This window comes from Kogia breviceps, chromosome 5, assembly GCF_026419965.1.
Source record: "Kogia breviceps isolate mKogBre1 chromosome 5, mKogBre1 haplotype 1, whole genome shotgun sequence".
In the NCBI taxonomy this organism is placed as follows: Eukaryota; Metazoa; Chordata; class Mammalia; order Artiodactyla; family Physeteridae; genus Kogia; species Kogia breviceps.
The window spans coordinates 85767169-85839257 of NC_081314.1; positions in this window are offsets into that span (position 1 = coordinate 85767169).

The following is a 72089-nucleotide window of genomic DNA, read 5'->3' on the forward strand; positions in this document are numbered from 1 at the left end:
ATGCCTGAACCAATCACTGGCTAAGGGAATGAGTATGCTGATTGGCTTAACTTGGGTCACATGCTCCAGTATATGTGGTTGGAGTTGCTTTACTGAAAATACACAGACTAGGTCCGGGAGTCTGGGTCCCCAAATGTAGGGGATTATCACTTGGTATCACCTGAGGGTGGTAGATGCTGACAGGAATGTGTCCTACAGTCAAACCATTGATTCACTTCTTTATTCTGTATTATTTATATCTTATCTCCAAATGGACAGTTCTTTGTATGGGTAGGTTTACTCCAACTGTAGAGAATTTTCATTCTCTCATGACCACTCGGAATTTAGACCTTAATTGCAAAACTTCATAAACTACGTCTCTGTGTCCTTAATTTGCTACTGTGCATGTGGCACAATGGCAGAGACCTTGTCTATCTGCTTCTCTGTTTTCTGCTCAGTAAATATTTACTGAAAAAAAATAAAGGTTTCTTCTTCTTTGGTGCACTGAGGTGTGCCTCTTGTTACCCTGGAATGCTGCTGCTGCCTGGGTCCTCTGTTTCTGGGCCGCACTGGGAGGTGATGATAGGACAAGTTTTATAAACAGCCTTGATATTTGGTAGGAAGAACACAATTCCAGGAAGGGATAGTTGAAAAGCGTTCTCTTTAAGAGGAAATCACTGAGTCTTTTACTTCCTGAATCTCAGATATAGCAGATGTTCCTCTTTGTTGTAGTTCCTCTGGGGTCACTATTTAACTGCTCATCGCACTGACTGTGAGTTACTATCACCTGTGCTCTCAGATCCATTCGTAGAAGGAATAGCTTTGTGGTGGCACTGATGGTTTTCTGCACTTGAGGGCAGGAAGAAAATGGGACCTTGCACTTCGGAACCTATTGTCAGTAAATACCACTATATACAGGATTATATACAGGGTTTTCCTTGTCCGTCTTACTGTTTGATATGATTTTCTTCCATGTAGCAATCAGAGGGCAACAAAGGAGTACTGGACAAGGCTTGTGGTTTTCATCCATAGGCTGGGAATTCATGGAGGTTTCTTTGATTTCCGATTGTGTAGCCCCACGATTGTCAACCCCAGGATGAGCCGCCAGGCGGCAAACTCTAAGGTCTCTTTTCTTGATGAGCAGCATCCCTTACCTTCACATGGCACATCGTGGTCCACAAGACACTCACACACTACTGTGCTAACTCCTTTGATCTTTATAACAGCCTTGTGAGGTAGCCAGGGGCAGGGATTGTTATGCTCATGTTACCAATAAGTGAATTAAAATTCAGGCAGGGGCTTCCCTGATGGCGCAGTGGTTGAGAGTCCGCCTGCCGATGTAGGGGACGCGGGTTCGTGCCCCGGTCCGGGAGGATCCCACATGCCGCGGAGCGGCTGGGCCTGTGCGTCCGGAGCCTGTGCTCCACAACGGGAGAGGCCACAACAGTGAGAGGCCCGCATACTGCAAAACAAACAAACAAACAAAGAAGATTCAGGCAGAAGTTACATGATTTGCTGGAACTCCTCAAAGGTGTGCAGAACTAGATCCAACTCAGATTTCTAGACTCCTAGCCTAGTAGCTTTTCCATGGCATCGAACTTGGGTGTCTTATTTCTAGAGTTGATCTAAACTCCTGAAAGAAGGGCCCTATTGACATTCTCTTCGTAGCCCTAATGGCATCACACCTAGCTGTCTACACATCTATTACTGGGGTCTCAGCTGCCAAACTGGAATTGAAGCAGCAGGAAGGTTCACCAGGAGGCTCTTTTGCTTGGTCCCAGAGAAAACGCCCTTACGGCTTCTGCACCGTGTCCACCTGCAATTCATAGCCTGGCCACTGGTCATCTTCCATGCCTGTCATAAGTGCTCTGTGCTCTTCCTTCCTCTCTTTGTGTGACTTTTAGGCCAGTTTGAATGAGAGAGATGTGTGGCAATGCATTCTTCTCCCCTCCACCTAATGGGATGCCCAGCTTATTGACATCCAGGGAGACAAGTTGATTCATTTATTTTCAAATTTTTTACCTTACATGCAAGTGTTTAAAAAATACATTACTGAAAAATTTAAAAGTTGTCTTTCTTTTTCCTTATACATATTTGTTAGAGTTGTAATAAACATGCATGCATGTTTGTATGAGACATTTTCCATTTAATTTTATAAGCATTTTTATACATTTCTACAGAGTCAGCATTGAGTACCTCCTATACGCTAGGTGCTAATCTAGGCTGTTTTCTATGGTCTGTTCAGTCAATGGACTATGATTTACTCAATCATTTATGTATAGATGTATGTCCCCTCCCCATTTTTCCACTATTATAAATAGACATGCAATGAATATATTTGGGTATACATCTTTTTTTTTTTACATTTTTCTTAAGATTAATTTCAATAAGTGAAATTACTGGGTCAAAGAGTGTGAATATTTTTATGGTCATTAGTACTTATTGCTAAATTGCTTTTCAGAAGGGCTGTTTAAATTTACAATGCTATCAGTATTGTAGGAAAATATCAATTTTGCTGGACCCTCATCAGCACCTGATTTTATCATTTAAAAAATGCTAAGAGGCTGAAAAATGGTACTGTGATTTTTTTTTTTAAACTTGTATTTTGTTGCTTAAATTGGGAAAGGTGAACATTTTTGCAAATTGTGTTTTCTAGTTTTATTTGAGAATTGTCTGTTTTATTTTAGGACAGTGGATTTATGAATTGTGTCACTGCAGGTCAAATAACCACAGCAGCCAAGTTCGTGAAGGGGACAAGCCCTCCTGTGTTACAATATTGGTTCCTTCCCTGTCCTTCCCCTGTCGTAGGCTAGGACACTGACATTTGTTGCATCTATTTCCAGAAAGATGTCAGTGGTCTCCTTTCCCTCTGCTTTGACAAAACAGCTGTGAAGGAGCCAGAAAGCCAGTGTGTAGGAACTGCTACAGAAAAAAACCCCGAGTGGCAGGAAGTTACCCTAATAGGGTGAAAATTAAGAAACGACTCTTGGCACAGCTTGTTTCCAGGCTACGGGTGGTACTTTCACGCCTTAGCAATTATTCTCTTAGAATGAATTTGGTGGCTCTTTAAAAAAAATTAGATTTGAACCTGAAGGGGGTTAAAGCGAAAAGGATAAGATCTTGGAAAATATTTAATTTTGTTTAATGAAGACATTATTCTCATCTTCCCCATTGAGTTGAAAAGGCAGTTCTTTGAAACTTTTTCTTGGTCTTTACTATTTTGTGCAAAATCATCTCATTTTAGGTTATACATTTTGGGGCTCAGGTAGGCAGTAGACACTTGCACAAGGAAAGGACTAAAGCTTTTTTATTCTTTATTTGCAGAAAAAAATATCGGGGACATCAAGCCACTGTTTGTCGGTGGTGTTTGGTGGTGATCCTGGGGTTGGGAGGTGGAATGGAGGATGCTGAATGGCTACTGCTTCAAAAGCTGAGGGGCAGGTGTGTTTGTATCCACTTGCTTCTGTGTCAGGAGTGCAGAGCCTGAATCTCTTAATACCTTCTCTCCTCATCCCCCAATCACTTTCTTATATGTCTACCATTGTGAGTTACAGAGAAAGGGCTCCTCAGTTGTGTCTATTTCATTTCCCTCTTTTTGCTTTGGGTAGGTCTTGGATTGATTGACAGGAATCTGGCAGACACTGAAAAATTATTATTCTTGGGCTTCCCTGGTGGCGCAGTGGTTGAGAGTCCGCCTGCCGTTGCAGGGGATACGAGTTCGTGCCCCGGTCTGGGAAGATCCCACATGCCGCGGAGCGGCTGGGCCCGTGAGCCATGGCCACTGACCCTGTGCTCTGCATGCAACGGGAGAGGCCATAACAGTGAGAGGCCCGGGTACCGCAAAAAAAAAAAAAAAAAAAAAAAAAAAAAAAAAAAATTATTCTCTTGAATGGAAAATAGTCAATATTTATTTGTTTATTATATCATTTACTCTCTGCACCTTTTTGGCACATAATAACTCTGAGAAGTTAACAATGGAATCATCTTTCCTTTAGTTTCAAAGGATGTGACCTGTGTTTGTTTGCTAACGGTGTAGATATCTCATGGAAGATAGTTATCGTGGAAACTGGACTGGTGAACTCTTTGAGGCAGGTTGTGCCTTGTTTATCTCTGTGAGTCTTCATTCATGGCACAGAAGGGGTGCTCAGTACCTGGTTATTGAGCTGAAGTCAGCACCTCAAAGGGCATCTTCTCTTTCATTCCCTGAAGCTTCACTCTGAGGATAAGTAGACAGTTATTAATGTACTCAGTAGGCCTAATTTGATTTTAATAAATTCATAGAAATGCTGTCCATTCATAACATCATCAATTTCAGCCTTTGAAGAGATCTTGGAGTTCAGTTCCTCTAAACTTGCCTTCAGAACTGAGCTAAAAAGAGTCTCAAAATCTGGAAACAATGGGTAAAACTAATAAGGTGGGATTTAATAGGGATTCAGTCAACATTCTATTAAATTTTTTTGAATCTATCCTGTGTGAAAAGCTAGTTGAGAATGAGTTTGCAACAATGCATAAGACCCAGTCCTTGGTGTTGGTTTCTTAAGAAATAATAGGGGTAGATATAGACTGGCTTCAATATTACAAAAGAAAAAATTAATTATACTTATTTATTCATGTATTCATTTACTCATTATATGATTCACTCACTGACAAAGTCAGTTGAGCATATAATGTGACAGGCACAGTAGATAATGGAGAAGACCAGTAGAAAAGAACTGGGGACTTTAATCAACCAATGTGGCTTGAATGCTTCCAGTGATGGGCTGCTCTTTACCTCCCAGAGTGAGCCATACATTTAAAAACTGCTCCCTAAAAATTCTTATTAAATATTAACTTTTATACACTGGTCCTAATTCTACCATATGAAAAACTATGGAAAAATTATAATTCCTGTTTACATTATAATCTTGCAAATAATTGTCTGGAGCCCCTGTTTATCTTTAAAAACTTAATTTGAACATCATCTCCTCTGTGAAGTCTCTGTGAAGCTCCCCAGGAATTGTTCCTTCTCTGTTATTACTACAGGCAAGTAGTTCTAAAACTTACTGTGTATTAGAAAATCCCAGGGAATAATTAAAAATATAGATTCTAGAGCTACACTCCAGTATATTGATGAAGCTCCCCAGAAAATCCTGAGGCAGGTGGTTCACAAGCTAACCTAAAGGTTAACTGTTGTATAGAGGAGATGAACTTGAATTATGGAGCACCTACTGCGCGCTTCAGGGTGCCCTTGTTTGGTTATCATATCTATGCATTTTTATTGTTTGTAAACATCTCCATTATCACTTATTGAATTGTAATTTAACTATTTCATTATATATCTACATTCCCCACATACTGAAAAGTTTTCATTCAGTTTTGATATTCCCTAGGATTTACCACAGTGCGTTGTCCATGATGGGGTCTCCATTAGTGACTGTCCAATGAATGAATGAGCGGAGGTCAGAAAAAAGCTTAACATGAACATTTGTACCACACTCTAAGGTAGGAAAACTAAACCAAGATTTTCAGAAAGGCTCCAGGTTATGCCTTCAGTACTGCATCCAGGTCGGAGTGCTAGAGGGGCTAGTTGAGGAGCTTAGCTAATAGTCACAGCTTGGCCACCAAATCACTGCTGGGGCCCAAGGTTTCTCCTTTGTAAAGATAAGGTACTTCCTTATATAATCTGTTGGCTTCCTTCTGGCATTGCAATGTACTTAACAGTTTCTGATATGATATCAGCCTCTGGACCAGGATAAAGGGGAGGATGATTGAGAGAAGCTCTTTGCAGGGTATTGGTAAGATACTGGCCACTGTGTTTAGTGGTCTTATATTGCAGCTGGAGGAGTGAAGTGTATTCAAAAACTCTTCTCTCTCCCCTTATTCAAGAAGAGGGAGTGAGAGGGGGAAGGTGGACTGGTCAACTAAATCAGGTCCTTTTGAGATCTTTAGGTCTTCTTTTTCATCTGCTGGTCATCAGATCAATAAAGATTCACTAAAGATTTCATTGAAGGGATGGCGAGGCCCTTCATTTCAGAGACTTGCTTTGAGTGGTTTGAAATAGTTACCACCTAATGGTTCTACTATATTCCTGGAGCCCTGAGTGGCTGTTTAACATTCACACTGTGTGGAGCCAGTGAGAGCTCCCAACAGAGAAGGGAATTAACTGTTTGGTGTATTTTAATAAGTGAGTGAGCAAAGATCATGTGAATCGATTATCAATTTGGCTAACTTTCTTGCAGGGCTTGTGTAGAAGAATTAAATGCAAACAGATGGCATGTTTACCAAAGAGGAATACACCTTGAAGTGGGTATTAGGTTTCTTGAATGTGATTTTTGTAATGCACTGGAGCTTTTTATCCCCTTTCCTTATTTCTCTCAAGAACATGTGTTGGAATTGAAGGTGGAAATCACTTTAAAAATCTGATTAGATACAGGACTAGCATACAGAGGACCTTTTCCTCTAATGGGTACATTTGAGACCATCCCAGTACCTTCTTGTTAGTCCAGAGGTTACTGCCAGAGCCCCCAACTTTAGGGACGCTTGAGGATGACACTAAGTTTGTACTGACACTGGGTGGGGTGCCTGCCCTTAAGACTGGTCCTATTTATTCCATCGCACTTGCTTGAGGAAGATTGGCAAAGACATGGCACCAAAGAGCTGAACTGAACTAATTTTACCTCTGGGATGTTCACTGTTTGATAACTGGAAAAGAAAACTTAGAAGGAGCTTTGACTCTAGTTCTTCCCTCTTCTTTTATCTTCTCTGTCCTCATTCTTTGCTTGCTAACAGGGAAGTACAGCTGTTTATATATTCATGGCTGGTGAACATTGTTCCTCTGAGAAGGCAGCTTGGAGAGAGAGAGAGACACTGGACCTGTGAGAAAGGAAGGGACCAAGCCCTTGGCCAACCAGTTTCCTGAACCGACATCTTCCTCTGTTCCCCCTTTCTCCTTGGGGACGTGTCTGTTGGCACCCAGCACAGGTGTGTGTTATCCTGTCTACTACTTACTGCTGTTCTCTGAGCACAGTGCCAGGTACATGGTAGCTCCTGAGTCATTGCTATTGAATGACTGAATGAGTAACCTCTTATGACTATGAAGTGATAAACATCCTTTTTCAAAATTTTTGACTGTTGGACCTTTCCAGGTATTCCTAAATTTCTGAGCTCTGTCGTCAAGTGTTAGCTTTCAAGTGACTGTGCAGTTGAATTTTTTTTTTTTTTTTTTTTTTTTTTCGGTACACGGGCCTCTCACTGTTGTGGCTTCTCTGGTTGAGGAGCACAGGCTCCGGACGTGCAGGCTCAGCGGCCATGGCTCACGGGCCCAGCCGCTCTGCGGCACGTGGGATCTTCCCGGACCGGGGCACGAACCCGTGCCGCGGACTCTCAACCACTGCGCCACCAGGGAAGCCCTGTGCAGTTGAATTTTAACAGTCCAAAGATCTCATGTTTTATTTCATTATTACTGGGTCAGGTAAACTGGAAGACCAGAAGCTCACTGGGCTCAAGCAAGAGATGCTGATCTTAATGAAACACGAGAATTGAAGTGACAGTGACATGTTACATTCTTGATATTTTCAAGATGTAAATACAGATCACCCAAAGCAGCCAATTCATAGTAAAGTGATGAAAGATGGAGTTTGGAAAAAGAATGGAGAGCTGTTGTATTTTTACTGATTGGTGAAGTACTAGAGGTCCCATGCAGGGCTGGCTCTGGCTGGTGGAAGGGGCCAGGGTTCGGCATCCTTGGTGGTTGTGAGGGCATCCTCTGCTGCTGCTGGGGCCCCTCCCCTCAGGTCTCCCATGTTGTCACACTAAGACCTGGAAGCTTGGCTCCCATTTCCTGGCTCTTTCCCACCCCGCATGTCATACTCACCACACTTGTGCCTGCCTGACCAGGGCTTGCTTGGTTGACCAAATTGCTTATATTTGATGAATTAAACTGTAGTAAGACCTGAAGTTTTGGTATTTTACTTTCTAGGGTTATTTGCACTTTAACTGGGCATGCAAGGACTCTTGGTTTAGCTCAAGGAAATAAATTATTGATGCTTGAATTTCCAAGCAGGCAAGTAGGTGAGGTAGACATCTTTCTCACGTTTATGTTCTGGTGTCAGCCCTCAAATCATGTGACTGGACATAGCACATTTCTTCGCCTTCCTCTTTTCTCTTCTGCTGCTTCTTCTGTATCCTTTCCTTCTTCCTCCTTCTATTCCCTTTTTTCTTCAAATTTTTCTTTTTAAAGATCTGGGTAGACCCTGGAGTCACAAGGCAATACTCAGTATTGCCTTGTGGTTAAAGGAAAAGCTTTCAGAGTGGCCTTGGTCTTAGAACTAGACTGGAAAATGGTGGTAGTTGTGAGCAAGTTGGCAGAAAGGAACTCGGAGACTGAATGCTTTGGGATTTGGATGTGGCTCTTCTACATTGCCGCCACCTTTATACCTTGGTAAGCTGAAAATGCCCTTGGAGTTTTCTGCTTCCTAACATGGAGGGTTATTATGTGGGAGATTTGGGTCACTGTGTCTCTCCTCTGTGGAAGACAGAATCAGAAGAATAAGGTTAAGTGCAGCAGTAGACATAGATTAGCATAGAAGGAAAACCTCATGATGGGTAAGATTTGAATAAATGATTGTGAGCGGTAGTAATAGCATAACCATTTCAGTAGCTGTTTACAAAGAGAATCACCTTCATTATCTATGGTTACATAAAACTATGACTGGAAGGCAGGGGATTTGGTTGGCATTGGAAAACTTTAGAGGCCCAAGTCACTTCCCTGATGTTATTATTTCTACTAATCAGTGAATGGCATAGTCTAGATGTATACCTTTCAATACAGTAACCACTAGCCGCAGTGGTTGCTGAGCATGTGAAATGTGGCTAGCCCAAACTGAAATGCATTATAGGTATAAAATATACACTGGGTTTTGAAGGCTTTGTTAAAAAAAAAAAGGAACATCAAATATATTGTTTTGTTTAATATGGATTATAATATATAATGTTTATAATATTTTTGACATATTGGGTTAAATAAAAGAGATTGTTAAAATTATTTTCAATTGTTTCTTTTCCTTTTCTTCAATGTAGTTACTAGAAAATTTAAAATTACATATGTGGCTCACATTTGTGGCAGGTGTTGTATTTCTGTTGGACAGGACTGATGTGAATCCTACACTTTGTGCACAGATTTTCTTTAAACATTGAAAAGACATTAAGTCATATTTTATATTCATCCATTTTGCTGGATGAGTTTCATCATTACCCCCAAAGTTTCCTTTGTTATCTGTACAAGAGCTCTGGTGACAAGCCTCTTGGATGTCATTTCTTGGAAATGTCTGGAGACACAGCACCTATTGGGTGTGCATTTTAGGTATTTGCTCAGGAGGATTTGATGGGGATCTCCTTCCTCTAGGGAGTGGCATAGAAACTTTGAAAGACAAGTTTTTGTCTGTGGATAAAATCTTATTTTTTTTGGAAGAGAGCATCATAGTTTGCATTCTACAAGAAAAATTACATGTTTAATGAAAACGTTAAGAATTCCTTAGATTACCAGTGAAAGATGAGAGAGTCTCACCTTGGGACAGCTGAGATCCTCATTTCTATTCAAGATTTCTTCTCTGCTAGGGGGTCATTCGAATTATTACCCGTCTAGATAGCCAATTGGGCTATCAGAGCTATGCTGTAATCTCTGCATATTACTTAAGATTGGATTTGGCTGAAAGAAACAATAAAACCCAACAAATAGAGGCTTTAAAAAGATAGAAGCTTATGTCGTCTCTCCTGTATAAAATGTGGTGGTATGAGTCCCGAGGTGCTGTAGTGGCTTTGTTCCACTCTGTCCCCAGGGACGTAGGCTCCTTTTAGCTCCTTCTCTGCCATCCCTTGTGTGGCTCTCTTTCTCCTTCTGCCAGATGACATCCTCCACATTCCAGAAGGTGGAGAAGGGAAAGGAACAGAAGAGAAGAGGGGCAGAGTTTGTGCAATAGTTGTTCCTTAAAGTTTCAAAAACTGCCACACAACAAATATACTTATATCTTATTGGCCAGACTTTGGCCTGAGTGGCTGTATGCTGGGCTAAAATTCCTGTGGCTATGAAAGAAAGACAGAATGGATATTGTGGGACAAATACTAGTCTTGCACCTTGTGTTGTTATCCGTGATAAGCATTCCTTTATTACAAATTATGTAGTTTATTACTTCAGAGCTCTGCTGCATAGTTACCTCATATAGCTCCGTGTAGGAAAGCAGGAAAGCCTGTTTCATGTTTGGCCCTAATCCTTAAGAAAAACCAGGTTATTTCTGGAGAATATCTGTCATATGTGATAAGATAATAACAACAACACTTTGCATTTGGGGACGGATGGGGATACTAACCTGTGAACCTGATTTTGTGCACTTAGGATACCAGGATCTTGAGAGTAATAGTCCAGTGGGGTTGACCTGGTTCCTATGAATATTTAGAGGGGGTTCTTTACCATGGGAATTAATGAATATAGCAAAAGAATTTTCTGAGCATGCCTGAACTCACCCTTCAGAACGAGAAATAAATGTCTTTGGTGTGGTTACTTGCTTAAGCCTAGGCCAGGTAAGCCTGGGGACAGCTTCCAGAATGATGGGACCAGTGTGCCATATGCCTTCTATTTTCATGAAGGTTTGAGGGTCTGAGGAAAGGAATATGTGCGTGTCCATCCCTGCTGTCAGTGCTTTGTTCCTGGTTCACCAACCGAGGGTGTCGTGTTGCTACTAGGAAGGAGACCCATAGCAGAGGTCACCAAGGTTTTAGCGGAACTTTATTTTTTGTTTATATTTGACTTCCTGGAGCAATTGCTTTTCTGTATATACTGGTTGCTGTGCACAAAGTTTCCCATAATTCTATAGCATTTCCAAAATTCGGACTTTTTTTCAATGGGGGTAAACCCAGGAGTTTCCTTTCTCCAGCTTCATCCAAAAGAATCTAGACTTTTTTTACTGAGCATTCTGTTAAAGGATCAGCTTTTTCTTTCCCATTTGGTAAGATAATTTTCTTTTCACAAATCATTGCATTGAAGCTTTGAAGAAAAAGCCATTCCTTTAATGTTAGATAAAGCATATTTATAGCTCCTTTAAAAGGTCCCCAATTTAACAAATTTGTGTGATTTCACAAGTTTTGTGCATACTCTCCCAGATATTTATTGTACTACCTAACGAGAAAGCATGTGGAATTTTGAGTCATACCAATTTTGGTTTGAATACTCTATTTTTACTAGCTTTGCCATTTTTACTAGCTGTGTGGCCTTGGTCAAGTCACTGAACTACAAAATTATTTTCCTGACATCCACCTTGCAGGGTTATTATGAAGATGGAAGTGATCTATGTAAAGCACTTAACATAATGCCTGGTATTAAAAAGAAGCTCAGAAAGCTCTGTTGTTACTCATTTAGGCACCAGATCCTACACCACACAGTGCTGCAGATTTTTTCCAGTTTACACACTTGACATATTCCAAAGGGATATTATTTATTGTGAGTTAAAAGCCCCACATCTCTTTCTTGCTCCTTCTTTCCACCCTTTATTTCTTCCTCCTTTCTTTCTTTTTCCCCCTTCCCTCTCTTCCTTTTTTATCTTCCACCTTCTCCTGTCTCATTCCAGATGTAAAATCCTTCTGTTAATTTTGCCCCAGTGGTTTAGTATTTTTCTTATCACAACATCCCTTTGGTTATTACAGACTAGGACTCCATAACAGGATTTCAGGTACAAAAATATCAAATCATCCTTTGATTTCATTCAGCTGTAATTGTCAGTTTACCTTTGATAACTTCATAATGTAGGGGTTAAGCTGAGTGAAGCCAGGGTTGGGTTTTCTCCTGGTATTGATAATAGGCTGTTGACAAGAAGATCAGATCCTGAGCCTCTAGCACTCTCCTGCTTCTTGTTTCTTTGCCTTGGGGGGTTGGGAAAGCAACTGGCAAGTCAAGGCAATGGATGGAGCAGGGTAGCTGTGAAGAGCGAGAGCCCAAGCTCTACAGAGTCCTGTTGCTAGGCAACAGCATGCAAGGAGCAGACACATGTATATGCCTGCTAGCATCCTGTTGTCTTAGCAACAGGACAGTTGGGTGGAGGACTTGGGGAAGAGGAAAGCTGGGTTCAAATTATTCAAAGTTCCCCAGATCCTAGGGTACTCCCAGGCTTGAACTCCATGTGTTCATTGTCTTAATCTTCCCTTACTCACTGAAGCTGAGGTTTCCATGTTATTTTCTTAATTTCATTACTCAACATTTGTAAGAGGTCTTTTCTCAGAACTCCATATTACCCAAGTCACATGGCAGGCCACTGTCCTCCTCCAGGTTCTCTGGTGCTCTGCATGGCAGGGCATATTCTATGGAATTTTAAAATGATCCCTTGCTCTAAGTGCAGCCCTGTGGGACAGAAGTTAAATGTTCACTTGTATGGAAATTTAAATTCTAGTTGTTTGGTATGTGTAATGTTGGTAAGTCATTACCATTAGATCCAAGGCTGTCACTGTGAACTTTTCATTCAGTTACAAAGAGTAAGAAAAGGGACAAAGGACACGATGCCTTCCTTCTCCTTTTGAACTCTGTAATGCTCAGGAGGGACTGCCTTTTCATCCATCAGTACTTTACACTTGACGATAGTCCCCTAAGTCTTGGGGTCGTGTCTTCTTCATCTCTAAGTTCTTTATTTCTAGGTGCTCCATCCCTGCCACGGGTCCTGGCACATGTTAGGTGAATTTATTAAACAGATGACCTGGGAACCCATACAATGTGATACTGAAAGTAAAAATACTTCGAAACTATTCAGTGCCGTGTATTAATATTAGTTAGTGTTCTTGCCTGGCTCTAATCCTGTGTCCTTTGGTTCCTGAGACTACTTCCTGCCTCTGGACCCCTGTGTTGGTGGCTAGGTTCCTGTCTTGTTCTCTCAAATCTTATGCCTTGTCTTGAAGCCGTGTCATGCCCAATTTCTTACGGTTAAGACCTTTGCTTTTCCTGTCTTCCCCAGAGGCCTTGTAAACCAGCCCTATGGCTGAGGTTTTGCCTCCTGCTTTCAGATTTTCCTGATACTGCCTGTTGGCTTTTCTGCATTTTGCCTCATCCTAGGACTGCCACCATTCTGTTTCACTGTCCCACTGCCCCACTTATATATTTGAAATTGCAGGACTCTGAGGCCATTTGCTTGTCTTGGCTCCCACCTGTTGTCTGTTATTGCATCTTCTGTGGATACTTGATACTCCTTGGGGAAGTACTTAATTTTAGATCTTTCTCCACGGTAGCTAATCCTGATATTTTGGGTGTGTCTGGTGGGACCATTCCTAGTCATTTTCTTTTATCTTATGGTAGCAACTTTCACCTCAATGCCTGCCCACCAACCCCTACTTTACTTCCACTGTCCTTCGTAGGAGATCATACAATCGCTATGAAAACAAAGCAGAATTTTTCTACAGTGTGAACTGGCTGAGTACTTTATTTACTGCTTTATGCTGTTATTTATTTTTTTTCATAGCAAACATATTATGCCACTAGTTGTAGGATAAAACCCAATGTTTTAAAAAACCCTGTTCAATGTCTAGCACAGGATTAAGCACATAGTATTCAAATAAGATATGCTTTCTGAATTAAATTGAATGTAGATTTTAATATTTACTGGTGAGCTTGAGATAGAACTTCTTTTTGCTAAACCTTTGAATTTCTTCCAGTGTGGAAGTTGCCAGCATATGGCCCAGTATCTCAATGAAACGATTAGCATCCTAAATAGTAGAAAAGAGACTAGTTCTCTTTAAGTGGTATGTTTTCTTTATACCAGCTTTACACTTGGGTTCTATATGCCCTGAATTAGTGCACATCTTCCCATCTTTGTAATGGAAACTACTGATATTCTAGTCCAAACATGCCTGAGTGATTCTCTCAAATAGCCATAATGGGACCCCTGCCACAGACATCTGCATGTGAGCATAAAACAGTGTGTCTGGAATTAGTAATCCTGGCGGCTGGAAAGCCAAATGGCCCATTCAAGGGAAACTTTCATTTAGAACAATTTGAAAGTTGTATAAATCATATCAAATCAATCTAAACAATAAATACCTTCTGAGTTAACTTTATATATATGTACATATTTATATATATACAATAAGTAAATTTTCATACCACTATATATATATATGAAATATATGTTATGTATGAAAATTTATTTTTGCCACTAGAATCAATCAAGACAAAAGACACTTATCTGCAAGTAAAACAGTGATCCACTGAAAACCGAAGACCTTAAAAGAGAGAAATGAAGCGTGTCACAGGTTTGGCCAGATATTTCTATCTTCACCTCTTGGCCTCCTTCTCTCGCCTACAGATTTTCTTATTTTACTAGCTTAGATTCTCACTGTAGATTTTCTTAATCCTTCTTCAGGTGACACAGTAGCTACTCTCCCCCTTGTTTGCTCTTGGGTAAGTGCACGCTGTCCCTGATCAGACCCCCAAGGGTGGCATATGGGGTGGGGCGGTTTGGAGCTGGAGCAGGGTAGAGACATTGGTACTGCTTGGGCAAGGGTTACATTATGGTGCTGTTGGTCTAGGGGGAAGCAGAGGGAGAGAATTTTTCCTGTCTTAACACTGTGCTAACGTTAAGGCCCCTTCTGGAGGACTCTGTTTTGCAGAAGAGTGCTTGGAAGAAGTAGGTAGAGCAGCTCTGTGGTATTGCTGATCTATCGAAATATAACAAGACTCTTTCCCCCTGGGTGCTCATATACATACAAAGCTGGCATCTCCAAAGAATTTGACCAATCTAGCTGGAATCGCTCCTATTTGGAAAGGTCTGTTCTGCCCATTCAGGGAAAGGTGTGTGGCTCAAGATCACAGCTCCTGCCTGCACATCACCACCACATGTTTACTGAAGAAAGTGCCCCACACAAACTCAAGTTCTTGCCTTTCAAATGATGAAGAAAATTCAAGCTTATGGCCATCATTAAAATTTCACTTCTGTCATTGAAATATGACTTTGAAAAGATTTCCATGATTTTTTAATCATCGACAGCTATAAAATAAACCAAGACTGTCTCTCTGCTTTTCAGGAAACTGAAACTCCTCGGAGTTATAAGGAGGGATCAGAGATGAGTGCCAGGAAACTCTCAGGAGTCCTCCAGAATGATGGAGAACCCCATTCTATCTCCCTAGCTTGGGAGCATATGGTAACTTTGCGGCATAGCAATAGGAGGGACTTTTCCAGGGCATGGTGTTGCTTCTAAATCCCCTGCCTTCCTCCCTAGTTCCTGCTCTACAGGGCTCTGGAAATGCAGACAAGGCTCTGTAAGGCTCACCTTCAAAAGAGTGCTCTAGGGAGCACTTGGTGGGGTAGTGCTGTCATAAATACTCCACTTCATGATTTGAAGATCCTAGCAGATGCCTATGTCCTCAAAACTCAAATTTTTTATGTGGCTTCATGTGATGCTCTTCTTATGATGCATGTATGATATGGGACAGCTGCTGCTATGGGATCATCCACACACAAAATGACCCTCTTCTCTTGGAAATGGCTCCATGTACCTCGGGGATAAGCTTGACTTGTTCTCTGTGCAGCTCCTGGAAAATGTGACTCTGCCTTGCTCCGTGTCACAGTTCGACGGTGGCTGTAGTACGCACTGGGGATCTCTGTCCATCGTGCAGTGACTCTCTCCTGATTTTTGTATGAAAAAAATCACCAGTTCATTCATCACTCATCAGTCATTTCCCTCAGTGACTCATCTTCTGAAAGTTTCATTCCTCAGTCCCCCTTTCTGAGGCTGGTAAATAGCATGTCATTCCAGCAAAAGGCAGAGGGGCTGGCAGCCCATCTGGACCCTCAAGTTTGATTTCATATTTATGAAACAGCTTAAATGTCAGTTTGAGTGAAAAATGACACCTTCTCCAGCTTCTCACATTAGTAGTGCCTGTGGCTGCTGCTGAGTGTTTCTGTCTTTCTTTTTTTTCTTTCAAGGCAGCTCATGGCTTCCCTACTTGGTTGTGCTAAGGCAGGAATGGAAAAGGGATGGATGGATGCATTGATGAGTGGATGGATGGATGGATGGATGGATGGATGAGACCACAGTTAGGTATCCCTACCAGAGAGGAGAAGGATGGAAGTTGGGGAAAACAAAACAAAGATCAAATAAAAGAAATATTCTGGTTTCGTAAGGAGTTTTGATCAGTGGTGAAGATCTTGAAATATTCTTGTATTATTTGCCCTCTATGTTTTAGGGTGAAAAATGTAAAACAAAAATTTGGAAAATAAGGATTTAGAAAAATAAGTCATCTATAATTCCACCACACTAATATTTATAGCGATCACTTGGATGTGTTTCTTCCAACTCATTTTTTAAAAACGTACATGTCGTTTTCTAAAGTTCAAAACAAAATGTGCACATAAGGGACCTGGGAAACCACAACTCAGGACTTTAGGAAAATCGTAGCTTGGACCCAAGGAGGGCTGGAAAAAAGGCAAGTGAGGTTAGGAGTGAATCCCTTCAGCACAGTTTCTATATGTTCTCCTGGGAGTTTAAGACACTCTGATTAATGAGAGATTTTCCTCTTGCTGGAAGGCTGGGGAATTCGCGCAGCATTGGAAAATGACCTTGTGATGATGCATATAGATTTGGTTGTCTAAGTATATATCTGGACCTGCTCCTACCTGGGTCGTCTGTGCTCCCTAGAAGCACTGACAGAATGGGAACGAGAGGGAACCGGCACCGCTGGACCCTCAGCGGGTTCTGAGTTCCATCAGGATGAATGAACTATCTTTCTTCAGCCAAACACCCGGGGGGTAGCCTCAAGTATTGGGTTGGCCAGAAATTTCGTTTGGGGTTTGTAAGATGTTACGGAAAAACCCCAACGAACTTTTAGGCCAACCCGATACAAGCACCTTGAGAAACAAAAAAATGGTTAGCTGACTTAATGAGAGGTGTTAGGAACATTCTAGTGGAAGGTAGAGGAGAGCTGCAAAGAAAGCTAAGGAGCAAGTGGAAAACAGAGGAGGCAGTAGGTCTGGCAGGAGTCATATGGGTCACAGGAGGGCTAAAGCATCCCCTCCAGCAGTAGTAAAGGTGAGTGTAGTCTCCACTCCCTAGGGGCTGGCCTCTAGCAGTGCTAGACCAGACATATTAGCTCCAAAAGGTAATGGGAAATCCCTTCCCTCAAGACTGCCCAGTTGGCACTTAGATCCCTTCCTGCAGACTTGCTAATAACTCCATTGTACAAGACACAGCCATGGTAGGAATAGAGCCCGAGGCACCAGCAGATCTAGGGAGAGACACTGGATCACAAATGATTGGTGGGACAGTGGGAAACTTTGGTCTTCAGTTCACTTTGTTCAAAGCAGAGATATTTGGGTGGGAGGAAAGTGAAATGCTTCACCAGGCTTGTGACACGGAACTTTGTGTTCTCTAGAAGGAGGTCACCATTGCCCTGCTGGTATGGGGTAAGTGGGAAGGAAGGAAACTTCACCTCAGTCCACAGGTGGCTAGTAAGATCTCACAATACTGGAAGTTTTAGACCTGTTAATGTGTACCTTTTTATTGGGCTTTGAATATATTCCAAACTAATGAAAGTAACTAACTGGAGAGAAAAAAATGATGCTTTTCTTTGCAGTCTCTGCTTGTCCTTCCAGATTTGCATGTACCCTTTTACTTAGATTATAATTTATTTAAGCCCTGCTTTTTTAAAAATTAAAATTATATTTAAATGTTTGCCCATTGCTACCTAGTCTTAGTCATGAATTTTAATGGCTATAACTAAAAAAAAAAAAAAACCTTTATTTTATGGATGTGCCTCATTTTATTTAATTATTTCTCGATTTTGGTCACTTGGGTTACATCTAATTTTTGCTATTACAAATTATACTACAGTGAATATCTCATAGCATGTCCTCCCCACAAGTTTTGGATTTTGTGTGGGAGGCTATATTCCCAGAAATGGAATATTGGGTTAGAGAGTATAAATATTCTTGGCCTCTGGATACATATGAGAGGCCCAGAAACCTCAAAGGACAAATGTTTTCCTGCAGATCTTTGCATAAAGGTGTCAAAGAAGATAAAAACAAGAAGGACGGTTTGAATCAAGCTTCAGAGTTCTGACAGATTTCTTTCTTAATTAAATAATCATGAGGACCCACAATTTCTACTTGCATGTGAACCCAGAAAGAAAACTGACTCTCAGCCTGTTCATGACGGTGAGAAAAAAAGAAAGAACATTATTAAAGCCAGTATGTTTGCTGGGGTGAGGTCTAGACAAAGGGAGAGGAAAAGCAAGTAGAGTAGTAAGCCACTTAGAAGTAACAAGGAAGATGCCAAGTTCCTGGCTTGTAAAGCTGGAGCAAAGGCAGAAAGTAGAGAGTAGCAGTGTGGATGGGAGAGAGAAAGCCATATGCTTTTTGCTCTACTTGGTACACAGAGGGCTGCAGGCCTCTGGAGCAGGCAGCACTCAGGCAGGCGTGATGAAGGGAGAACCAAGCTGAAGCAAAGTCCTGGCAGAGCACACCCAATACAAAAGGAAATAAGCTAGCCCAGCATCAGACTGTCTGGAATAATTCAGAGCATTATTCAGAGAATAATTCTGACTGATTTTTTAAGGATAGGAATGGGCAACTTGCTTGTAGTATCATTTGTTTATGGTTATGAAAATATTGTCCATTCTACAGAACATTTAGAAAGCAGAGAAAAATGTAAGGAAGAAAATAGTAAAAACGTAATTCTTATACTTGAAATAACTGTTGTTAGGATTTTTATTTATTTCCTTCTTGATCCATGTACACATACACTCACACACAAACACATGCACAAATGAAATCATACTGCATGTGAGTGCTGTAAATTATTATACTGTATAGATATATATTAGAATATATTTAAGCTTCTTGTATTATTGGCATTTATGTCACTTTAAAATTCTATTATATCTAGCAATAAGATGAATATGCTTTTACTTTAATTTTTAAGATTTTTTTTTTGGGGAAATTTTTTCAGACCAAATTCCTTGACTTGAATTTTTGGGTCAAAGGATAAGGGTAAATTTGAAGCTCTGTCACATTTAGACTAATAGTAGTATGGGCACATGAATTTATCACACCCTTGCTAGCAAAGAGTTTTGTTTTGTTTTAAAATCTTTGACAGGGGCTTCCTTCGAAGGCGGGGGATACCAATCTCCTCCCCACGCTGCACCTCTCAGCCCCAGCCAGTGTTAGAAAGAAGATAGCTCTAGCAAGAATATGTGCTGCAATAGGATTAAGAAACTCAGAGGAGTTTTGTTTCCTCAGTATTTTAAATTATTAAGAAGTGTCAAGTGACAATAAAGAAAAGAAGCTATCAGGACCTATTAATCTTGTAATGACAGAGAGAAGGAGAGAGATTGAGAGTCAATTTTGATCTAAAAAAGAATGCTGCCTCAAATCCATTTTGGAAATTAGTGAAATGTAAACCACAAAGAATATCAATAAATAATCATTGTATTTTATATAAACTCAGAATCCTCTGGCTAACTAGCATTTTTATTAGGAGATCCAAATATTGGAAAATTCAGCCATCACAATTTTGAGTATCAGTGTGATTATATTGAGGTCCATAAAACCGTTCAGTGTTTTACGCCTTTTGTTTTCATTTTATACTTTTTGTATAAAAAGCATAAATTTTAGGAATGATTTTTTTTCTTGAATTGGCTGGGCTTTTTTATCTATTGATGATAGATTATTTTATTGTATAGTCTTGCTTGAGAAACAGTTCTTAGGACTTCGATGTAACACACACACTTTCTCAAAGCAGCTAAGCGTGGTAGAACTAAGATTACTAATGTTGGGTCCCTTCTCACTTTCCTTAATTGTTTTCAATCACCTTGATTTCATCCCTAGACTTTGATTACAATTTTCATTTTATGTTTATGCAGTCTAATCTTATAATCACATGTCTCTTTGGACCACCATATGGTTCTGTGTCTTCAGGCTAACTTTGCCTTCAGAAAGCTTCTGGCTTCTTTCCTCTGCCTTAAGGCCAGAGTAGTAAGCCATTCAGAAATAAGATGCAAATTGCTGGTTACTATTCTCTCTGTCCTGTGGTGAAGGCCTGGCAGTCGTTCGGAGCAGGAACGGTACAGCTAGTCTTCCCAACCTGTTAAAAACTATCGTCTCTTACGTTCCACTAATGACAGATTCATTTAAGTTAGTGGTTCTCAGTCTTGTTCACTTGGCAAAACACCTATAGAGCAAGTCATCTTCTGAGAAGAACTCCACGAAATATTGATATACTTAATACCATTTACAAACTAAGAACATTTAACCAGCAGAAAATATGACTGTATTGTATGTATGCTGCAATACGAAATCACTCCCATAATCACATATGCCAAGGAACTATGGACACTCCTAAATTTTTTGGTAACATCGATGTAGTACTTAAATAATTTATCTTATTTGCTAGGACCCAGTAACAGCAAAACTGTAGCGGTCATGCAAGATTTAAGAAAATCTTCGGTTTTCTAATGGGACAACATTTTAAATTGAGAAAACTGTATTCATTGCAATGTTTGTTTCTTGTGAATTCAGATACCAACAACTACTGTTATTTGATTTTAGCAACAGCACACCTCTGACTAGCAAGGCGTGGAGGACTATTAATTTGTTCTGCAGCTTCTTCTTTTAAAATACAAACATTCCCTTAGAGGTTAAGCTGGGCTCCAGTAACATCTTAGTTTAATCAGATAATCACCTAATGTCTAGCCGATATCAGCTGCTCTGTTATCTGCTTGCTTTGCTCGAGTCTACAATTGTGATTTTCAAACTCATAAATTTCAGCTGCAGATTCCTTAGCTTCAACTACATAATTGCTTTTTCAATCTTTGGGGCTTAAAACCTGAGAGTCATCTTGTGGTCTTCCTCTCCTTCACACTTACTCATTTGTTTTGGTAGTTTCATGCTTTATAACAAACCATTCCAACACTTGGTAGCTTAAAAGCTTACCAAAACCCAGCAATCACTTACTCCTAAACCTGAAATTTGGGTAGGGCTTTGGAGGAGAAGTCAGTGTGTGCTCTACCTGGCGTCAGCTGGGGCAGCTGGACCGAGGGATGGAGTGTTTGCTTCAGACGTGGTTCACTCTCATGGGGGCTAAGTCGGTGCAGGCTGAGGCCTGGGAGCAGTGCCCTGCTGGCAGCCGCGTGTATTGATTTGCAAAGCCAGTTGTGTGCATCCATTCCTCAAATCCATTTTCAGTGGCCTCATGTTGTTGGTGTGAAATCAGTTACAGTGGGAGTATGTACACCATGGCAATTGGCAAATACGACAAATCAGAGCTCCCACTCGCCTCCAGAGACTCAATGGTTCAACATTTAACAGGATATCACTATCTGGGATCTCAGCTCTGGGTGAGGGCCAGGGTCCCGGAATCTCTCCCATGGGCCTTTGCGTGTGGCCTGGGCTTTTTCACAGCACGGTGACTGGGGTCCAAGGACAAGCATCTGAGAGAGAGAGAGAGAAAGCACACTAGGTGAAAGCTGTATCACCTTTTATGGCCTAGTTTCAGGAGTCAGATAGCGTCACTTCTGCCGTACCCTACTAGCCCAGGTAGTCACAAAGACCTTCCTGGTTTCAAGGTGAGGGGACATAGACTCCACTTCTTGGTGGGAGAATGGCCAATTATGGATGAGCATGTGGAACCAGAAATATTGTAACCATTTTGGGGAAAGGCAACCTACCACACCCTTGTATCCTTTTGTCAGGCATGAATCCTTTTGTCCCACATGCCTTTGAAATTATAAAGATAATTTATAAAAGTGAAGAAAAGATATGAGATCATACAAATTGGGATGAACTGTATAAGCAAAGCTGAGGAGATTGTAAGGGACAGTGACTCAGCAAGTAAGGGAAAGATTGTCCTCTTTGGAGTAATACGTTTGCCTTGGTAAGTACAGAACTCTGAAGTTAGATAGCTAGGTTATGGCAAAATTCTAGGTGACCTCTGTATTAATGTGTCATTTAAATTTTCCAAGGCTTAGTTTCCTCATTTGGAAAAAAAAAAAGTTAATAACAATATTACTAAGTTTATCCCACAGAGCTGCCGTGAAGCTCAACTGGGTTAATGAATTTAATGGTGTTTTGAAAAACTTACTGCTCTGTTGATTTTTTTTTTAAGAATCTCTACTTGTTACAATCACACTCTCATCAAGTTTAGATTCTATGTCCTCCAGCTTTCTTGATCCTTCCAGCAATCCCGCCATCCCATGATCTCTCCTAACAGTTTATCTGTTTGGTTTTTCTTATGCAATTTTATATATTTTTCAATTTAGTAAAGTTATTTATGCATGTGTCTTATTTTCCTGTTTGGCCTGTTAAACTCCTTGAGGATCCTTACGTTGCTCACAGAACCTATAAAAAGCCTAGCATAATGCCTTCCATACAATAGGGGCTCCTTAAATATTTGATTGAAGAAAAAATGAAGATTAATTTGCTGGGATAGCAGATAGCATCAGAATGAAAGAAACAACTAAGCTGCAACTGGATTTTTCATTCCTATATTTCTGACATAGGTGAACCTAGCTGAACTCCCCTGGAATAACTATCTGAGCTCAGCAGAAGCGTGAGCTTTGGACTAACACATTTTGTCAGACGGCCACCAGAGAGTATGAGCTCTGCGAAGGCAGCAACCATGCCGCTCTCTAGTTTTGGTACTGTGTCCGCCTATTATAGACAGATAAATACTGAATGAACAAATGAATGAGTGAATGAATGAATATTCGTTCTGGTATGGCTCTCTGACCCTATTCCATGGCCTCACCCTCCCTCATCTAGTTCCCTGTCATCAAGGTCAATAGAAACTGGAACTCACACGTGAAAGATCCAGCAGGGTTTACAAACATAGCAAGGTGGCCAACCATGCTTCCATATTCTGACCTCTAAGGATCAAAAAGCCTGGATTCTGGTGATGGTGCTTTTAAACCCCAAAGGGTCCCAATTCCTGAATGCCGAGGTGGTCTTCCTTCATAAGAGCCCAGACTCCTGGCAGGCAGCAAACTCAAATGGCTTTCCAGGCAAGCTCACCTCCCCCCAGACTCAGGGCTGGCTTTTTGTCCGTGGTAATCTGGATAAAAATGCCCTAAGCAGTCAGGGTCAAAAAGGAAACCTAAAAATCTCAGTTCCGCATTGTCTGTATTAAAGAGTAAATCCAGTAAGGGTGGTGGAGTGATAAAAATAGCAGGGTTATTATGCTAATCTCTAATACATTTAATGTAACAATAGACTATTCCATTGTCATTAAATGAAGGGAAAGTAGGAGGATCTAATTCTATCTCTAGATTCCTTAATAAGTACTTCATTGTCAGTAAAGTCATTTACATTATCCATTCTCCAAATAAAAGAAAAGGATGTACAGTGGCATGTACAGTCGGCAGAGAATTGGGAACTGTGAGGGGACTTAGACCCTGGTGCTGAGTTAAACTGCACCTAGAGAGGAGGTTGGTGATAAGCCGCTGTTTGTTCTGAAATGAAGTGCTTCACTGTGGTGGAATCAGGGAGGTAAGTGTTTTGGTGAGATGGAATTGACAAATGCTTCACTTTATCCACCTCCTCACAGCCCCGTGAACCTGTGATTTTGTGCCAGGATTTGGAGATGAGATTTTCTACCGTATAGGCTTCTTGTCAGGATGAATGAAGACCCTGTTAGCCGGACTGCACTAACTTCCGTGGCCTGTAGGTGGAGCTTTCGCTCTAGATTGAATCCACACGCAGGTTCAAGGCGTGCGTGGCTTTTCTGGCTGACAACCGCTCTGGCCGTGGCAGAGTGCGGTCGTGTGAAATCTCTGAACCGGGGAGGCCTCATAGAAGAGCCCCCGGCACAGATCTACTCATGCCAAATACACAAATATTCAGTATTTGCTACTCAGCCGTTAATGTTCTATATGATAGGCAGTTCCAAGCTGAGTTGGGGAATGGCTTCATTGATTTACATTGCTGCTCAAGTTTATAGCCTGAAAAATATTTTTATTTCTCTTTCTTGCTTCATGGCTTCACTATTCCCTTTTTCTTCCTTGAATTCCTTAGAAATTTCAAGCTTAGATAGTTAAAAAAAAAAAAAAGATCAGCGACCATGGTTTTGTTGAAAGGGAGAAATCATTTGAGAGCCACATCAATTTAATTTCTTATTTCTAAGAGATGAAGATTATATACACATATGCACACATACTGTAGTGATTAAAAATATGAATTCCAGTATTACTTCTATGTATTAGAATTATGCACTATTCAGTATGGTAACTGCTAGCTAGATGTAACTATTTAAAATTAAATTTAAATGAATTAAAATTTAAAAAAATAAAAATTTACTTCCTCAGTTGCATTAGCCACATTTTAATGCTCAGTAGCTACATGTCACTAGTGGTTACTATTGGAAAGTGCATATATAGAACATTTTCATCATTACAGAAAGTTTTATTGTACAGCACTAGGATAGATAAAAAGAAAGATAAACAGGGAATGAGAAGAAAATTGAATATGGAGGGGCAAGAATCAGACAATGGGGTAGGTCATCTGAGCGAGAAAGAGTGAGAGAGAGAATTACATGGAGTCAGACTCACACACGGAGAATGAAAGTCCCAGATAGACTGGTGTGGCTAGAGATTATTGTACATAGACACAGAGTAGAAGAAAGAGTGTCAGAAAGACATTCTAATTTTATAGCGATCGAAAATTTCACAGATAACAGTTTTTAAAGCCATGTTGCATTTTTGCAGCTATAAGCAAAAGTAAGTGTGAGTGGCATCACCTCTTGGTACTTTTCATGTTGTCCAGATGTAAATAAATTGAGAATTTCTCTGGGCTTATAGACCACAGGTCATCTATACCTAATCTCTGCAATGTCTATCTACCCAATTTGTTGTAAAGTTAAAGAAAAGTCTTTCAGGTAGTTATTTTGTATATATAAGGTAAAATTATTAGTTTGATTTATTTGCATTGAATCAACAAGTTATTTTGGTACCCTGTAAGTACATTTGAAGAGTCATGGGGCTAGAAGTGATTAAGAGGATAAGTTTGAATGTTACCTATAAGAGACCAATAACTACCTACCTTATAAAGCTATGCTTTATAATAATTCTAGTATCAATTGCCTTGTCAAAAGTTTTTTTCTCTTTTAGTTAACCAATAGTTCTTTTACCATGATATACACCTGTTGCCTTTTGATCTTTTGCTTGGTGTCTACTGAGACAAAAGAAATTGTTTTTGTTGTTGTAGTCCGTATAATACTTCTTTGAACTCTGAAGTTCAAATAGGGAATAATAACATTGAAAGTTGGGGCTTCCTTCCAGCCCTTAACTTTTCTTGTAATCTTTCCTGTATTCGTTGAAGTGATATGACAGGTAAGCCTAGCAGGACTGGACCTTCTGACATTTAAGTCCAGCCTGCAGTTTTATCCTATTTAGTTTTTTCCTGACACTAAATAATTGGTTCATGATAATACCCTCTTCGACCCCAATTCTGATATGTAAGTTAGAATGCGGGTTTATTAACTTGCAGCTGGGGAAAAATCTGACCTGAGACTGTGAGTTCAGTCCGAAAAACATGACAGTTCAGAAGGTTTCCTGGTGAATATAGAATCAGAGCTGATGTCCTCAAGGGACAGTCCCGTCAAGCCTTGGCAGCTCGATGAATTGTCTCTCGTCCCAAGAGACGTTTTTGTCAGAAGAGCCAGAACATTTCCAGTCCGGCACCCTCGCGCCGAGAGCAGGGCAGGAGAGAGGCGACCCTCTCCTCAACTCTTCTCTCTGGTGACCATTGTCACCTGCCTTTGTAGTTGCATGAGTCCTTCCCTTTCTCTTTCAGCATCCTTTTGTAACAGTTTACACTCAACAAGTTTACAGATTACTTTTAATTAATTGCAGTTGAGGTTGGCTACCTCCTAGTGACATTTAGGGAAGCATTATAAACTCATTTGCTAGTACATCTCCAAATCGACTTGTAGAATAAATTTCTTCTGAGAAAGTGTTTTTTTTTTTAACAGCTTTCCATTCATTCAGAATTTATTAATTCCTATTCTTTCTAGGCATCGAGAGAAGCTCTTGAATACAACTTTCCTGATTTTGCAGAGCTCACACTCCAGTTCAGAGGCAGATTCACAAGCAAAATTCCATTGATAAAAGTTCTACGGTAGAGATAGGTACAAATTGTTTGGGGAGCACGCAGGAAGGGTTGGTTGAGGGTTTTGAAGAATACGTGCTTGTAAACTTCATTTGCTATGAAAAATCTCTGGTAGCCGCCTTTCTAATTTTTGTTCATTATTTTGGGATTCATAACAAGAATGATGATAATGGTGATATTTACTATGATTTCTTGAGCATCTACTCTCAAGGCTTTCCACTGTCTCTGGCACTATATAAATGTTACCTAATTTAAGTCTTCATAACAAGCCCTAGAAGAAGATATTATTTCTGTTTTATGGAGGAGAAAACTAGGACTCAGAGTGGTTAGGTACTTGCCCAAGGTCACCCAGCCGGAAAGGGATAGAGTGGGCTAAGATCTTAATTCTGATGTCCAGGCTCATGTTCATTTTACCATATCACATGCCACCCACCAGCCTCTAGTCTTCCAGCTGTGAACTCAGCCAACTGGAATGATAGGATGAGTGGTATGTGGTTCTGCTGGGGGATCCACCCATTCAGGTGGAATAGGTAAGTCATCTAAGTGCATCTACTACAGCTGAAAACCCTCTACACCCTCTATGCCCCTGTGGAGGGAAGTGGACTCACTGGACTTGCGTTGTGAAAATCAGATGATGACAATTGAAGCAAACACGTCGAAATTATGGAGAATGGTGATTTTAAGAGACATCAGAAACGTGATGGGTTTAATGAATTTTGAAAGCATTGGTGGGGTCCTCAGAGAGACTGTGTGTTTGTTGAGAGAGTAGAGGCAGTGCCGGGGACAAAGTTGCCTGCCACTAATGTGCCTGTGCTGGCTGACACCATCCTGGCCCCAGTTTGCTCATCTCAATTAAGATAATTCTGCTTTCTCAGTTTTCTCATCACCTACTGATTTGCTTCGATCCCTGAGGCTAAGACACTGGCATCGGGCTTCTTGTGAAGCAACAGAGATGAGGGATATGAGGAACTTTAGCTGAAGTGAAGGCATATATCGTGGAAGAGCATTGTGGGTCTATGAAGGATTTGCCAGAGAATCATTTACTTCCTCTGCGCCTCAAACATTCCTCAAATATTTGTTGCCTTCCTTGTCCCTTCCATACTAATTCTTCCTTGTTCCTTCCAAAAAGGTAACACTTGATGCCCTTCCTCCTCTCTTTGACTTTCTTTTATGTCCTCTGCTGTCCTCTCTAATCCCTAACTACCTCTTGGCCATCTTCTGCCATGGCTGGGAAATGAAGCACATGGATAAGGGCTATCCCTGATGCTGCCTGCAGGGCAGGATTCTACCGTCTATGGGCAAGAGTCCACCAACTACAGTCAAGATTGGAAATGCACTAGAAGGAACCCAGCATTCCTTTCTCTTCTGTCTTCCATGTCAGGTTTTGGGGCACAGGAGAAAAGGGAAGGAACCTCATCTATAGGCACACATTCCAGGAACCACGAAGTAGGTGGCCCCTAGTCTTGATGAGCACATGTACCCCCAACACACACACACGACTGGAGGCACCATATCTTTATGTCAGTGTTCTCCGGGAAGACCAGTACCCTATGCTCAACAACATAGCATTCTTCCTGTCCCACCTTGCCCTCCGCTCTCCCACAGAAGAAATGTATAAGCATAGGACCAAAGGATTCAATTATGTCACCCCTTACCATGCTGCATCTTAGTTAGAGCTTGGTGAAAACATGGATGGGTTTGTAGGTGGAGCCCAGGGTTTAGATTCAGAAAAAATGAATTCTAGTCCTAACTTTGCCTTTTACTAGCTATGAGACCTCAGTAATTTTCATCATCTCTTCACACTTTAACTTTCTCCTCTGTCATATGAAAATAGTGATGAGTATTTGTTTTGCTTTGCCCTGGTGAAGTTCGTGTTAGATAATGGGTGGGAAAGCACACTGCAGATTTTGACACACTAAATAAATGCATTACAGCAACTTAGAGAATAATCAGTCATATATCCATTCCTATTTAGTAGGAAACAGTCCTGTAGGGAAGATACAAAGGAAGATTTGCTTTTTCCTTTCCTGGACATGAACTAACGTCTGGGTAGAAAATAGGAAAGATGTATTTGGAGGAAATTTGTCTACCTTTGGGTAGTAATTTAGTAATTTTTACACTTCCTTACATTTGGGAGGCAGCAAAGTGGCTAAGAGCATGGGCCTTGGAACCAGACATCCTAGTTCAAATCCTGGCTCTTGTGTGACCTTTGGCAAGTCATATGACCGCTCCATGCCTCAGTTTTTCTACTATAAAATATGAGGATTTATAATAATAATAGCCCACATAAATTTTCGTAAAGATTAGGTGAATTAATATATGTAAATTACTTAGAGGACAGTCTGGTCCGTATTAGCTTTTATTATTGTAACTACTATGTCACTTGAACCTTTTCCAAGGATGTTCACATGTTACGTGTCGTTTGACTGTCATCACAGCACCCTTAAGCAGGAGCAGGCGCATTTCACAGGGAAGGAAACTGATTGCTGTGGTCACTTCCTCGAGCTCACACAACTAACCAGTGACAGCACTGCAGCGACTGTCCAAGCTTCTTTACAATATGCTTTGACTATTGTTCCCTTAGACCCTGAAACTGGGAAAAGAGCTGAAGACTCAAATGACAGCCAGCCTACTTAACAAGTAACCATGGCAGACTGATTGCTTAGCTAAGAACTAAATTTTGGATTTGCGATCAGAGTTTTTAAGCGGACTTAGAACTTCCTTAAGTCATTAAATATATGAAATTAACTTTTAAACTAGGTTGTATTTTTAGCATTATATAGTAACAGTGGAAACTTAAAAATAAAAAACAGTATTCTTTTCACTATTCAATATTTTTACCGCACCTACTGCCACAATGCAGATTCCTATTGAAACACAGGACTCAAGAAGACATTCAGAGATTAAAAAAAAAAGTTCGCCTAACTCATTGCTAAATAAGCAACCTTCCTTTTTCTGTAAGAGCTAATACAGGACAAATATACATATTTGTATGTAATTTTTATTTCATTCAAAATGAAGATAGCTTTATTAGTTCGCTCAGGGGAAATGTATATTTTTATAACTTAGGTTACCTGCATTATTAAATATGACAATGTCAACGAAATAAATGGCACTGAGTTTTAGCCATTAAAATGTTAATTTGGGGACTAAGTTCATCCTGAAACTGACTAAAAGGTGGGAACTTGAACCTAGCTGGACTGCCTGTGACTGAAGGATGGGGGTCGCTCATTATTGATTTAAATAAAATGTGAGAGGTAGAACCTTCCAAGGCAGCGGAGACCAGCTGGTAACTCTCAAGGGATGCTGAATCTTGGGTAAAAGTTTCTTTTGTTTCCTAATGCAAAAGAAGAAGTTTGTGCATTATTCCATTTTCATTTTCTGACAAGAGAAAGTAGATGCATTCACCCAAAGAGACCTTTTTATTATTCTGGAATCAAACCTAAGCAGACATTTATGGAATGATAATTTATTTAAAGAACTTTGAGTAACTCAGTGGACAGTATCTTCAGTGACAGCCCCGTAAAAGACACTAAAATCCTTCTTAAATAGACAATTCTTATTTCAACTTTCTATAGAGGCAGAAGGCATAACACTAAATTCTAACTTAGTAAAGGCTTTTGTTTCCTTTTTTGGAGAAGGCGATGAGAATGAACTAAGCTAGTACGTAGTTACTGCACTTGCTGATCACTTATCTTAAGCTTCCATGAACTGGAGAATCTGTTGGGGTCAAAAATGCCTGCATCCCTGGGGGTCTGATGAGTAATACTGGTGAGTGAGCCGGCTGAGTGGAGGCAATGGCAAGCAGGAGGGCACGTGGCCTGCTGACAGGGCAGCAAGTTCTCAGCTCCTGCCGATGGATGCCATGAGAGAATGTGGGCTGGCGTCCTCAGATCTTCTCATATTTCAAGAAGAGTAACAAATCCGTATTATACATGAAATCCCCCTATTTTTACATATTGGCAACTAATTCATATGTTTAAAAAATGCCCAGTGTGACATGTACAAAATCATGTATGTATTTATTATGCATATGTGTATATTTCTATACATATGGCTATTTATTGCAACATTATTTGCACTGCCAAGTTTGGAAGCAGCCTAAGTGTTCATTAAAAGGGGACCAGTGAAATAATCATGGCACATCCATTCAATGGAATATTATGCTAGTGTTTATAAACTAGAATGAAACAATCTTTCTATTCTGATATGGAAGTCTCAAAGACATTGTTAATCAGAAAAATAAATGTGCGGGGGTGTGCATGCTTCATTGTGTGAAAAAAAGAGGGAGAAGAGAATGTGTGTGTGTGTGTGTGTGTGTGTGTGTGTGTGTGTGTGTGTGTGTGTGTATAGAGCTGGCATAATAGGCTACCACAGGCTGGGTGGCTTAAAAAACAGCACTTTTTTTTCACAGCTCTGGAGGCTAGAAGTCCATGATCAAGGTGCTGGCAAACTTGGTTTCTGGTGAGAGCTCTCTCCCTGGCCTATAGGCAGCCATCTCTCACTATGTCCTCACATGGGCCTTTCCTCTGGTGCTCGTGCAGAGAGAGAGAGGTCTCTGGTGTCTCTTTCTCTTCTTCTAAGGACATCAATTCTGGATTAGGACCCCACCCTTCTGAGCTCATTTAACCTTAATTCCTTCCCTAAAGGGTCTGTCTCCAAATAAGATCACATTGGGGGTTAGGCTTCAACATATGAATTTTACAGAGACACAATTCAGTTCTTTTTTTTTTTTTTTTTGCGGTATGCGGGCCTCTCAACTGTAGTGGCCTCTCCCGTTGCGGAGCACAGGCTCCGGACGCGCAGGCTCAGCGGCCATGGCTCACGGGCTTAGTCGCTCCGCGGCATGTGGGATCTTCCCGGACCAGGGCACGAACCCGTGTCTCCTGCGTCGGCAGGCGGATTCTCAACCACTGCGCCACCAGGGAAGCCCCAGTTCATTGTTTTTATATGGTGATAAAAACTAATCGCATCAGGAGTTAATGTTGTAGTCACTCCCATGACTAGGAGTGAGGACCTGGGAAATGCTGGACGAGGGCACGCCTTCTTGTCCACTCCTCAGAGAAGCCTGCAGCGCTTTTACATTGTCCGAGTTTAGGAACTACACTTGTCATCTCGAGAGAAGACCAACCTTCTCCTTCACTTGCAGTTACTGCTACAGGTAATATTATTTTTCAGAAAAGAGTTTTGGATCTTTAAGTGCTTGTGTTGCTGCTTGCTTGAGACCCCAAAGTTCTGCCCCATATAACATAGAATGTAAAAGACTACCAAACACTAAAATCAAAGGAATTGTGACTTAATGAATTAATCATCCAGATTCTGGTTCCATTTCATTTATTGATGAAGAAACAGCCACATTTATGCTGCTTATTAAATGTTCATCTTGAGTCTCCCCCTCTGTAGAAGCAGAAAACTCGTTCCTTGAATGCAAGCAATTCCTTTTTCTCTTCTCTGAATTCCTTCCCTCATATTCAAGCAGACATCAGAGGTATTTACTACTAGCTTAGGTACATCCTTTCTCTGGTTCATAGATTGGAAAATCCAACTGGTTAATAAGCCACTTCTACCTCTGTTGGGTGGGGTAGAGGAGGGGGTGGGAACAGCTACTATTAATGTACTTCTGAAAAACACTCTGATGCTCCTTGAGTTGCATCGCTCCAGATTTCACGGAAGCCAGGAAAGTATTGGTGACAATTGCTTATCCACCCACAAGCCTGGGTGCAAGTATGAAGAAGGATAGTTAACTCCCCAATGGCAGTAAAATGTTATTTTTCTAGACAAGTTTCAGTTAGGTAATTTGTTGCAATTTTAGTTGTCCTCCCTTTCTATTCATCTCTCTCACTCCTGCCTACACCCATCTTGTTGCTTCCCAAATGCTGTTAAACATGGCAAATACCACCCTGGTTTCTGTGCTGTGTCCTGCCCTGCGTAATTGTGTGGTTTAGGAACTGGAGAGCCTAAGGGGTGCCATTTATGTAGACTCTGATGTAGACTGGAATGAGTGCTCAGTGCCACCCAGAGGGAGGCGTCCACCTTCTTTGCATACTGCCATCAACCAGAGATGCTGCATCCTAGACAGGCCCAGTGGAAGTGAATCAGAGCCTTGGTTCTCAAATAGGGTCACACTGGAGCCACTTCTTCCACTGTTCCCACCCTCTGGAAGCTCATGGCACCCCCTTCCTCTTGAGGAAGTGAGGTGACAGCCCCCTCTCTCTCTCAATGTACACAATCACACAGAAGGTGTGTTCCCTCCCTCCTTCTCCTCTACTTTCTGTACTAGTTCACCTCTCTTGGGCTCTTCCAGTTCCCAGCTGGGTTCCACCTATCCTAATTCCCTCTATCCCACTTGGCTCTGGTGGAGAGTGGAGATTAGTTCCATTTTTGGGAACTGGGGAAATCAGAACAATATCTGTAGTTTGGCTTATAGATGTTGATTTCTAAGTTTTGATCATTGTACTGTGGTCATGTAAGATGCTAACATGGGATGTTCCCAAGGAGGATCTGGGTGAAGAGTATATGAGAAATCTCTTTACTATCACTGCAACTCTTTTGCAAGTGAAAAGTTATTTTAAAATAAAAGATTTAAGAAAACGATATTTGGGAAAGTGAATCTACATACATGTTCCAAAAATCTCTCAACCCAGACCTCACCTTGCCAGCTGCCTCCTCATTCTGGTAGTTCTTCAAGCAACCCCTGTGCATGTTGGTAGGGGCACACATTCCCACCCCACCACCCATCTGTAGATGGGCCCTGTTTATGCTAATGTATGCCACCTACACTGAGATAACCATGGGGAAGAATAGGAATGAATCAAGGTAAGATGGGCTGTGAAATCCCAACTGGCATTGGTTGCAGAGCAGTAAGAACAATTATATATTGAGTTATAACTTTGGTGCATTTGAAATGAGAATATGAATGCAATCTACAGAATCTAGTAGTTTTCAGACACTTTCCCTATTGTTACAGTAAAGTAGGTTTTCATTTTAATAAGATAGGTCTCTTCGGCGTCCTTGGGAATGTGTCCACTCACAGCAGAGGACAAGGAAGACTTTTCTAGATTTCTCTTCAAGGGTGTGGATCAGAACCATCTACAAGGGGGCAGTTGTTACTGTACTGTGCTTGGACCCCCTCTCAGAAGTTTTAAGACTAGGTCCTTGGGGGTTGTTACTTAACTGCATTATCTGCATGTCTTATAAAGTCCTGAGTGACCCGAGTCATGCAACATTTTCAGCCTCTGTCACATTCCCAGTCATTAAGCTCCAACCACTCTGGATCTATTCTGTTCCTAAAACAGTCAGCCTTTCCCCAGTACAAGGGTCTTGTACTTGGTATTCCTTTTGGGGGGAACACTCTTCATCTTGGTCTTCTCATGGTACCTTCTTATCCTTCAGGTTTCTGCTTAAATTTCACCTACCCAGGAGGTGTTTTTTGACCAACTACATAAAATTATCACCCTATCCCTCTATCACATTGTCTTCTATTTTCCTTCCTAATGCTTATCATTATCTATTATTATTGTTTACCCGTTTTTGCATTTGCTTATTATCTGGCTAGAATATCAATTTCATGAGAACAAGAACTGCTTGTTCACCACTGTACTTCAAGCACCTAGAGCAGAGTCTGAAGAAAGTAGTGTCCACAGAGGGTGCAGCTCAGGCCCTTCTTGGAGTTGGGGGTTCCTCCTGTGGTAGAGAAGGAGACTTAGTGCACCTTCAGTCCATGGAGGAGACACCATGGCCAAAGCTAGGAAGAGGGACATTGTGCAGACCATCCTGAATTCTTGGGGGGGGTGTTTTCTTCTCTATGAAATTTAAGGCTAGAAGACGTATATTCCCTCTGTGTGAAAGGACATGATTTATCCACTCTTTCCCTTTCTTTCACTCTTCCACAAATGTTTATAGTGTGTTACGATTTACCATAGTACCTGGCCCATAGTTACAGAACTGTGAACATGGAAGACTCAATCCCCAGCTCTCCTGCTACTTATAGACCAGCAGGGCTGATCAGACAAGAGGCACCTACGATTCACTGTGAGAGGTGCTCTGGGAGGAGGTGGGCTTAGAAGTGCAGTCTCCTCCGCACTTGGATTCATACCTGGTAAAGAGGAGGGTGAGGAACCTTGCAGGGCTCCTAGCCTGGATACTCAAAGGCTCTAAATAATCTGAGAATGTGTTAGTTTCACCAGAATGGGTTCAGTTACAAATAATTGACTTAACACTTACTGACTTGTATCTACCTTATCCACATATTTATTTCACCTGCCTTGCACCTGAAGGAGTTTTCAGGGTGTTGATGGGGCAACTGGGCCTGAAATCAAGGGACTAGGCTTCATATCATCACTTTGATAAGAAGCAGCCCTCAGACTGTATTTCTCTTCTCAGACTTCTAGTCATGGGGGCTCAGCAATCTACCTCAAAACCTAGGGCTTCAGCAACTCTTATGCACACCAAAATTTAAAAGAATGGCATTAGACTTTAAGCAATTGGAATTAGGGATTAAGTCTTTCCTGTTTATTTCCAGCAAGCCTGGCACATAGTAGGTATTTGACAAATACCTGTTGGATATTAACTAAATTGTTGTGAGGTGCTCAGTGAGATTCAAAATCTTATTGAACTTAAATTTCCTTATGTGTAGAATAAGTATAATCATAGCCTTAAAAGGTTGTTGAGAATATGAATGAAATAAAATAGGAGGGGTCATATATTACAGTGCATGGCCCATGTAAATATTTTGGTAAAGGTTAGTGGAATCTGGATCTATGTGAGGAATAAGGAGCAGACACGTTGATGTCTAGTGTGATTTGTGTGGGTTCTAACCTTTCTGATTGTGTCTTCTGGCTGCAGAGGCTGGAGAGCTAAAACCGACACTTCCAGACTCCCTTGCAGCTAGATTTTGTGAGTCACTTTTACCGATCTGAAACCCTTGCTAGAGACTTAAGTTTGGGACTGAGTTAAGAAGGCAGAGAGGCAGGACATCAGGCATCCTATCTTACCTACTCCTCTAGTAGCAGAGACAGTGTGGTTCTAGAGCTGGTGGATGCGGTGGTCTTCTGAGGGAGTCAGAAGCAGGGGCTCCTTTGGCTGACCGCTTCCATAGTACAGCTTTGGGGTTATTCCCAGAAGCTAGGGCTATGGTCCATTTCTTCAGCAGCCTTTCCCCACAGTGATACTCTGAGCCATTTAATGCACTGTGTATTCATTTTCTAGGGCTGCTGTAACAAATCACCACAAACTGGATAGCTTAAAACAACAAAAAATTACTCTCTCATGGTTCTGGAGGCTAGACATTCAAAATCAAGGTGTCACTAGGGCCATGCTCCCTCCGAAGGCTCTGACAAGAATGTTTTTGGCCTCTTCCAAGCTTTTGGTGGTTGCAATTTTTGGTATTCCTTGGCTTGTAGCTGCATCATTCCAATCTTTGCCTCTATTTTCACATGACCTTCTTCCCTGTATGGGTCTCTGTAGCTTCACATGATTTTCATATAAGGGCACAAGACACTAGATTTAGGGCCCATTTTGATCCAATATGTCCTCTTTTTAACTTAAGTAATCACATCTGCAAAGGCCCTAATCCAAATAAAGTCATATTCTGAGGTTTTGGATGGACGTGAATTTTGGAGGGAGTTCAGCTCAGTATACAGTGCAATAATCTCATGTTGTGCAAACTATCTAGAGTGAATTCTGTTCTCTGAACCCCCCTGATTTGGATGACCTCCGAAACTTCCAGGCATCTCTGACATTGTAGAATTCTACTCTTAATAGTGAGATATTCAACCTTTGTTGTGATTGACAACTGTCAGACTCAGGCACCAGCACCCATGCAGAAGACTTCATTGAAGGAGGGCTTCATTTATTTAAAGCCATCTATGATGATTCACTTGCGCCTGGGGAATGCAGCAACCCCCTTCTCTTCTATGGAAGCACACTGAGCCATTTATTCAGGGTTACTTGTCACTTTCCCTTTCTTCTCAACCCTCCTGATAACTCAATAGAGACAGACTGCTTTGTTAGAAAAAGGCTTTTCACACACAAATGGTCCTTCAATGTTGATTCTATTGTCAGCAAGAGAAACTTGCCTAAAAAGTTATTTCAAAATTAGGTCCATAGGGAGCATCTCATTACAAAATTAATGAAGTGATTAGGGCTAGGAGGTGGTCACCAAGAAAGGGTTGAGGAGGAACCTAGATATTCAGATGTAATCCATGAAGATGGCCAGCTCTAGTTAACACTATTAGTACTTAGAATGTGCCAGGCAAGATATATATATATATATATATATATATATATATATATATACACACACACACACATACATACAGAATATGCACTCGGAATACATATATATATGTATTCTGAGTTATAATTGACTCTTGAACAACATGAGTTTGAACTGTGTGAGTCCACTTATATGCAGATTGTTTTCAATAAATATATGGGAAACATTTTTTGAGATTTGTGACAATTTGAAAAAACTCAGACAAACTGTAGCCTAGAACTATTAAGATGATTAAGAAAAGGGTATGTTATGAATGCATAAAATATATGTAGATATTAGTGTATTTTTATATAGGCATAAGGTGAGTGATATTTAATATAAAATTAAGAATGTATTAATTTTCTTACTTTTTATAACTTTGCTTTCAAGGAATTAAATTACTGTACATTATATCTCTCCCTTTCATAATTGGAGAAATTATGTATCAGTCTATCATCACAGGTAAGTGTTTTTTTAAAAAAAAGTAACAATGTTTCCAATAGTGTATTATGGCTATGTCTGTAATACTCTATGCCACAAAAATTTTGTAATGATTCATTCGTTAGTGTATAGGCTAGGCTTCCATGAAACAATTGTATCAATTATACTAGGCTACCATAAAGTAATCATATTGCTGCTTCTTTGTTTCCAATGCATGAATTTTGATACCTGTAAATAAATATGAATTTCTTTTTCTCACTTTTCATTTTTTAATGTCTAGTGTTACTAATGCATATAACATCTACAGGGTTTTGTATAATATAAGGCAATATTGATGTTGGTACTGACAGACAGATGATTCATCTTATAAATAGATGATGTAAACTTAGGATATTAATAAATTCAGTACAGTACTGTAAATGTATTTTCCCTTCCTTATGATTTTCTGAATAATTTTCTTTTCTCCAGCTTACTTTGTTGTAAGAATATAGTATATAAAACATATAAGATACAAAATATATGTTAACTGACTCTTTATGTTATTGGTAAGGCTTCTGGTCAACAGTAGGCTATTAGTAGTTAAGCGTTTTTTTGGGCATGGGTCAAAAGTTATCCATGGATTTTTGAACGAACAGGGTTTAGTGCCCCTAATCCCCACTTTGTTCCAGGGTCAACTCTGTGTGTGTGTGTGTGTGTGTGTGTGTGTGTGTGTGTGTGTATGTATATATATATATATATATATATATATATATATATATATGTATATATATATTTAATTAGGAGTTTGGGATTGACATATACACACTACTATATATAAAATAGATAAACAACAAGGACCTACTGTACACAGAGGACTATATTCTGTATCTTGTAATAACCTATAATGGAAATATATATATATATATATATCTGAATCACTTTGCTCTATACCTGAAACTAACACATTGTAAATTAACTATATTTCAATTTAAAATGGTTAAAATCTCTATTATGTATATTAGTTTTCTATTCTTGCCATAGCAAATTTCTACACACTCGGTGGCTTAAAACACAACCATTTACTATCCTATAGTTTAGTAGGTCAGAGGTCTGGGCACAGCATAGCTCAACTGGCTCCTGTGCTCAGAGATTCACAAGGCAGAAATCAAGGGGTTGGCTGGGCTTTGGGGAAGACTATATTAGGTTGGCCAAAAAGTTCGTTCTTTTTTTCCGTACCATCTTATGGAAAAACCCGAACGAATTTTTTGGCCAACACAATACTTCCAGGCTCATTCAGTTTGCTTGTGATTTTAAGACTGAGTTTGTTGTTTCCTTGACATATGGCCCCCTTAATCTTCAAGCCAATAATGGCACATCAAATCCTTATCATACCTTGGATCTTTATGTCCCTTTCTGCTACCAGCTGGAGAAAGATCTCAGCTGTAGCACAGCTGACATACAGGGGCTGGCATGGAGTGAACAGGCAAGAAGAGTTACTGACTGGAGGAGCGAGAGGAGGTGGGCTATGGTAGAGCTGAAGGGTCGTCAGCAATAGGAGACGAAGGGCAAGCTGCAGTTTCACTCATACCTGACATTGATGGCACAGGCTTTGGTTCCTTGCTGGAACCAGCTGCATGTTCACATCTTTGAAAGTTCACAACTTGAAGGCTCGTATGTCGGGGACTTACTGTATAGGGAGGTGAGGAAGGAGTGGATATTGTGGGATGCGGAGGATGTGCCATAATAGAAATACTTGATTGCTTGTACGGATCTGAGGTGGGTGTGACCTGTGTCTCATGTTATAGCGGATCCTGAGAATATGAAAGTTGTGCTGAGCCCCCCAGCCCCCCAGTCATGGAGAATCATAGTGATGGGGCTGCATGGTGTGTCTAGGTGTGTTATGGGTCTGAGGCAGGCTCGTCAAATTTCTTGGCTGTCTGGCATGGACAAGGGAACAGCCAAAGGCCTCCTGAATGCCTTGGATGGTTGTGGGAGACGCCTTGAGAGCTAGATCTGGTACCTGTGGTGATTTGAACCATGAGGGTGCAACTGTCATCTGCCAGAAGTGTGAGCCCCTAGTTGTGCCAGTGGCAATATAGGTCATGAGGGATGGTGACCAATTGTCTCCTCTTTCCTGTCTCTTGGCCCTAAGTCAGTCCCTCTTCTGCTACCCCCAGGGACCTGTACCCCATCAGCGAGGGGTGAGAGAAGACCCTGTGTATTAGGCTGGCTTCTCCAGAACAACAGAACCAATAGGATATTTATGTGTCTAAAGAAGGAGATTAACTATGAAGAACTGGCTCACACAGGTATGGAGACTGATTGTCCACCATCTGCAGTGGGCAAGTTAGAGACCCAGGAGAGCCAATGATATGGTTCCAGTCTGAGTCCAAGGTCTGCCACCTGGGAGAGCTGATGGTGGAAGTTCCAGTCCAAGTCTGAGTCTGAAGGCAGACTGGTGTCCCAGCTCAAAGACAGGCAGAGAGGAAGAATTCTTTCTTATTTAGCCTTTTATTTAGTTCAGGCCTTAACAGAACAGATGAGGCCCAACCATGTTGGAGAGAACAATCTGCTTTATTCAGTCTACTGATTCAAATGTTAATCTCACCCAGAAACACCCCCCCAGACATACTCAGGATAATGTTTAACCAAATATCTGGGCATCCTGTGGCCCAGTCAAGTTGCCACATAAAAATGACCATCATACCCTGAATGGACTGAGATTATACAAACTTACAGAAAACATGCTACCGCCTCTATGTGCAGAGGGAACTCACAGTAGAAATGAAACCGCATTTCTTGCGGATCTGAGTCAATGGCCTAGGTTGACTTACCTGCTCTTATATCTCGTCTTCACAGGGGCAACGGAGAACCATGTCCTTCTGGAATCCTTTCTGGGCTGTCATGAATGGAAGCACTTTCCACCTCTTCTCCCATGATGCTGCCTCTCTCTAGAGGTATTGTGGCTCTTGTAGCCATCCCTGTACCCCACCCAGCACAGAGTCTTGGCACAAAGTTGGAACTCAGGAAATGCCTTTGAATGAATGAATGATCTGAAAATCTCTTTCTTTTGGGTAAAGTCACAAAGAAATCAGAGAGTAGGGGAGGGAAGCACAGGAAAATGAGTGTCTCCTGGGAAGAGCACTGGGCAGGGTATCTGGGGACCCAGGACTTATTCTGGGTTCTGCCACAAAGCACCTATGTGGCCCTGGCACATTGCTTAGCCTTTCTGAGGATCGATTTCATCCACTCTATGGTTAGAATGCTAATACCTATCCTGCCTACCTCAAAAGCACCTGGAGCTTTGGAGAAGATTGAATAGAACATTTCCTATGAAAGAACATGAAATATTATAGAAATGATATAAAATGTGTGGTGGATTTGTTGTTGTTGTTGTTCCATAGGTGTGTGTGCTGTGTCCACAGATGATAAATTCCTAGTGATCAGGAGCCCTGGATCTCACATATTCCTCAGAGTTCCAGGGCCAGAGAAGAGCTTGGAAGGGGCTTGACACTTACCTGCCAACCTGAACTTGCATTGCTACGAGTGCTTGCTGAGTTTGAAAGGGACTAATGATCCTCGAACTTCAAGGACTGTGTCTCGTCATTACATAAGCAAGAAAACTGCATAACTGGTTTAGTGGAAGGAAGTCAACATGGAAATGACTCCCCATCTCCTCTAGGGAAGGGCCGGGTGCAGGACGCATACTATGTACAAGGTCCTGTTCTGAGTGCTGGTGGGAGAAAAGAGATTCATTAAGCATCTCAACTTGGCCATTTCTTGAGCACCTGCAGCGTGCCAGGTAGGGTGTTTTTCCTGTGTTCATACAAATAGCTCTCATAACAGCTCTGTGGGTTAAGGGCTGTTATCCCTGTTTTGCAGTGGAGGAAGCTTGGAGGGCAATAGAGTTGAAGTAATGTACCCAGCAAATGCTGTGTAGCACTGGGATTCAAATCGTGTCTCAATGCAAAGCCCTTACTTTTTCCATTTTATTATATGAAGTATGAATCTGGTTTATAATTTAGAATTTTTCACAAGCCCCATTTCAAGAAAAACAAAAAGAAAAAGAGAAAAATACGGCATGCTAGTAGGTGGATTCTTTTAAATGGCACTCTTAGAAATTATCACTTTATGGGGTACCAGTTCATTTTCAGGCTCTAGTTTTTAATTTCCATGAAAATATCTTTGCATTTATAACCAGTTTGGCTTCACATGCTTTCCTCCCTCTTTAGTGAATATTGCCAAATATTTGCAACAATCCCCTAGATGTTTTGTGCTAACCAAGAACTTGGTTGTTCTTATCATTTTTAAATGATTAAATTAAAATTTACCCTCAAAGGGTTAGGACTCTGAAAACATCTCATTTTGTTGGTTCCAGGCACAGGAAATAAATCTACACAGAAAGAAAGGGGTCAGATTAATATAATTGTGGCGACCCCTACATCTCCGTGGACCTAGGCATGGGGTTTTGGGCAGCACGCAGCTTGCCTGGAAAAGGCTCCCTGCCCCTGGGTAAGAGAAAAGAAGTACGGCCTGGGGAGAGAAAATAATACAAAAAGAGGAAGGAGAAAATGAGGTGTAGGAAAAGAAGGGAGGATTGTAATTGTAACTTTAAACGTTTCAAACATATTGGGAACTACACAGTATTTAAGGATGATGACCCTGAAATATAAGGTTCATATAACTTATCATATGAGTATGTCATTCAATTTGCGAGTATATTTTGAGTCTCTTGTCAGTGCCCAGCAGTCTTCATTCTAGTGGTAGACATGCATCATTATTTTCTTTAACTTCTTGGTCACCCAAGAGTAACTGATATTTCATTGAATCAGCCAGTTAGTCCACAAACATTTAAGGAGCATACACTATGCATAAGGTACTGTCCTGGGGGCTGATGAGAGAAAAAGAAGCACTAAGAATCTCAACCCTGTCCTCTCGGAGCTACTAGTTCTGCACTGGAACTGATTAACAATAATGCAAGATAGGTACCATATCAACATAAAATATGAGTGTTACAGAGGAAAGAGAGATTATTATTTGTGGAGATGTGGTAATGCTTCCTGCAGGTGGTGATATTAAACCGATGTTTACTTATGCAAATACTAGCAGGAGGCTAGTATTCTGGGTAAGGAGTATGTGGATCTAGAGAGTGGAGGCCATGTGTGAGAACCTGTGATTTGACTGGCTGGAGTAAAAGGTGATTGAGAACAGTAGTCAGAGGTGAGCAGGGGAAGGTTGGCAGGGGACAGATTGCAGAGAGCTTTTAATGCCAGGTGTAGCCATCAGGATTTGCTTAGAGAAGCAAAATCATTACAAATATTGTGGAATAATGATTTATTACAGGAATTAGATCTTACACGTTCGTGAGAGGAGCTGGAATATTTTGGCTTTCTATTACTGTATAACAAATCACTCCAAAGCTTAGTGGCTTAAAAAGACAACCATGTTACCTGCTCATGATTCTGTAAGTTCACTGGGGCTCAGCGTGGTGGCTTTTTGCTGGTCCCACTTGGGATCTCTCAGGTGGCTAGGTAAGAATCTCCAAGACGGCTTTACTCCTGTATCTGGTGCTTAGCAGGGATGGCTGGAGGCCTGTGACCTCTCTCTCTCCACATAGCACTTTCCATAGCATTTCTCAGTATCATCCATAGTTTGGATGGTTTACATAGTGGCTGGATCCTAAGAACTCTCATTCCAGTAGGATAAGCAGCAATGTTCAAATGCATATTAGGCCTCTGCTTGCATCATGCTTGCAAGTGTCCAATTGGTCTCAAGCCTCAAGTCTGTGTAGGAGAGGACACACAAGGGCAAGGGTACTGAGAGATGTGCTTCATTGGGGCCATCAGAGTAACCATCTGCCACGCCAGGCAAAGGGATTAAGAACTTTTTCAGTAGGTAATAGGGAGCTATTGAAAAATTTGGAGAGGAAAGTACCAGGATGAGATTATTGTTTTAGAAAGATGCATCTGGCAGTAGTGTTATAGGATGGTGTGGAGACACGTGAGGCAGGAAGGCCAATTAAGAGACTATTATAAATAGTCAAGGTGAGAGGAAACGAGGGCTGGAACTAGCATATATATCAGCCAACTGCTTATATGCTTTCAGACCTATGCCTTTCTCTTCCCCTGACTGCAAGGGAGCTGACTCTTACAGCTTGTGTTTCCCAGGCTCCACATCACCTGTCAGCTGGCTTCCTGCTGGTTTGGTCAATGAGAGGCTCTGGTGGAAGAAGGAAGGGAAGGAGGAAGGGAGAGCAGTTCTCTTTCAGTCTGCTTCAGGTGGTACTTCTGGCAGCAGTGGTAACTTCTCTATGGCTTTAGCTTTGGTAATCCTGTCTTTCACTTTTGCCTCTTCACATTAAGGATAGTAGCAATTTACCATTGTACTTATTTCTGGACTGCTTGTTATCCCTTGTTTAGCTTCTCTGTTTTTCTGTCACCTGCAGAGCTACAATTCTGTATTTAAGTCTTTCTATTTTAAATAATTAGTGTAGTTTCTATTGTCTTGGTTGAAACCTGGCTGATACAGCAGGCCAGTAGAAGTAGAGAAAGGGTAACACATAGAAAGATGATTATATAGGACTTTGAAAATAATTGTAGAGGTGGGTATTTTAGAATCTCAGTAGATATCCATGATGGTTTGGAGTTTTTGAATTTGGGTAACTGAGACAATGGTAGTATGAGTAAAAAAATAGAACAATAATGAGAGGAAGCAACCCTTGGAAAAAAGATGATGGGTTCAGTTTGGGACATACTAACTATTTTAGGCAGTAGGTTATTTAGATGATGATGACCACCAGGCAGTTGGGGGAAAGGTCAGAGGCAGGAGTTTAGCTTTTGGTGCCATACGAGTGGAAGTGGTTGGTAAGATTATGAAATTTTATAATATGTCCAGGAGGAGATTAGGAATGAAAACAAAAATTTAGTAATTACCTGTGTAGAGGGAGAATGGGAGCAAAGAAAAGCAAAAGAAGAGTTCCAGGAGATGGGGCAGACCACAGAGGACATTATTACAAAAGCCAAGGAGAGAATTTCAGAATGAAGGGGGTGTTTTAGTTTTCTGTTGCTGCTGTAACAAATTACCACAGACTTAGTGGCTTCAACAACAGAAAATTATTATTATTTTTTTAAAAGATTTTTTTGATGTGGACCATTTTTGAAGGCTTTATTGAATTTGTTACAGCATTGCTTCTGTTTTATGTTTTGGTTTTGTGGCCGTGAGGCATGTGGGATCTGAGCTCCCCAGCCAGGGATGGAACCCACACCCCCTGCACTGGAAGGCGAAGTCTTAACCACTCGACCACCAGGGAAGTCCCAACAACAGAAAATTATTATCTTCAGTTCTGTAAGTCACAATCCTGGCAGGGTTCTCACCTCGCTAAAATCGAGATGTCACAGGACTGTATTCTTTTCTGGAGGTTTTAAGGAAGAATCTGTTTACTTGATCATTAGGACTGTTAACAGAATTCACTTTCTTGTGGTTGTAGGACTGAGGTCCCATTTCCTTGTTTGCTATTGCCTGAGGATTCTGGAGGCTGCCTTACTCCATCTTCAGCTCCTGGCTGTCCTACTCCATCTTCAGCAATGGTGGATTAAGTCCATTTTATGCTTCAGATCTCTCCTATGGCTTTTTTCATCACATTTTTCTGACTGACTCTTGGCTCATGTGATTAGATTGTCCCCACATGGATAATCTATGAAACTCTCCCTATCTCAAGGTCTATAACCTTAATCACATTGCCAAGTCCCTTTTGCCATATAATGTAACATGTGCACAGGATCCAGGGATTAGGAGCTGGGCATTTGGGGGGTATCATTTTTCTGCCTACTACCAAGAGTAAACTGTTGTTATCTGATGCAATAGCCAAATAGAGTGAGAAATAAGAAAAGGACCTAAGACTTGGTGATTGGAAGTCTAAGGTGCCCTTTGGGATAATTGCTTCCATGGAGTGATGAGGGCAGAGGACAGCTTGCTGGGCTTAATGGAGGGTGAGGGTGGACAGGAGGTGGTAGCAGAGTCATGCCATACACAGAGCTCTGGGGTTATTGTTACTCGGAGGTAGCCAGAGTTCAGTACTTGTTTACAAAGTGCAGACCTCTCTCTCCAATAGTTTGGTGACAAAGTGAAGGAAAACAGAAGCACACCTGAAGATTTCTCCCTGGAGAAATAGAAATGGAAAATGGACAGATGGGTGCCTGAGAAGGTAATTGAAGATAGCTGTTGAGGGTTTCTTTGGAGATGGAAAGGAGTAGGGCCAAGTCAAGTTGAAGGGTTGGCCTTAAAAAGGAGGAGCGGGGACTTCCCTGGTGGTCTGCCAATGTAGGGGGCACAGGTTCGATCCCTGGTCAGGGAACTAGATCCCACATGCAGCAATTAAGAATTTGCATGCCGCAACGAATATACTGCGTGTCAAAACTAAGACCCAGCGCAGCCAAATAAATAAGTATTTAAAAAGGGGGGTGGGTGGGAATCTTTGTACTTAATATATGAAGGAAGAAGAGGATATATGAAAACAGTCATTTAAAAGCAAAAAAGAAGATGAAGGAAAAAAACCTACAACCAAGATTACTCTACCCAGCAAGGATCTCATTCAGATTTGATGGAGAAATTAAAACCTTTACAGACAAGCAAAAACTGAGAGAGTTCAGCACCACCAAACCAGCTCTACAACAAATCCTAAAGGAACTTCTCTAGGCAAGAAACACAAGAGAAGGAAAAGACCTACAAGAACAACCCGAAACAAGTAAATGGTAATAGGAACATACATATCGATAATTACCTTAAATGTAAATGGATTAAATGCTCCCACCAAAAGACACAGACTGGCTGAATGGATACAAAAACAAGACCCATATATATGCTGTCTACAAGAGACCCACTTCAGACCTAGGGACACATACAGACTGAAAGTAAGGGGATGGAAAAAGATATTCCATGCAAATGGAAATCAGAAGAAAGCTGGAGTAGCAATTCTCATATCAGACAAAATAGACTTTAAAATAAAGACTATTACAAGAGACAAAGAAGGACACTACATAATGATCAAGGGATCGATCCATGAAGAAGATATAACAATTGTAAATATTTATGCACCCAACATAGGAGCACCTCAATACATAAGGCAAATACTAACAGCCTTAAAAGGGGAAATCGACAGCAACACAATTATAATGGGGGACTTTAACACCCCACTTTCACCAATGGACAGATCATCCAAAATGAAAATAAATAAGGAAACACAAGCTTTAAATGATACATTACACAAGATGGACTTAATTGATATTTATAGGACATTCCATCCAAAAACAACAGAATACACATTTTTCTCAAGTGCTCATGGAACATTCTCCAGGATTGATCATATATTGGGTCACAAATCTAGCCTTGGCAAATTTAAGAAAATTGAAATCGTATCAAGTATCTTTTCTGACCACAACGCTATGAGACTAGATATCAATTATAGGAAAAGATCTGTAAAAAATACAAACACATGGAGGCTAAACAATACACTACTTAATAACGAAGTGATCACTGAAGAAATCAAAGAGGAAATCAAAAAATACTTAGAAACAAATGACAATGGAGACACAACGACCCAAAACCTATGGGATACAGCAAAAGCAGTTCTAAGAGGCAAGTTTATAGCAATACAATCATACCTTAAGAAACAGGAAACATCTCGAATAAACAACCTAACTTTGCACTTAAAGCAATTAGAGAAAGAAGAACAAAAAAACCCCAAATTTAGCAGAAGGAAAGAAATCATAAAGATCAGATCAGAAATAAATGAAAAAGAAGTGAAGGAAACAATAGCAAAGATCAATAAAACTAAAAGCTGGTTCTTTGAGAAGATAAATAAAATTGATAAACCATTAGCCAGACTCATCAAGAATAAAAGGGAGAAGACTCAAATCAATAGAATTAGAAATGAAAAAGGAGATATAACAACTGACACTGCAGAAATACAAAAGATTATTAGAGATTACTACAAGCAACTGTATGCCAATAAAATGGACAACCTGGAAGAAATGGACAAATTCTTAGAAATGCACAACCTGCCGAGATTGAACCAGGAAGAAATAGAAAATATGAACAGACCAATCACAAGCACTGAAATTGAAACTGTGATTAAAAATCTTCCAGCAAACAAAAGCCCAGGACCAGATGGCTTCACAGGCGAATTCTATCAAACATTTAGAGAAGAGCTAACACCTATCCTTCTCAAACTCTTCCAACAGATAGCAGAGGGAGGAACACTCCCAAACTCATTCTATGAGGCCAACATCACCCTGATACCAAAACCAGACAAAGACGTCACAAAGAAAGAAAACTACAGGCCAATATCACTGATGAACATAGATGCAAAAATCCTCAACAAAATATTAGCAAACAGAATCCAACAGCACATTAAAAGGATCATACACCATGATCAAGTGGGGTTTATTCCAGGAATGCAAGGATTCTTCAATATACGCAAATCAATCAATGTGATACACCATATCAACAAACTGAAGGAGAAAAACCATATGATCATCTCAATAGATGCAGAGAAAGCTTTTGACAAAATTCAACACTCATTTATGATAAAAACCTTGCAGAAAGTGGGCATAGAGGGAACTTTCCTCAACATAATAAAGGCCATATATGACAAACCCACAGCTAGCATTGTTCTCAATGGTGAAAAACTGAAACCATTTCCACTAAGATCAGGAACAAGACAAGGTTGCCCACTCTCACCACTCTTATTCAACATAGTTTTGGAAGTTCTAGCCACAGCAATCAGAGAAGAAAAAGAAATAAAAGGAATCCAAATAGGAAAAGAAGAAGTAAAGCTGTCACTGTTTGCAGATGACATGATACTATACATAGAGAATCCTAAGGATGCTACCAGAAAACTACTAGAGCTAATCAATGAATTTGGTAAAGTTGCAGGATACAAAATTAATGCACAGAAATCTCTGGCATTCTTATACACTAATGATGAAAAATCTGAGAGTGAAATTAAGAAAACGCTCCCATTTACCATTGCAACAAAAAGAATAAAATATCTAGGAATAAACCTACCTAAGGAGACAAAAGACTTGTATGCAGAAAACTATAAGACACTGATGAAAGAAATTAAAGATGATACAAATAGGTGGAGAAATATACCATGTTCTTGGATTGGAAGAATCAACATTGTGAAAATGACTATACTACCCAAAGCAATCTACCGATTCAATGCAATCCCTATCAAATTACCACTGGCATTTTTTACAGAACTAGAACAAAAAATTTCACAATTTGTATGGAAACACAAAAGACCCCGAATAGCCAAAGCAATCTTGAGAACGAGAAATGGAGCTGGAGGAATTAGGCTCCCTGACTTCAGACTCTACTACAAGGCTACAGTAATCAAGACAATATGGTACTGGCACAAAAACAGAAATATAGATCAATGGAACAGGATAGAGAGCCCAGAGATAAACCCACACACATATGGTCACCTTATCTTTGATAAAGGAGGGAAGGATATACAGTGGAGAAAAGACAGCCTCTTCAATAAGTGGTGCTGGGAAAACTGGACAGCTACATGTAAAAGTATGAAATTAGAACAATCCCTAACACCACACACAAAAATAAACTCAAAATGGGTTAAAGACCTAAATGTAAGGCCAGACACTATCAAACTCTTAGAGGAAAACATAGGCAGAACACTATACGACATAAATCACAGCAAGATCCTTTTTGACCCACCTCCTAGAGAAATGGAAATAAAAACACAAATAAACAAATGGGACCTAATGAAACTTAAAAGCTTTTGCACAGCAAAGGATACCATAAACAAGACCAAAAGACAACCCTCAGAATGGGAGAAAATATTTGCAAATGAAGCAACTGACAAAGGATTAATTTCCAAAATTTATAAGCAACTCATGCAGCTCAATAACAAAAAAACAAACAACCCAATCCAAAAATGGGCAGAAGAACTAAATAGACATTTCTCCAAAGAAGATATACAGATTGCTAACAAACACATGAAAGAATGCTCAACCTCATTAATCATTAGAGAAATGCAAATCAAAACTACAATGAGATATCATCTCACACCGGTCAGATTGGCCATCATCAAAAACTCTAGAAACAATAAATGCTGGAGAGGGTGTGGAGAAAAGGGAACCCTCTTGCACTGCTGGTGGGAATGTAAATTGATACAGCCGCTATGGAGAACAGTATGGAGGTTCCTTAAAAAACTACAAATAGAACTACCATACGACCCAGCAATCCCACTACTGGGAATATACCCTGAGAAAACTATAATTCAGAAAGACTCATGTACCAAAATGTTCATTGCAGCTCTATTTACAATAGCCAGGACATGGAAGCAACCTAAGTGTCCATCAACAGATGAATGGATAAAGAAGATGTGGCACATATATACAATGGAATATTACTCAGCCATAAAAAGAAATGAAACTGAGTTATTTATAATGAGGTGGATGGACCTGGAGTCTGTCATACAGAGTGAAGTAAGTCAGAAGGAGAAAAACAAATACCGTATGCTAACACATATATATGGACTCTAAGGGAAAAAAATGTCATGAAGAGGTTAGGGGTAGGACGGGAATAAAACACAGACTCACTCGAGCATGGACTTGAGGATATGGGGAGGGGGAGGGGTGGGCTGTGACGAAGTGGGGGAGTGGCAGGGACATATATACACTATCAAATGTAAATTAGATAGCTGGTGGGAAGCTGCTGCATAGCACAGGGAGATCACCTCTGTGCTGTGTGACCGCCTGGGGGGTGGGATAGGGAGGGTGGGAGAGAGGGTGATGCAAGAGGGAGGGGATGTGGGAGCATGTGTGTATGTATAACTGATTTAGTTTGTTGTAGAGGGAAAACTAACACACTATTGTAAAACAATTATACTCCAATAAAGATGTTTAAAAAAAAAAAAAAAAAAAAAAAAAAAAAAAAAAAAAAAAAAAAAAGCAAAAAAGAAAAGAGATGGAGATGATTATGTCAGAGAGGTGGTGATCTTTGAAGGAGGATTGTGGTTATTTGTGTATATCCATTAGGGGTGTGGAGGGGTGGAACTGGGGAGATAGGAGCTTGAACTGAAAAACTGCCAGGAGTTCCTGTTGTTTTTTTGCAATAAGCTTCCTTTTTTTTTTTTTTTTTTCCCTGTTCCTCCATCACATGTGAGGCAGGTGATAGCCAACTCAAATCTCCCAAGTGTGCAACTGCAACAACCAGGTCAGACTGATTAAACTCTTAATTCTAATTCTAAATTTTTTAGGAAGAAATAATTTGACTAGTTTTTCTTAGTTCAGATGTTCACTCTTAATCCAATCAGGCATGACTTAAAGGAGCCTGTGCCTGGGAGCATTTCATGGCAGTCATTTCCCAGAGGAGGTGATAAGGTAGTACCCCAGGAGCTTCAGTGCTGGTTGGATAGTTTTAACCAATATAATGAAACCAGTAAGGATGGAAACAGCAGATGAATGGCTGATGGTTGTAATAACAACGAAGATCATGATTAGATAACTACTGGAGCTGGGTTTTGGGGGGTTATCCTGAGGGTTTCTATGGATCACTGAATGGAAGAAAGCATGAGAGGCTATTTTTAAAAGGACCGTTTTAGGATATATATATATATATATTAAGGAACAAGGGAAAACAAAAACCCACACCAGGAAAAAGAGGAGTTTGGAATGAGGAAATGAAAAGGGAAGGCAGCCCACTTGACACCAGGTATTTTTGGCTAACCTCCATGACCAGGGAAGAGATCTCTTCCCTGGAGGTGGGCAGTGCTCACCCAAGATGCTCAGTCACACTTGGGATGGAGCGTTCCAGAAGCCAGGGTATAGTCTGCTAAGTTCAGAAAATCTGAACATATTAAAATGATGCTAGGCATTAATGTGGCTTCGCTCAGTGAATTTCCTTCCTTCAATTAACAAGATTACTATCATTGTTATTAAATTAAATTATTTCATGTGTGAAGAAACCAATTTTCAAAAATCAAATTGCCTTATTGAGTGTTTTCTGGGCCAAAGTCATTGAAGACCAGAGTTCTAAAGATGATAACAAGGGACTTCCCTGGTGGTCCAGTGGGTAAGACTCCGTGCTTCTAATGCAGGGGACCCGGGTTCGATCCCTGGTCGGGGAACTAGATTCCGCATGTGTGCCTCCACTAAGAGTCTGCATCCCACAACTAAGAAGTCCACATGCTGCAACTAAAAGATCCCTCGTGTCACAACAAAGAACCTGCGTGCCACAACTAAGACCCAGTGCAGCCAAAATAAATTATCAAAATTAAAAAAAAATAATTTAAAAATACATATAAAAAAAAGTAAAGATGGTAACGAAAAGTCAACTCCAACATCCAGGTATGTAAACAAGATGATGGGAGACCCATGTACTCTACTCTGCACAACTACTGTTCCATTTGCATGGCATGTGTATCAGAGTCTACATGAATATTGAGGGCTTGTCACTGTGGGCATACCTGTTATGCTCCTCCTTGGAAACATAGTCACAAATGGGTTGAGACCCTTTCATGAATGAAGGGCAGGGAGGAAGCTCTAATTTTAGAAGTAATTCTACTTAAATATTTATGATGAGTTTCAAGTCACTGAGAAAATTAGTTCTTAATGAGAACATCAATAGGTCTATAGCTCAAATGAGGTGAAAGCCACTACTAGTTTTGTAATGCATCAGCTTAAATGGTCCACTGACACAAGTCCACACTTGACTTTCTTCATTGTGCATTACCAAGGAGAAGAAAGAAATCTCAGCCTGAGGTTTGCTGGAGCAAAATAATTCACCTCAGTGGTATCTCTGTTATCCTAAATTTCATTCTTTCCCTGATGGCTGTATCAACACACACGAATCATCTGACTACAAAGTCAAGACTTGAATGGATTTAACTTCTTTTCATAGGAAACTTCTTAAGTGGAGACTTTTTGTGCCTAACACTTTACCGTTAATTGCTAAAGACGTTGCTTAAAAGTGTTATAATTATGTGTGAATTCAAAGCCAATTTAAGATCGAGTATCCATCTGGATATAGGTATGTTGTTAAGTATATATAGTTTGCCTTCAGTTGATAAGAAGAGTCTCGTCCATTGTTTTTACTTTTCATCATGCCTTTGAAGCCGAATCCAGCCTCTGTACCCCAGCACCGAATTAAATCTCGGAGACACAGTTTTGGACAAAGTAGAAAAGAATAGTGTTATTGCTTTGCCAGGCAAAGGGGGCCACAGTGGGCTAATGCCCTCAAAACTCTGTGTCCCCACCTGGAGGGGTAGTGAGGAGTTTTATAGTAATGGTTCAAAGAGGGTGTGGTCAGCTCGTGGACAGTCTTCTGATTGGTTGGTGGTGAGGTAAGTGGGGGGCAGCATCATCATCCTTCTGGTTCCAACTGGTCTGTGGTCTATGTGCTTGTGGGCAGCATACCATTAACTTCTCCCACCTGGTGGGGCTTCCGTATCTGCACAACAGCTCAAAGATATTATTATGTATATCCCCTGAGGGGGGACCAGGACCCTGCCCCAAGGCTGCACTGTTGTTCCTCTTGACTGTTCCTCCCTTGTCTCTGCATCTCCTCCCTTCCCTAATTAGCATCTGTTTGAACCTTCCCTTGGAACTCAGGGACGGTACTAGAGGCTGAATGAAGTCTATTTCCTAAAAACAAGAAATGTGGGACACAGAAAGCCTTTTGTGCCCAGGAGCCTATGAGCCTATTGTGCACGGGGTCCTGCTTGGTATCACTCACGATTGATTTCATTTAAAGAAGACCGTACAATTAATACTTCTTAAAAATAAGGACATTATACTTTCCTCCTCTTCTGACATTTTCGAGAACATCTCTGTCCAATTAGAACTTCGTGTGATGAAAGAAATGCTCTATGTTTGCACTGCCCAGCACAGCAGCCATGAGCCATGGATGGCTACTAAGCACTTGACATGTGACCAGTATTCCTGAGAACTAAATTATTAATGTTCTTTAAATGTGATTAATTTAAACTTCAATTTAAGTAGCCACATTTGGCTACTTAGCACTTGAAATGTGGCTAGTGTGACTGAAGAAATGAATTTTTAACTTACATTTAAATTTAAATAGCCTCGTGTGGCTTTTGTCTTCCACATTGGACAGGGCAGATGTAGAATATTTTCATTACTGCAGGAAGTTCTATTAGACATTTTGGTTCTAGATATAAAATTCTTCAAGAGCAGGGAGAGAGTAGTTGTCTCTGTAACCCTCATTCCCTAAGGTGGTGTGAAGAACTCATACATGCATTTATTGCCTGATCAACTCCTTAATAGGAAGGCCTGTTTCTTGAAGGGCCCATTTTTCATTTCTGGCCTTTGATTCATTATAAAATTACTTCTAACTCTTGCAGTTCCTTGCTGCTTTAGGATTGCTGTATTTCTCCTTCTCAGTTCTTACCTGGCTCTTAGAGCTGGTTTCAGCCATGCAGTCGGATGCCTTTGATAGTTTGCTCTGTCCCATTCCTGATAGAAGGAAGTAATGAATTAAAAACAAACAAACAAACAATTTATGAAAACAAGTGTGGTATGTTAATCAGGGTACATAAATTCAGAGTATGATTTAAAGAAAATCTAATATTTAGATACAAGGGTACCTCTCAGGACACTTTATATGTAATGAATCCCTGCATAATCTAATTCTAATTTTTTACACGACGTGTTAATTAGAATGAAACCTCCCTCAATTGACATGGGTTTCATGATGTTTTTGTGCTTCAGGTCTTCAAGAAAGCTTGGTATTCAAAGTCCCTGAAAGATGTCTGACTAGCCTGTTCCTTGCCCAGCACATAAAGCTTTCTCTCTGAAGATGGTTGAAATGTGCTTTTCTCCACACAGAGAGGGAAGTTTGAATGAAATGAGAGGGGAATCATCACCCTCTGCTATGGCTGCTTGGACCCATAGATCAGATTCAATCATTGTTTTATAAGTGTGCTATGTACTATAAAGCTGTATTGAGTTAACATCTGTAAGATAGGGTATGAGTCATTTAAAAGAGGTCATACTAGATCAGAGATCATGCTCAGAAACAAATTTACCAAAGAGGGTCAGTGAGAATAGCTCACTGTACAGAGTGGTTTATAGCAAGGGCTATACAGTTAGTAAGTCTGTTTGAATTTGAATCCCAGATTACTAGAGGTGTGACCTTGGACCAATTACCTTTTGTCTCTGTGCCTCAGCTTGGTCATCAATAAAATGAGGATGTTAGCAATACCTATACTATAGGGTCATGTGACAATTAAAAGAGTAAGTTCTCATAAAAAAAACCACCCCTATTATTACTACTACAAATATTATTATTATTATTATTATTATTATTATTACCTTCCAGCTACACTTGACAAGGAGTGGAGAGTCTTAGAACACATTAATTAGATTGAGTCAGAGAAACCACCAATTAAGAATGAGCAGTTAGGCTGTTTATCACAGACTAGAGAAATCACATTACTGCAATAAGCAAGGGGAAAAGAATCTGTAGAATCCTTTTCATGGCAGGAATACTTCTATGCGTCCAGTTCATGTCTTCCCAGTGTCTTGTCAGTGTAATTCTCTTTGTAGTGGAAAGCCTTCCCATTGTGCATTCCGTGTGTGGATGTCTCGTCTCCTCTGTTCTTCCTTTCCTCCCAATGTTATTTCCTGGATCAGGGATTGAGCTGAAGAGCTATACTGTAAATTCTAAGGTGGCAGCACACAGGTGATTTGTGGTATTGAGGGATTTCTGAATCCCTTTACTCTTCATAGCCAGGTTACATGAACACACTGGCCTTATCCCCAGTTCTAGGCATAGGAGATCTGTAAGTGTCCTCAGACCCACACTTTAGGCCTTGCAATGAGGTGCTAACCATCTTGCTAATCTAACCCTTGTGATTTGCCTCCATTTAAGAAATGGAAACTTCTGGTTTGTTGGTTTTAACCCAGTTCTCCTTCTTCCCAAAGCTCCCTGAATTGGAGCTTTGACCTTGATTTCTGAAATGCCTTCCTGGCATAAGGCTTTCTTCAAAGAATTCAGTGACTGGGGTTCTCCTCCATTTTAGTGGCCTCTTTCCTGTCTGGGCTTCTGCATATAGCCCACCCTAAATTCCTTATCACTTCCTTCCCATTTCATATTGGAACCTTTGGCACCCCTCATTATTGGGGCCTACTCTCTGTTGCTCTGACAGGAAATTGCTACAGTCCAGAAACATTATGCTTTATGTGAGGCATTTTCCTCAAGTCTGCTCTGCCTGGTGAGGAGGAAAGTGTTCCGTCTGGTTCCCTTTCATTGGCTCATCTGGTCCATGGGCTTGGTCCCACCCATGGCATGCTCAGGATGTCTGACCAGAGACCCTCAGTGAAACTATACACATTATTTTTTCATTCTACTAATACTTATTGTGCATCCACTTTGTACTATTCTAGACACAGGAGATACTACATAGAGCAAAAGAAAAGTCTCATCCTCATGAAACTCAGATACCAACATCTTTTGGGCATGTGTGACTTGATTGGGATTTTCTACTGCTGTGTGGATGCCAATTTGTAGAGATTTTTGCAGTGCATATAATCTACTTAAAAATAGTCAATATAATATTTAATAACTGTAAGAATTCACTTTTAACTGTCCTATGTTGTTTATAATGCACCACTTTATTACTGTAGTTACCAAGTTCAACTAGATAGGTGTGTGTGTGTGGCAGTGATGAGGAGTTCTGGCTGATTATATTCATATTTAATAGAGTCTGATTGGTCTAAATGTCCAATCAACTATGCACAGTCAAAAGACAGAAATTTTCTTTCTTGTGGTGAAGTAGTAGTGTGTCTTTTTAAAATAAAAACATATTATATAATATTTGATTTAGGTTAATATCCAATATTATCAGTTTAGAAGGTTCTATATATCAAATGCAGTAAAAAATGCTTTATCTCACCCCCAAAAGGATGAACATGCATGCACATTTATATTGTGTATTATATGCAAACCACTCATGCATTAGCATCTTCACGGTAGATTATAGAGGGTTCTGCAAGAAACTCTTCTTTTATTCAAACTGAACCAGCAGACAGAAATCTCAGCTAATGGTTGTATTTCAGTGATACCTAAAATAATTGATTTGAAATTCAACAAGGTAACTTTTGTCTTCCCTAACATCAGTCTGAGTTTGCATGTTCATCATCATCGGGATGGAGGTGGTTGTGTTAAACCAGCTGTCACGTAGTAGGTACTCATGTGTTCTAACTACTGAATAACTGTTCCATTTGAATAGAATCCATGCATCATACTGTTCTTTAAAAAAATTGTAAAATCCACATAACATAAAATTTACCATCTTAACCATTCTTAAGTGTACAGTTCAGTGGCATTTAAGTGCATTCACATTTTGTGCTGCCATCACCACTTTTTTTTTGGCTGCGCAGCTTGTGGGATTTTAGTTCCCCAACCAGGGACTGAACCCGGACCCTCAGCAGGTTTATCCATGTGTCAGAATTTCCTTCCTTTTTAAGACTGAATAATATTTTATTGTATACATATACCACATTTTGTTTATCCATCCAGTTGTCAACGGAAACGTGTGTTCCTTCTACCTTTTGGCTACTGGGAATAATGCTGCTAAAAACATGGGTATGTAAATCTCTCTGAGTTCCTGCTTTCAGTTCTTTTGGGCATATACCCAGAAGTGCGATCGCTGGATCATATGGTATTCTATGTTTAATTTTTTGAGGAACTGCTATACTGTTTTCCACAGCAGCTGTCCATTTTACATTCCCTCAAAGAGTACACAAGAATTCCAATTACTCCACATCCTGCTGACCTTTGTCATCTGTTTTTTTTTAAGTTTGCAAGGACTTTAAAAAATTTTTTTATTTTATATTGGAGTATAATTGATTAACAATGTTGTGTTAGTTTTAGCTGTACAGCAAAGTGATTCATTTGTACATATACATGTATCTATTCTTTTTCATATTCTTTTCCCATTTAGGTTATTACAGAATATTGAGCAGAGTTCCTTGTGCTATACAGTAGGTCCTTGTTGGTTATCTATTTTAAATATAGTAGTGTTTACATGTCAATCCCAAACTTCCAATCTATCCCTCCTCCCTACCCTTCACCCCTGGTAACCATAAGTTCATTCTCTAAGTCTGTGAGTCTGTTTCTGTTTTGTAAATAAGTTCATTTGTATCATTTTTTAAAAGATTCCGCATATAAGTGATACCGTGATATTTGTCTTTCTCTGTCTGACTTAATTCACTTAGTATGATAATCTGCATGTCCATTCATGTTGCTGCATATGACATTATTTCATTCTTTTTAATGGCAGGGTAATATTCCATTGTGTATACGTACAACATCTTCTTTATCCATTCATCTGTCGATGGACATTTAGGTTGCTTCCATGTCTTGGCTATTGTAAACAGTGCTGCAATGAACACTGGGGTGCACTTATCCTTTTGAACCATGTTTTCTCTGGATATATGCCCACGAGTGGGATTGCTGGATCATATGGTAGCTCTATCTGTAGTTTTTTAAGGAACCTCCATATTTTTCTCCATAGTGGCTATACCAATTTTATTCCCACCAACAGTGTAAGAGGGTTCCCTTTTTTCCACACCCTCTTCAGCAGCACTTATTGTTTGTAGACTCTTTGATGATGGACATTCTGACTGGAGTGAGGTGATATCTCATTGTAGTTCTGATTTGTATTTCTCTAATAATCAATGATGTTGAACATCTTTTCATGTGCCTCTTGGCTATCTGTATGTCTTCTTTGGAAAAATGTCTGTTTAGGTCTTCTGCCCATTTTTTGATTGAGTTGTTTGTTTTTATGGGTATGAGGTGGTTTTGATTTTCATCTCTCTAATGATTAATGATGTTAAGCATATTCTCACGTGCTTATTGGCCATTCATATCTCTTCCTTGAAGAAATGTCTATTCAAGTATTTTTTTAATTGCATTGTTTTGTTGTTGACTTGTAGGAATTTAGTATATATTCTAGATATTAACCTTTATCAGTTATATGATTTGCAAATATTTTCTCCTATTTGGTAGGTTGCCTTTTCATTCTGTTTATTGTATCCTTTGATGCACAGAAGTTTTAAATTTGGTATAGTCCAATTCATCTAACTTTTCTTTTGTTGCCTATGCTTTTGGTGTCATATCCAAGAAGTCATTACTAAATCCAATGTCATGAAGATTTTCCCCTGTTTTTATCTCAGCATTTTATAGATTTAGCTTTTACATTTAGGTCTTTGATGCATTTTTAAATTAATTTTTGTATATGGTATAAGTTAAGGGTTCAACTTTATTGTTTTGCATGTAGGTATCCAGTTTTCCAAACACCATTTGTTAAAAGACTGTCTTTTCCTCACTGAATGGTCTTAGCACCCTTGTCAGCAATCATTTGGCCAAATGTATTAGGATTTATTTGGGCTCTCTGTTCTATTTCATTAATCTACATGTCTGCCTATCTTTTAGTACTACACTGTTTTGATTATTGTGACATTGTAGTAAGTTTTGAAATCGGGAAGTGTGCGACCCCCAACTTTGTTTTTGTTTTCAGTATGTTTTTGGTTAGTTGATGTCCCTTGAAATTCCATATGAATGGATTTTTATGTTTCTGCAAAAAATATTGAGATTTTGATAGGGATTGTGTTGAATCTACAGATCACTTTGAGTATTTTTGGTACCTTAACAATATTAAATATTCTGATCTATGAACACAGATGTCTTTTATTTATTTGTATATTTAATTTCTTTAATCAACATTTAAAAATTTTCAATGTATAAGGCTTTTGCCTCGTTTAAACTTATTCCTAAATATTTATTCTTTTTGATGATATTATAAATGGTGTTTTTTTAAAATCCTTTTTGGATTGTTCATTGTTAGTATGTAGAAGCACAACTGATTTTTGCATGTTGATTTTGTCTCCTGGAGTTTTACTGAATTTATTTATTCTAAGTTTTTTAATGAAATCTTCAGGATTTTTTACATATAAGATTATGTCATCTCTGAACAGAGATGATTTTACTTCTGCATTTCTAATTTGGATGCCTTTTATTTTTCTTACCTAATTTCTCTGGATAGGACTTCCAGTATTATGTTGAATAGAAGTGGTGAAAGTGAGTATCGTTTTCTTGTTTCTGATCTTGGAGGAAAAGCTTTCACTCTTCCATTATATTTTTTTTAATTAAAAAATGCTTTATTGATAAAAATTCCTATTACTAACCATTAACCATTTGCAATAGTAACATCAAAGATCACTGATCACAGATCAACATAACAAATATAATAATAATGAGCAAGTTTGAAATATTTCGAGAATTACCCAAATGTGATGCAAAGACATGAAGTGAGCAAGTGCTGTTGGAAAAATGGCACCAATAGAGATACTCTACACAGGGTTGTCACAAACCTTCAGTGTGTAAAAAAATAAAATGAAGTATCTGCAAAGCACAATAAAGCAAAGCACAATGAAATGAGGTATGCCTGTATATGCTGTCACTGATCATTATACCTTTGTATTTGTGTGGTTTGATATCTGATTCCTATACTAGACGGTAAGCTCTAAGAAGATGGGGATCATGTCTGTTTTGCTTATCATTGTGTCACAGCATTCAGCAGAATAATGGCAGATAACAGGCACTGCATAAATATTTGTTTCTTCTACTTTCTTTTAATTTGCGCTGTTTTGTTTTTTTATGTCAATAACACCATTTCATTTCTTTAAAAAAATACTATTTTTTTAGAGCAGTTTTAGGTTCACAGCAAAATTGAGCAGAAAGTACAGTGATTTCCCATAAAAAAATGAGCTATCAAACCATGAAAAGACTTGGAGGAAACTGAAATGCTTATTACTAAGTGAAAGAAGTCAGTCTGTAAAGGTTGGTATGAATGGGTGGAGCACAGAGGATTTTTAGAGCAACAAAAATACTCTGTATGTTACTATAATGGTGTATTCATGTCATTATACATTTGTCAAAACCCACAGAATGTACAAGAGTGAACCCCTGATGTAAACTGTGGACTTCTGGGTGATAATGATGTGTCAATGTTGGTTCATTGAATGTAACAAATGTAGCACTCTAGGGCAGATTATCAGTCTTTCCTTGTGGAGTATGATGTTTGCTGAGGGCCTTGCATTTATCGACTTTATTATGTTGAGGTAATTTCCTTCTATTCTTAGTTTGTTGAGTGTTTTTATCATGAAAGTGTGTTAACTTTTGTGAAATCCCTTTCTGCATCAATTGAAATGATCATGTGGTTATTTTCCTTCATTCTGTTATATGGTATATTATATTGATTGATTTTTGTATGTTGGACCATCCTTGCACTGCAAGAATAAATCTTACTGGTCATGTTGTATAATCCTTTCAATGTGCTGTTGAATTCTGTTTGCTAGTGTTTGTTGAGGAATTGGACTGTTTGATAATGGGGGACACTCTGCTCATGCTATACTTGAGTAAACTAAGACTTTGAGAGGGGATATGATGTATTCAAAGTTATGCATCTGGATATTATTGTCAGGTTGAATCTAGAACCCAAGATTTCTGAATTCTCTCAGATGGTTATTTGGTTTAAGGTTCAAATGAATGAGCAGGCTGCTTTTTATTTGCAGAGATCTGTGATTCTCACTTTGCTGGCACATTGAAGTCATTTAGGGAGATTTTAAAAAAATTAGGCTTGATTTCCACTCACAGAGATTCTGATTTTCTGATTTAATTGGCTTTGGGGTTGAGAGGAGCACCCAAGCATATATATATAAAGTTTTATATATATGTACATATATTTAATTTTTTTGGTGGGAGAGGACTCTCATTTATTAATTTTAAAACTTTAAAAAATGGCCTTTATTTTTTAGAGCAGTTTTAGGTTCACAGCATAATTAGGAGGAAGGTAGGTATTTCCCATATACTCTCTGATCCCATTCATGCATAACCTCCCATATTATCAAATCCTGCATCTGAGTGGTACATTTGATACAATTGATGAACCTACATTGGCACATCGTTATCACCCAAAGTCGGTACTTTACATTAGGGTTCACTCTTGGTGTTGTACAATTTATGGGTTTGGACAAATATGTAATGACATGTATCCACTATTATTATATCAAATAGAGTAGTTTCATTGTCCTAACAATCTTTTTTCTTTTAAGAACCAGCTTTTAATTTTATTGATCTTTGCTATTGTTTTCTTTGTTTCTATTTCATTTGTTTCTCCTCTGTTCTTTATGATTTCTTTTCTTCTGCTAACTTTGGGTTTTGTTTGTTCTTCTTTCTCTAGTTCCTTCAGGTGTAAGGTTAGATTGTCTATTTGAGATTTTTCTTGCCTCTTGAGGTAGGCTTGTACAGCTATAAACTTCCCTCTTAGAACTGCTTTTGCTGCATCCCATAGGTTTTGGATCATTGTGTTTTCATTGTCATTTGTCTCTAGATAGTTTTTGATTTCCTCTTTGATTTCTTCACTGATCTCTTGGTTATTTAGTAACGTATTGTTTAGCCTCCATGTGTCTGTGTTTTTTACGTTTTTTCCCCTGTAATTGATTTCTAATCTCATAGCATTATGGTCAGAAGAAATGCTTGATATGATTTAAATTTTCTTAAATTTACCCAGGCTTGATCTGTGACCCAAGATGTGATCTACCCTAGAGAATGTTCCAGGCACACTTGAGAAGAAAGTGTAATCTTCTGTTTGGGGATGGAATGTCCTATAAATATCAATAAAATCTATCTCGTCTATTGTGTCATTTAAAGCTTCTGTTTCCTTATTTATTTTCATTTTGGATGATCTGTCCATTGGTGTAAGTGAGGTATTAAAGTCCCTCACTATTATTGTGTTACTGTCGATTTCTTCTTTTATAGCTGTTACAAGTTGTCTTATGTATTGAGGTGCTCCTATGTTGGGTACATATCTATTTATAATTGTTATATCTTCTTCTTGGATTGATCCCCTGATCATTATGTAGTATCCTTCCTTGTCTCTTGTGACATTTTTTATTTTAAAGTCTGTTTTATCTGATATGAGTATTGCCACTCTAGCTTTCTTTTGATTTCCATTTGCATGGAATATCTTTTTCCATCCCCTCACTTTCAGTCTGAATGTGTCCCTAGGTCTGAAATGGGTCTCTTGCAGACAGCATATATATGGGTCTTGTTTTTGTATCCATTCAGCAAGCCTGTGTCTTTTGGTTGGAGCATTTAATCCATTCACGTTTAAGGTAATTATAGATATGTATGTTCCTATGACCATTTTCTTAATGTTTTGGGTTTGTTTTTGTAGGTCCTTTTCTTTTCTTGTGCTTCCCACTTAGAGAAGTTCCTTTAGCATTTGTTGTAGAGCTGGTTTGGTGGTGCTGAATTCTCTTAGCTTTTGCTTGTCTGTGAAGCTTTTGATTTCTCCATCAAATCTGAATGAGATCCTTGCTGGGTAGAGTAATTTTGGTTGTAGTTTCTTCCCTTTCATCACTTTAAGTATATCATGCCACTCCCTTCTGGCTTGTAGAGTTTCTGCTGAGAAATCCGCTGTTAAACTTATGGGAGTTCCCTTGTATATTATTTGTCATTTTTCCCTTGTTGCTTTCAATAATTTTTCTTTGTCTTTAATGTTTGCCAATTCGATTACTATGTGTATTGGCATGTTTCTCCTTGGGTTTATCCTGTATGGGACTCACTGCGCTTCCTGGACTTGGGTGGCTAGGGAAGTTTTTGACTATAATCTCTTCAAATATTTTCTCAGGTCCTTTCTGTCTCTCTTCTCCTTCTGCAACCCCTATAATGGGAATGCTGTTGCGTTTAATGTTGTCCCAGAGGTCTCTTAGGTGGTCTTCATTTCTTTTCATTCTTTTTTCTTTATTTTGTTCCACAGCAGTGAATTCCACCATTCTATCTTCCAGGTCACTTACCCATTTTTCTGCTTCAGTTATTCTGCTGTTGATTCCTTCTAGTGTAGTTTTCATTTCAGTTATTGTATTGTTCATCTCTGTTTGTTTGTTATTTAATTCTTCTAGGCTTTTGTTAAACATTTCTTGCATCTTCTTGATCTTTGGCTCCATTCTTTTTCTGAGGTCCTGGATCATCTTCACTATCATTATTCTGAATTCTTTTTCTGGAAGGTTGCCTATCTCCACTTCATTTAGTTGTTTTTCTGGGGTTTCATCTTGTTCCTTCATTTGGTACATAGCCCTCTTCCTTTTCATCATGTCTATCTTTCTGTGAATGTGGTTTTTGTTCCACAGGTGCACGATTGTACTTCTTCTTGCTTCTGCTCTCTGCCCTCTGTTCTAACAATCTTGTGCTCCACTTATTCATTCCTCCCTCCCTGCTAACCCTGGCAATCACCGATCTTTTTATTGTATCTAGTTTTACCTTTTCCAGAATGTCATGTAGTTGGAGTCATACAGTATGTAGCCTTTTCAGTTTGTGTTATTTCACTAATATGCATTTAATTTTCCTCCATGCCTTTTCATGACTTGATAACCCACTTCTTTTTAGTGCTGAAAAATATCCCATTTTCTAGAAGTACCACTTTTTTTTTTTTTTTTTTTTTAAATCCATTCACCTACTGAAAGTCATCTTGGTTGATTCCATGTTTGGGCAATTATGTTTAAAGCTGCTGTAAACACCTTTGTGTAGGTTTTTGTGTGGACATAAATTTTCAACTCCTTTGAGTAAATAACAATGATATTCTTAATGTGTAGCCAAGGTTAAGCACCTCTGGAATAGATTTGATAACTGTGGAGAAAGACCTGGTATTGTTCTCATAAATCAGAGATAGATCAGTAACGTGGAGTCACACCACCTTCAGTTGTGAAAGGCAGCCCTGAGGCTTATCATTGTGGAGATGTAATGTGGAGATGGCTGTGAGCATCGTAGACTTTTAGTCTGTCAAACTGGAAGGAACGTAGGTGAAGTTTTTTATCAGATGCAAAAATAAGACACCATCATGTAGGAAAGAAATGAATGCATTCATTTTAATGTCAGGACAGATTTCTTGGCTAAGTATGTTATTGTCATGTAACAGGAAAAATTAGCTAGCACTGTTGAGAAGGCAGCAAACTTTCTGCTTCCATGTTGAGAGAAATTCAAGCTTGCTGGTTAATATCTATGCTCACTGTAGGGAAATTATCAGGGAGAAATAGGGGCAACCAAACCTACATTCCTGCATTAGTTTCTCCAAAAGTCACCAAAGATTTTAATCCTCTACAAAGTTTTCCTAAGAGGCTTTACAATATTTCCTCAAAGAAATCTTTCTGAAACCATGACTCCATTGTTAAATGGAGTATCTTCATTGGCTGATTTATTTTAGAAAGGATTTTAAAGAGGATGAAAGCTTTGTACAGTAGACCTTTATGACCTATATTTTACTTAATGTAAGACTTTATAAACTGCTGTGTTGCCTTGTTTAATTGATTTATATACACTGTGGAAAGCTTTATGCAATATAGTGTAACAGGTGTACCATTTAAAATTGATTAAATATCCTGCTTGTGACCATTCATATGAAGAAGTTGGGCACCAGGTCTTGGTTAAGAACAGAACCAATTTTATAAAATTGCTCTTATGGGAAAAATAAGATTGAACTTACTTCTCTTAGGCTTAGAGGATCTGATTTGGTAAACAACCTAGGAAAACTCCTGTAAAATGCCTTTCCTATTTTCTGTAAGGGACAGAGCAAGTTATACAAACAATATGGTAACATTTCCTGGTTGTTCTTTAGATACTTAGGAAGGCAAATGAACTCTTTCAGGCAGTGAGTTTTGCATCTGACAAATAAATTCATTGACAAGTATTAACTGAGCATCTATTATGAAATTATATTTTGGGAAGAGGAAGACAGTGTAGAGATAGTGTGGCTTCCAAATCTAAAAAGGCAGAAAAGGTATTTCCTTATGAGAGAGAACATGATTAACATCATAAGAGAAACTCAACTGAAGTCCAGGGTTTAAGGGACTTAATTATATCATTTTTGATTGACTTTCTAGGAGAAATAATGTGTAAGTTAGGCTTTGAAAGATCTGATTGGGTAAAGATGGGGTAGGACATAGGAAAGAAGTGATAGCAGAAAGCAAGATGAGCTTGGGGAATAGTGAGTAATCCCATTTGCAGTAAAGCACACGTGTTTAGGAAAACAGGACTGTAACTAAATAAAGTCAAGCTATAGGAAAGTTAAGGAGGGGCCAGAACATGAGGTCAATTTGTAGCAAAAGAGAGGTTGGCAGCAGGGAGGCAGCATTTAGCTGAAAGCCGTGATTGAGAGGAAAACAGAGAGAAGGATGCGTAGGAGATATAGCTTGTAAAGCCAGAGCAATAGTGAGCCAGGTTTGTTAGTCATATGGAATTTGTGTGCCACAAATAGCAGCCAGACCTGGTTTTAACCCAGGCAGAGTGAATGCCCCACCCAGGGCTCCAGCTCCCTGGAGGCGGTTCCTCAGCACATCTCCATTCGCAGATGAGCACAGAGAAAGGGAATCTTCCCTTTGAGCAGGAACTCTTTGAGACTGATCTGTGCTACAAGGGATTGATTCTTGGAGCAGCCTGGGAAAACTGGGCATCTGCCAGCCTCCTGCAGGTTCCTGAAAAGGTTGTCCCCATGATGACCACACTGAGTTTACTGTACCCTGAGAGCCTTTCTAGCTCTGTTGATGAGACGGCACGAAGTCAATATGGGGTCCTGTCTGCTTTCTAAACTATGGACCAACTGGGGAGATACAAGCTTTGTCACCTCAAATGTCCTCATTACCTGCACTGACTCACTAGGTAGTTTCAGGTAATTTACCTACTATTGAAACCCTCATTTCAGGTGGAGAAGATCATTCCAGGACAATGAAATCTTCTGCAATGGGCTCCTGACTCAGCCTGCCTCCTATGGAAAGTTCTGGGTTGTTTGCCCTCTCATAAAAACAAGTCCCACACACCAGCCTTTGCAGTCTTCACACCAGCTGTTTTCACTTCCAAAGTGGATTATTCACAATGCCTAGTGAAGAGTTCAGGTAAGAAATCATAGGGTTGTGTGACTATTCTTGATTTCCTCCAGCTTGTTTTCCTGTTTATTTTCTCCTTTAAGGTAGGCCTACTGACCTTTCAGAGCTTAGAAGTGAGAAGTCTGCTCTCTTCACTTATCTCCCAAGAGTGTTGGCTAGAGCCAGGCTTATACCTGATTGTGATGGAGAATCACCCCTCTGGCTGACAGGGAAGGAAAAATGCAAAGATATTTCTGAAAACAGCAAAGTGGGTTGTAGAGAGCTCTCAGTGGCAGCAGCTATTTCTTCAGTAGAAATGAAGGGACTCTCCCCTTAACAGGGACTGGCAAATATGTCCTAGGATCCATGTTTTCGCTCTGCCTGCTGTCTCTGCAAGAGAGGGTCACAGAGGGGCTTATAGTGGGGAAGGAGGAAGCCAGGGATCTTCTTATGTTCCAGAGAAAATAGAGAGTGTTTTCCATCTCTTCTCAAATTTCAGAAATTCCAAAATAACTTGGCTTTATGAAGTACCTACAGTGTACAAAGTACCTGATCTATAACAGACTCTCCCCCATTCAGAACTAGAGAACATGGGTTTAAAGTGCAGAATGAGCTTTAATAATATGATGTGTCTTTTAAAAAAATTTATTATATTTTATTGAGATATAATTGACATATTATGATGCATCTTTTTAAAAATTAATTCTTATTGGAGTATAGTTGCTTTACAATGTTGTGTTAGCTTCTGCTGTACAGCAAAGTGAATCAGCTATACATATACATATATATATATAATGCATCTTTTAATGGTGAAGATTGTTAAATGCTAAGATGGGTATGAGGGAGGGAGGGAATCTGTAGAAGGAGTCCTTGCCCAAGCATGTCAGGCAAATGAAAAGCCATCCTAACAGCCATTCCTACAGTTCATGGACATACACCATGGCCTGCAAACTATTACCATCGGCCAGCTGCCTTTTTTGTATATAAAGTTTTACTTGGACACAGCCATGCTCATTATTTACATATTGTCCCTGGCTGCCTTCATGATACAATGGCAGAGCTGGGCAGCTACACAGAGAATGTATGGTATATAAGCCCAATACCTACAAAGGGTACTGTCCTTTAGTAGTAATTGTGGTAACAGCTTGCACTGTATAACACCTTAGAGCTTTCTAAGAACTGTTACATCCATCTTATCGTTTGACCTCCACACCAGCCCTGTGAGACAGGCAGAGAAAACGTTATCCCTATTTTATGGATCAGGAAACTGAGTCCCAAAGAGACATCCCTCACACAATCTAGCTACTAACTGGTGAAGAAACGGTGATGCCTAGAGAAGATCTTTAGAGTCCCTAAAACTGAAGAGATGGTGGTTCATCATGATAGGTGGAACCATTGACCCCAATGCTTCACCTCTCCCTATATCTACACCCTTTGCCACGTAACTGTACAGAGTGTCTCTCAAAAGGCAGTGTGTACTTTCCTACCCCTTGAATTTGGGCATGGCTCTGTCCAATGAGATGTTAGTAGGCAAGATTCTAGCAGGCACTTGATATGTGCTTACACACTGGACTTGCCCTCTTTTGTGCTTCTGTCAATACCAAGAGGAGAACATGCCCGAGCTAGCCTGGTGGTGCCAGGAAAAGGAGAGACAAGTTCAGCAGAGCCACCCAGCTGTCTCCAGCCCCACTCTGAGAAGCAGAACTGCTCCACCCGCTCTGGCCTGAGGAAGACCTGCCTGACTAGCTGAGTCCAGCCTAGATGAGACAATGCCCAGCTGACTTATTGATTACTGAGGTTTTAAGTCACTGAATTCTGGATGGCTTATTACACGGTACTTTTGTAGCAATGGCTGACTGATCTGAAGTACATGAAGCTGTTACATAAATACAAGAAACTATTCTAGTGTCCCATAAAGTAATCCAGTGATTACTTTATGTTTTTTTGAAATATATTACATTCTATCAAAACCTTTTTTTTTTTTTTTTTTGATGTGACCCTGTTTTGTTGGGTACCTCGCTGCTCCCTCTAGTCTGCCAGTTGGGTGATACAGGGTTGCTCCATTGTCCTCCCTACTGGCATGAATGAGATTTAACAGCTCTGACTACACAGTCATGAGAAAAGGGTCCTATGAGACCCACAAATCCCTGTGAAGAGCCTTGTGGGTGCTTCCCAGCTTGCAAATAGACTCATTTCCTCAGCTTTCTTTTCCTTTCATGCTCTATCCTTCATCCCTTTCTGTTCTCATTTACTTTTTAATCCCACAGCATGGAACTCTCCCAGGCTCGAAAGAAGGGTTTTCTTGGCATCGAGTCAATCCAGACAGTGAGTATAGCATCTTGGAAAGTAATCAGGGAAGACTGAGGACCCTGGAGCTTTTGCAAAGCAGAAGAAAAAGCTGCCCACCTCTCCCTCTCCCACCAGCCTCTCCTGTCCTCTCCTGGGATCCTGCAGAATGTCCAACTCATTCATCGACACGTCTTTCTCTCTTGAAAAAAATGAATCCATGAAACAGGAGAGGGCTTTAGAAAGCCTTTGTAAAAACTGCTTAAAGAAACAGGCTCTTTTTATTCCAGTCACATGCTCTTGAAACCAAGCACGTGTCTACACAACTTAATTATTTGGATAATTCAGGTCCACACCACATTTTGACCTGAAATATTCAAATAATTTGAGGTCAGAGCATTTGAGAGCAAACGGGTCCTAGGTAATTCTTATGGTATATATAGCATCTGATAAAGCAAAGCACTTCTTTGAAGGGGTAACATTAGGCTACTGGCGGTGCTGCCTCCAAGGCTCGACTGTGGGAACTTGTCTATAGCTTTGGGTACTTAAGGGGGTGCTGGGGTGGCACTGGGCTGTATTACTCTTGAGTGAAGTAAGGTGCTTATTGAAGGAAAGTCTCTCTGCTGTTGGTAGAGCTAAGCCAGTTCAGAAGATGTTGGCAAGTGACCCCCCACCATCCCCGTTCTGACTCACTTCTTATCTGCTGGTCTGCACATAACCCACAGTGTTTAGAATCCGGGCAAAAACCGTGGGCAAACCTGATCTCCGGGTCTCCTCCTCCTCCTCCAAAGGGAGGGTCATCTAGGCTTTTTTCACTCATCTTGTGTTTAAAATGTAAACTCTAAGGACATATGCATTCTGGAAACAGTAACTTCCTTCCACTGAGAGCATGTGACATCCTTGTCAGCTGTGTGGTTTCTCACTTTTGAGTAAGGAGAGCTTTGCAAGTCACACTGGGAGGGGCTCAGATGTGGCATTATAGGTACTGTGTGTGGTCATCAAAGTTTTTACAGCTGAGGGCCAGCTCAAGGAAGATGTGGTTTGAGCTAATTCCCCACAGCTGTATTTAAGATGGATTGGAACATCAGACACTGAAGGCAGAGAGGATGGCTAGGGGATAGTTACTGCAATTTAGGCCAATGCTTCCCAGGGTAAATTTCAGGCAATGCTACAACCACAGGGGTTCCATGATCAAATATTTTATCTCTCCCTTGGAGATTCACAGTGCACAGAAACACATTAAAATTTCTGAAATGTCCTGTAGCAAAACCTTGTAACTATGTTTAATACAGTGTTTCCCAAACATAGCTGACTACAGAACCATCTTCATGCATAGCACCTATTAGCAAGATGTGGCATTAGTTCTTGACAGAGGAATAGGAGAAAAGGGTAGGGGTTGAGGAGTGAAGGGGGACGATTCTTAAGTCCAGAGACCTCTGTCTCAAGTCTGGGAAGGAAGAGTATGAGGCAAACATTGGCAGTAACAGAGGAAATTGAGATGGTGAAGGTGATGTCAATTTTTGACATGTTGGAATTTAGATCAGGACGTGAGTGACTGAATAACCTCCAAATTTTAGTCTTTTATGTCAACTCTGTTAGTCCAAATTAGAAATAACAAACCAGGGCCCAGACCCAATTTATCCAGAGGTACATAATAGTGCTTGGACAGGAAAGACTCCCTACAGAATATTTTAATTGGTTCAGCTAAAATTTCTACTCTATTATATTTTATTCCATTTCCAGTTTAGTAGGTTGACAGAATCCTAGTAAGTCACATATTAAAAAAGAGAGAGAACTGGCAGTTTTCCCTTCGGCTAGGATGGTCAAGATAGTGGATATTTTAAACTTCAACTGAGAAGGCTTTACTTACCCTCTCCTAGAGGCCTCTGGGTCGCTCTTGCCTGGGACAGATTTACATTGTCTTAGGCTGTGTCCACCATCACTTTCATCACTGATGTTCTTAGTTTGCAGAACCTGCCAGATACAGTGGAAGAGTCCAGCAGAGCTATCCCAGTACATGCCTAATTTTCCCTCCCTTGTAGAGGGTCTTCGTTGCTGTCCAGCAATCCTTTCTTATTTCTGTTGGGACTATTCCAGATTTCTCCTCATGTTCCAGCCCCTTCTAACAGGCAATCCCATCTTCTACTTTATTGAGAAGACCAAGCTCATCAAACATAAATCCCCCATTTCCAACTAGCTCTCTTCATACATATTTGCCTCTACAAACACCATTTGATTCTTCCCTCTAGTTTCAGATGTTATGGCTTGTTCCCATCATTTCCTTCTAACAGTTTGGATTTCTGCTTTTCCACAGAATTCTTCCCCTGGGCCTTCTTGTGGGTCACTTTCCTTCTGTGTCACCTTGAGCAAGTTACTTCATTGTTCTCAACCTCCATTTTCATAATAACTCCTACCTTGAAGGATGCTCGAAGAATTGAGTGATATGTACAAGCATCCTACAAAGTGTCTGAGACATACAAAACACTGGTAAGTAGTAGCTATTCTTATGCTTATTCCTTCTATTTTCATTTTTAAAAATCAACATTATTGGTCATATTTTACATAAAATAAAATGTACAAATTTTAAGTTTGTTGAGGTTTTGTATATATATGTACCATGTATCCAGCACCCCAGTCAAAACATAGAACATTCCCATTATTCCAGAGACTTCTTTCATACCCATTTAAAGTCAATTTCCTCTGTCTCTTGCTCCAAAACCAGATCTAATCCCTATCATTTTAGATTTGTTTTACACGTTCTAGACTTCATTCAATTGGAGTTATTATATACTTTACATACAGTATATACTTTTTGTATATGGTTTCTTTTGCTCAGCATAATTAAAAAATTTCTTTCTTCCATGTTGCTGAATGTAACATTTGTTGAATGAACATTCATTGTATTGCAGAGTAGTATTTCATTGTGGGAATATACCCAGTTGTTTTTGTATTCAATATATAATTTATTTATCCTTTCACCCTTGATGGGCACTTGAGTTATTTCAACTTTTCTAGTGTCAATGAAGCTGTTATGAACCATCACTATGAGTGTTTATATGGATGTGTATATGATATATATTTTTTTCTCTTGGAGAAATACCTAAGGATACACTTATTGGGTTATGTGGTTAGTGTATGTTTAACTTTTAAAGAAACTGCTAAACTGTTTGCTAAAGTGGCTATGTCACTTTACACTCCAAACAGCAATGTATGAAAGTTCCAGTTGTTCCAAAATCATATTACATTTGGTATTATATCAGTTTTAATTTTCGTCATTCCAATGACAGGGTATATCACTGTTGTTTTAACATGGGTTTCTCTGGTGACTCGTGATGTTGATCCTCTCTTTATATACTTACTGGCCATTGTATATCTCCTCTTACGAAGTGTCTTGTAAACATTTCCCACATTTTTGTAAATTGGCTTGCTTGTCTTCTTATTATTGAGTTAGAAGACTTTCCTTTAATGACTTGTGACACAAATCCTTTGTTAGATATATGTATTCCAAGTATTTTCTCCAAGTCTTTGGCTTGCCTGTTCATTTCTTAATGGTATCTTCTGAAAAACTAAAGTTTTTAATTTTGATGGAGTCTAATTTATCCTTTTTAAACCCATGCACCTATGGTCACCTAATCTAAGGAGGCAAGAATATACAACAGAGGAAAGACAGCGTCTTCAATAAGTGGTGCTGGGAAAACTGGACAGCTACATGTAAAAGAATGAAATTACAACACTACCTAACACCATATAAAAAATAAACTCAAAATTGATTAAAGACCTAAATGTAAGACCGAACACTATAAAACTCTTAGAGGAAAACATAGGAAGAACAATCTTTGACATAAATTACAGCAAGATCTTTTTTGACCCACCTCCTAGAGTAATGAAAATAAAAACAAAACTAAACAAATGGGACCTAATGAAAGTTAAAAGCTTTTGCACAGCAAAGGAAATCATAAACAAGATATAAAGACAACCCTCAGAATGGGAGAAAATATTTGCAAATGAAGCAACGGACGAAGGATTTATCTCCAAAATATACAAACAGCTCATGCAGCTCAATATCAAAAAACAACCCAATCA